The 55,081-nt window shown below is 52.1% G+C and overlaps 1 protein-coding gene across 2 annotated transcripts; it reads left to right on the top strand.

Moving 5' to 3' along the window:
• The first annotated feature begins 15,070 nt into the window (after positions 1–15,070).
• On the top strand, positions 15,071–41,818 carry MAP3K8 (mitogen-activated protein kinase kinase kinase 8). 2 transcript variants are annotated; one of them, XM_008268022.5, is made up of 8 exons: positions 15,071–15,917; positions 19,554–19,903; positions 26,963–27,130; positions 29,323–29,584; positions 31,372–31,478; positions 37,647–37,799; positions 39,782–40,028; positions 40,633–41,818. In XM_008268022.5, the coding sequence occupies exons 2-8, from the start codon at positions 19,568–19,570 to the stop codon at positions 40,764–40,766; spliced, it is 1,407 nt and encodes a 468-aa protein (XP_008266244.1). In that variant the 5' UTR covers positions 15,071–15,917; positions 19,554–19,567; the 3' UTR covers positions 40,767–41,818. The 2 variants fall into 2 exon arrangements, with proteins under 2 accessions (XP_008266244.1, XP_002717335.1); XM_002717289.6 differs by lacking the exon at positions 15,071–15,917 and adding an exon at positions 16,126–16,237.
• Positions 41,819–55,081: the final 13,263 nt, after the last annotated feature.

Raw genomic sequence — 55,081 nt, 5'->3', positions numbered from 1 at the left:
ATATTTAAAAACAGAGAAAATACATATTATGGGGGAAAAAATCATGCAAGGATTACAAAGTTGTTTTGCACCACAATAGACATCTTCAAATTCCATTTTCTGCAAACTATTTAAAATAGCTTCCTAGTGGATTCCCGCTCGGGCAGGGAGGAGGAGGGGAGAGCTAAAGCCCTAAACCCCTGGCATCTCAGAATGCAACCTTATTTGGCAACAGGGTCACCGGCAGGTGTAACTAACGGTGATGAGGGCAGGGGTGGGAATGTGGTGAGGATGGACCTGGGCTTCCAGGTCCCAGATCCTAGGGACCCAGCTTCCTACCAGTGCTCACCCTGAGAGGCGGCCGAGGAGGGCTCCAGTACCTGTGGTCTCTGCCACCCACGCGGGAGACCAGCATGGAGTCCTGGGCTCCTGTCTTTGACCTGGTGAGAGAACCAGGCAGGAGATGGGAGATGTTATTCCTCTCTCCATCGTTTTTCTGGCTTTCAAATAAAATGAAAACAAATGGACAGATTCTTTAAAAAGATGAGAAGGGGAGCCCCTCTCCCTGTGTATCTGATGTCCCTGGAAGAAGCTCCTGGGTCCTGGGGCCGGTGCTGTGGCATAGTGGGTAAAGCTGTCGCCTGCAGCGCTGGCATCCCATATGGGCACTTGTTCAAGTCCCGGCTACTCCACTTCCGATCCAGCTCTCTGCAATGGCCTGGAAAGCAGAAGAAAATGGCCAAGTGCTTGGGCCCCTGCACCTGCGTGGGAGACCCAGAAGCTCCTGGCTCCTGGCTTCAGATCAGCACAGCTCTGGCCATTGTGGCCATCTGGGGAGTGAACCAGCGGATGGAAGACCTCTCTCTCTGTCTCTCTCTGTAACTCCCCTTACAAATAAATAAATACCTTTTAAGATAGATAGATAGATAGATAGATAGATAAAAACAAGAGAAAGCACTGACCTTTGTGATCCGGTCCACCCCACAGTCCTGCAGCCTGATGCTGCTATTCCAAGCACGGCCACACAGGGGCACTGCTGCTGAGGACTGGAGGGTTACTGCTGGCCTAAACCACTGGGTGTGGCTGTGGGTGTCTCCTGGTCCCCGGATTAACATCACCCACGTGGACTTTGTGTGTAGTCACGTCAGCTTGTTTAAATATCGCCAGTGTTGTTATGATACCCATTTTATGGATGTGAAGACTGAAAACAGCAGAGAAAATTGTCACTGTTTGGAGCAACCGGAGGAGGACCTACCAGATTCAGATCAGGCACCCAGGTTCCAGATGCGGAAGGCAACACCAGTGCTTTGGAGTTTGGGCTTTGTCTGTATTCCAAGCTAAATGTTCTTTTTCTTTTGGGGCACGCTAGGGTTTCTTTGAAAAAAAAAAGTTTTATCCATGTATTCATTTGAGGCAGAGTGACAGAGAGAGAGAGAGGCAGAGATAGTTTCCATTCACAGCCAGGGCTAGGCTGGACCAGAAACAGGAGCCAGAAACTCGATCTTGGTTTCCTACGTGGTTGGAGGGGCCCAGGGAATTGAGCCATCACCGGCTGCCTCCCCAGAGCACTAACAAGGGGACACCAAGTTTCTAGAGTCAGTCCAGGGACGTGACCCTCGCGAGCTTACTGTAAAACAGACTTTTGGGCTCACACCCAGGTTTATTGGAGCAGAATATCTAGGGGTCGGATTCCAGACTCACGTTTTCTTCATCTCTTGGGTGTTCTAAAACATGAGAGCCACTGCCGAAGACCATGATGACATGTGTGTGCATGTCCAAGATGACACATGTGTGCCCATGGTGACGTGTGCATGTCCAGTGTGACTTCTGTGTCCATGATGTATTTACATACTGGCAACATTACATGCATACGGACGTGTGCATTTCAACATGACACATGTCCATGATGACATGTATGTGCCCACATGTACATACATTTCGATATGGCATGTGTCCATGATGACATGTATGTGTGTCCACATGTGCATGCATTTCAGCATGACATGTGTCTGTGGTGACACCTATGCATGTCCACGTGTGTTTCAACAGGCCGTGTGTCCATGGTGACATCTATGGGTGTCCGTGTGTGTGCGTTTCAACATGCCGTGTGTCCATGACCACATGTATGTGTCCACGTGTGTGCATGTCCATGGGACATGCTTCTTAACTTATTGCCTTGAAGAGTTTGTTTTACCATATGAGAAGTGTCTGAGCTAACCCAGTTATTGCTGCAATCAAACACTTTCTTCCATGGAGAGCAAAGCGGGGCTTTGTGCCTGTGCTGTGTCATGTATTAATTCCTTTACCTAGAGTCCAGAGAGTTTATTAAGTCACTTAAATCATGATCCCATCTGTAAAAGTTAATTTATTTATTTCATTGAGATGGAGAGAGACAGAGTCAGAGGTCTCCCATTCGTTACGTCATCCTCCACATGCCTGCCACAGCAAGGCCTGGGCCAGGCCCAAACCAGGGGCCAGGAACTCAGTTTGGATCCTAGTATTTGAGCCACCACTGGTAACCCCACGGGGCGTGCATCAGCAGGGAGCTGGATCTACAAGCGGGATGGGGACTCGAACGTGAGATACAAGCATCCAACCTGATGTCTCAGGCTCCGCGGCAGCTGACCACCTTCAGCTCTCACCTCACCATCATGAGATCTTTGAGCTCAGACCCAGGGGACCCAGGACCTGAGACGCACCATAACCCAGGGAGACACGCTCATGTCCCTTTTGTCACACTTAACACGAGGGGTCTCCCCAAAGTTCAGGGGAAATGTACTTCGTGAAAAAAAACTAGGCATAGATTTCAAAAATTGTTGTGCCAACATAAACCTATTTTTTAAAGATTTGTTTATTTATTTGAAATGCAGTTATAAAGAGAGAGGGAGAGGGAGAAACAGAGAGATCTTCCATCCAGTGATTCACTCTGCAGATGGCCATAACAGCCAGGGCTGGGCCAAGCTAAAGCCAGGAGCCAGGAGCTTCTTCCTGGTCTTCCACGTGGGTGCAGGGGCCCAAGCACTTGGGTCATCTTCCACTGCTTTCCCAGGCGCATTAGCACAGAGCTGGATCAGAAGTGGAGCAGCCGGGTCTCCAGCTGTCATCGTGTGAGATGCAGGCATTGCAGACAGCGGCTTTACCACTATGCCACAGTGCCGGCCCCTGGTCAAGTCACTCCTGCTTGGTCTGTGGCTGCCTAGCTGGGTTAGAGAAAGAGCAGTCCCCCAGAGGGCCTCATGGGAAGGCTCCAAGCTGTGCAAAACTGGACTTGCTTTTGTCTTACCCAGTGTTCAGACAAAGAAGCACAAACCCAGACTTCAAGACACAAATAAGGGGGCCGTTGTGGCTTAGCAGGTTAAGCCTCCACCTGTGGTACCGGCTTCCCATATGGGCACGGGTTCCAGTCTCGGCTGCTCCTCTTCCCACCCAGCTCCCTGCTAATGTGCCAGGGAAAACAGCAGAAGTTGGCCCAACTGTATGAGCCCCTGTACCCACGTGGGAGACTTGGATGCAGCTCCTGACTCCTGGCTTCGGATTGGCCAAGCTCTGGCCATTGCAACCATTTGGGGAGGGACCCAGTGAATGGAGGACCTCTCTCTCTCTGTCTGCCTTTCAAACAAATAAATAAATCTTAAAAAAAAAAAAAAGGACAGTAATGAGATCTCCCAGGGGGCCCTAAGAACTCTGTGGAAAGGCTTTGAGTCACCAATTTTCTCATGCAAACGTCCTGCTGCTGCTCAACCTCAGAGAGTTTTCCAAGAACTCGAGGGAGATTTGCAGTGGGACAGTCCAGTTCACAGGGTGAAAATGAAACCATCCGGGCTGCTGATGCCACGGAGCCAGCGCGCTCGGGAGGCGCTCAGGGAAACCGGAAGGGTCTGCATTTAAAACAGACACCCACAGAGCTCTGGCCGCAGCCTGCACAGTCACTCCCCAGGGCTGCTCCGCGCACAGACCCCGCACTTCTGCCACCAGCGGGGGGAGCTTTTTGCAAGTTGAAAGAAAAACCCAAATGCCTCAAATGCCTCTGCCTCTAGCCCTGCTGCCTCTCCCCTGCAACGGAAGGGGCCAGTGTTTTGTTTTCCAAATGCCTTCTCCGTTCTGTGTGCTCCCTTTCTGTCGTCTGCATTCAATCAGTGAAATCATCAACTCATTTACCAAGGAGCTTGCTTGTGTAAGTAAGAGCCCTAAAGCTCGGAGGGATTAAACAGCTTCTGCAAATCGCACAGCCAGTAAAAGGCAAAACAGACAAACCAAAGGCGTCTGATGTCAGTAACTTGAAAATCCATGTTCTTTTTAATTTTGTTTAATCTCAGGTTTTCCAACAAGCTATATGTTGATATAAATGCTACATAACCAGTTATATTTTATTACAGAGTATTTATGGGATATACGTAGAGCAACATTTCTCTATATATGACTTCTTTCAAAAAGGAGCTGACAGGCGGGCATCTGACTTTGGTTAAGACCTTGCTGGTTAAGTCCCTGCTGCTCCACTTCTTTTTTTTTTTCTTATACTTTTTTTTTTTGACAGGCAGAGTGGACAGTGAGAGAGAGAGACAGAGAGAAAGGTCTTCCTTTGCCGTTGGTTCACCCTCCAATGGCGGCGCACTGCGCTGATCTGATGGCAGGAGCCAGGTACTTATCCTGGTCTCCATTGGGTGCAGGACCCAAGTACTTGGGCCATCCTCCACTGCACTCCTGGGCCACAGCAGAGAGCTGGCCTGGAAGAGGGGCAACCTGGACAGAATCCGGCGCCCCAACCAGGACTAGAACCCGGTGTGCCAGCGCCGCAAGGTGGAGGATTAGCCTAGTGAGTCGCGGCGCCTGCCTGCTCCACTTCTGATCCAGCTAATGTGAACCCCAGGAGGTAACAGGTGATGGCTCAAGTGCTTGGGCCCCTGCAATCCTCATGGGAGACCCGGATGGAGTCCTGGGCTCCTGGGTTCAGCCTGGCCCTGACGGGGCTGTTGTGGACATTTGGGGAGTAAAGAGGTGGAGGTTCTCCCCTCTCTTTGTGTCTCTTTCTCTCTGTCTTTTTGTCTTTCAAATAATATGGAAATTAAACAAGCTTTTCCTTTAGCACAAGAGCTGCAGGTTATAGTTGGGTCAGCAAAGCTGGCCTCTCGATCTGGCTCTGTTACTCACTGGCACGGGGCCTCTGAGTGGCCTGTAGTGGCTTCTGGGCTGTCATTTATATGGTAAAGGTGTCAGATTAAAGAACCTCGAAGAACTCTGCCTGCTTTGAGAATCTGTCCACACCAAGTAGTAACAAAACTGAAGCAACATATTGAACCAAAAAGCAGCTGATCATCCACAGTGAATTCTTTGTAAAAGACTTTATTTGTTTGAAAGGCAGAGTTAGAGAGAGAGAGAGAGAGAATTTGTCTTCTATCTGTTGGTTCAATCGCCAAATAGCCACAACAGCCAGGCTGGGCCAGGCTGAAGCCAGGAGCCAGGAACTCCAACCAGGCCCAAGGACTTGGGCCATCTTCTGCTGCCTTCCCAGGTGTAACTGCAGGGAGCTGGATCAGAAGTGGAGCAGCTGGGATTTGAACTGGTGCTCCTGTGTTACAGTGGCAGCTTGACCCTCGGGACCCACACTGGCCCCTATGGGGACTTTTGACTTATGTCTGGTTGCTATAATCTACTGCATTATTATTATTATTTTTGGAGAGGTAGAGAGACAGATAGACACACACTCACACACACATACACACACACACAGAGTTCTTATCATTGGTTCACTCCCCAAATGCCTGCAATGACCAGAGCTGGCCAGATCTCACACATGGTCAGTCATCACTGCTGTCTCCCCAGGTCTGCATTAGCAGGAAGCTGGATTCAGGTGCCCCAGCTGGGAATTGAACCCAGGCACTCCCACAGGGGGGAGCCCACAGCACTGCTTTTACATGAGGGTCACGTTCTAGGGTAGGTCCCTCCTGACCTGAGCAAGGTCCCTCCTGATGCATTGCCCTACCTTCTCTCCACTGCCTCTGCCCTGTGCTCGCTCCTTGTCTGCACTTGTCCCCAGCATCCTCTCTTTCCACCTAAGCTGCACACCCCATGAAGCCCAGGGAGCTCTGTGCAGTGGTCCTCCGTGGCTGCTAGCCTGTGACCCAACTATGTTGGATGAACAGATGAGTGAGCCAGTTGTCTTTAAGACAGGAGACTGGTTGCTCTTTTCTCATTTGCAAGGTTTTTTAAAATGAATGAATTGATGATTTTCACTTTGTTTGAAAGGCAGAGAGAAAGAGAGAAAGAGAGAGAGAGAGAGAGAGAGAGAGAGATCTTCCATCTGCTTGTTCATTCCCCAAATGCCTGCAACAGCCAGATTTAGGCCAGGCCGAAGCCAGGATTCTAGACCTCCATCCAGGTCTCCCATGTGGGTGGCAGGGACCAAGCACTTGAGCCATCATCTGCTGCCTCCCTGGGTGCAGGGAGGCTGATGGGAAGCAGAGGCAGAACTTGAACCCAGGCACTCTGCAATGGAATGTGGGTGTTCCAAGCAGTACACTAGTTGCTATGCCAAACACCAGCCACTTGGCAAAGTGAACTGAAGAAGCGAGTGGCTGGAGGTGACTGTAATAAGACTGAACCGAGCATTACTAAAAAAAAGAGAAATGCTGATAGCAGGGACCATGACCCGAGTGTTGGAACCAGGTATAAATTTCATTATCTCCACTTTCCAGAATGTCTGTACTGGACAGGATTCTGCAACCAGCCCGCGCTACAGTCAGGGTGTTCAGCTGGTTGCATGCTGTTTAAATTTGTACTTATTTATATTCACTGTGTTTGAAAGGCAGAGAGATGGAAAGAGATCTTCCATCCACTGGTTTACTCTCAAATGCCCCCAACAGCCAGGACTGGGCAGGCCAAAGCCAGGAGCCCGGAACTCCATCCAGTTCTCCCTCCAAGTATGTGAATCGTCCCCTGCCGCCTCCAGGGTGTGCATGAGCAGGGATCTGGATCGGAAGTGGAGTCCCTCCTACCCTGGGACTCAAACTGGGCGCTCCTACATGGGATGCAGGTGTCCGAAGTCCCGACTTAAGCGCCTGAGCACACCAGTGCACGGTGAGTGTTTTCTGACACACCAGACACGGTTCATTTAACACCACATTCTACCTTTCCTAGTATTCACTAACACATACGTTCAGTTTTCAGAAAGCACAAGCTCTTGGTGCATTGTCTTCGTTGGCATTCTCCTGAGAGCGGTTAAGCTGATGACCGAGCGTGGCGAGAAGGGCATCCAAAGCTTCCCTTTCTTTAACTGGAATGGGGACGCTGGTCTCATTCCAGCCTGCCACCCGCCCAGCTCTGTGACCAGACGATGTTCCACGAATCTCGGCTCTGAGGGGCAAACACAGGATACCCACTGGGCAGCAGCTGGGTGAGCCGGAATGAGCTAGCGTGGTGGGCGTTGGGCAAGCTAGGATGGAGGGTACTGGGGTGGGGCTGCAGGTGGGAGTCAGGGGGCAACGTGGGTGGATCTCTGGCAGCTGCAGCAACCTGGAGCCCACTGAGAAACCCGGATCTCTCTGGGCTGCCTGAGTGACTTTGCACCTGCTCAGTGCAAGAATCCAATAACCCAATGGCTACACCAGCTGGAAAGTGATCATGTAGGGCCCCCATTTTGGCTTGGTGCACTGTCTGAGCCATCCTGGACAAGTGCCTACTTGCTACTTACAGCGATTTTCTGGGTTAGTACTGAAAGCTAAGAAGTAATTCAAAGTGTTGCAGGATCAGTGCTGTGGCATAGCGGTAAAGCTTTGCAATGCAGGCATTCCATATGGGCGCTGGTTCAAGTCCTGGCTGCTCCACTTCTGATGCAGCTCCCTGCTAATACGCCTGGGAAAGCAGCGGAAGATGGCCCAAGTGCTCGGGCCTCTGCACTCAACATGGAAGACCTAGAGGAGGCTCCTGGCTCCTGGCTTCAGAGGGGCCCAGTCCCAGCTGTTGTGGCCATTTTCGGAGTGAACCAGTGGATGGAAGACCTCTTTGTCTCTCCCTCTATCTTTATAACTCTGTCTTTCAAATAAATAAGTAAATAAATCATTAAAAAAAAAAGTGTTCCATTTTTTCAAACGCATTTTAGCAGAGAATCAACAGGTGCATACCTGAATTCACTTTTCGCCTGCTGTCAGAGAAGTGGGTTTTCAGCAGGCTTTGATAAGACAGAAAGTAAAATGAAAACCAGGTTGTTTGTTTTCCCCCCTTTTATAAAGAAAGAAACCCAAAAGCTCCCCGAGTCGGACTGACTCGCCTTAGGTCACAGGGACAGAAAATGGGGAAGCAGAGTTGGATCCAAAGCACATTCTCTCCACGTGGACAGTATTTCCCAGTGAGAGCCCCCTGGCATTTTCTGAAATTCAGATGTCGGGGGCCCAGGCGCACATGTACAGAGTGAGAATTTCCCAGGGGATTCTGGCCAGGCAGCTGGGAAGGCCTGGCCCACTGTCCCCAGGCAATCGGGTCTGAGAGCTCCTGCGTGGCCACACGTTCTGCTCTGCAGGAGGCCGTCCGACTCCTGCATCGCACTGGGAGTGCCGGGTTGGAGTCCCGGGTCCTCCACCTCCCATCCAGCATTCCTGCTTACACTCCCCCTGGGAGGCAGGCGGCAGGGGATGGCTCAAGTGTGTGCCCCCTGTCCCCCCCCAAGGGAGAGCTGGCTGGAGTTCCTGGCTCCTGGCTTGGTCCTGCCCCAGTCCTGGCTGTTGCAGGCATTTGGGAGTGAACCAATGGGCGGAAGATCTCTCTTCATCTCTCCCTCTGCCTTACAAATAAAACAAATATAACAGGAATGTGAACATCACGCAAGCAGCTGTCTGAGCACCCTGGCCCAGCTGTAGCACTGGCTGATCCCTGTGATAGGAATGCTCCCTCCATGGCGAGTTTCACGCTCCCGTGGCGAGGCCACTGGACAGGAGGTTGGAGAGAGACGATCATGGAGTGTATCCACCAGGCGGACACCATGTGCTGGCCTGGTTGCCTCCATAGCAATCAGGAAGCCATATCATGATAGCATCTATGGACTTTGTCATGTCTGGGTCGCATCTGATCTGGTCACGTCTGGTCACTCTCCTGCTGATTTTACTTGCAACTTGTAGGTACAGAGGCCCAAGGACTTGGGCCACCTTCCACTGGTTTCCTAGGCACATTAGCAGGGAGCTGGATCAGAAGCAGAGCAGCTGGGACTTGAACCAGTGCCCATATAGGATGGCAGCTCAGCGTCACAGGTGGTAACTTAACCTACTGTGCCACAACGCCGGCCCCAAAACACACTCCCTTTTGATGCTATGTTTAATGTGATCAGAGACTAACACGACTTCATTCCTATGAGATCCAGCCACCAAAGTGTCTTGGTACTAAAAGTGCTGAAGAACACTCATGCATGGTTGGCTTCTTTTTTTTTTGGACAGGCAGAGTGGACAGTGAGAGAGAGAGACAGAAAGAAAGGTCTTCCTTTTGCCATTGGTTCACCCTCCAAAGGCCGGCGCACCACGCTGATCTGATGGCAGGAGCCAGGTGCTTCTCCTGGTCTCCCATGGGGTGCAGGGCCCAAGCACTTGGGCCATCCTCCACTGCACTCCCGGGCCACAGCAGAGAGCTGGCCTGGAAGAGGGGCAACCGGGACAGAATCCGGCGCCCAACCGGGACTAGAATCCGGTGTGTCGGCGCCGCTAGGCAGAGGATTAGCCTAGTGAGCCACGGCGCCGGCTGGCATTTGCCTTTAGTCCTAGAACATGACTGGTACAGCCTGCACCGGTCTCCAAACTACAGTTGCTGCCATTGCAACAGTATTAAGAAGTGATTGAGGGGCTGGCACTGTGGCGAAGCGAGCATGCCGGTATCCCATAGGGGCGCCAGTTCGAGTCCTGGTTGCTCTACTTCCGATCCAGCTCTGTGCTGTCACCTAGGAAAGCAGTGGAAGATTGTCCAAGTGCTTGGGCCCCTGCACCTGCATGGGAAGAAGCTCCTGGCTCCTGACTTTGGATAGGCCTAGTTCCAGCTATTGTGGCCATTTGAGGAGTGAACCAGCGGATTGAAGACCTCTGTCTCTGTCTCTCAGCCTCTGCCTCTCTGTAACTCTGCCATTCAAATACATAAAATGTTAAAAAAAAAAAAAAAGTGATTGATTTAGCTGTGAGGGTTTCCCCTAGGGAATGGGATTAGGCCCTGACAAAAGATACTTCCCAGGGCATCAGGCACACCTTCCCTGGGACCTCCCTGGAGAGGCAGAACCCTCCTTGGACTGCTGAACTGCTGTGGCTTTGATCTTGGACTACTCAGCTTCGCCAAATGTGATAAAATTGTTATTTATTTGAAAGGCAGAATTAGAGAGACAGAGAGCTCTTCCATTTGCTGGTTCACTCCCCAAATGGCTGGGGCTGGGCTGGGCCGAAGCCAGGAGCCAGGAGCTTCTTCTAGGTCTCCCATGTGGGTGCAGGGGCCCAAGGACTTGGGTTTGAGCTCATCAGCTTCCCAAGGCACTGCACGTGAAAAGTATTTCAAGGGAGTCTAATAAGTGACTGTCTCTGCAAGCTACTGCCTGGTGTCTGTTTTCTCTACCCATGCATCTACACTTGCATGTACAGAAGGGGATCAGATTAGAAGCAGCTACATTTTTTAACCAATTCCTTCCCTGACCCTAGCGACATGTCAACAATTTTCTGTGTAGTAGACAGTACCCGTTCCACAAAGCATTTGCAGGCATGGCTCAGTGTTGGCAAGGACCAGGAGGTTAACGGCGAGCAGCAGGAGGCACACGGGTAATACCCACAAACCCCACTGGGGTTCCCGCACAGCAGATCGGAGGAGCAGGAGTTTGGGGCAGCGTCACCACTGAGCCTCGCCCCGCCTCCCTGAAGTATGACCCATGGCAGCTTCCGTACCAGCCCAAGGACAGGGCCTTGCCCAGTTCCCAGGAGCCCTGTGGTCATCTCAGAAGGCCACGGTGAAGAAGTACTCCACAAGGAGTTTCCATGTGCGAGGGGAAACAGAGAGCAATGGTTTCAGTTTTCAAAGTATGGTTCGAGAACCTCAGCTTTGGGGAAGTCACAACACCAAGCCAGCAATGATTAAAAAAAGAAAAAAAAATCTAAGACCTCTTGCCGAAGAGCTTCACGCAGGCACTCGAGGGCCCTGAGTTTTGGCTTTGCAAACAACAGGCACCTGCCAAGGGCAGCAGGGACTCCCCTGCCCTTCCCAAGGCGCTTCGGGGGCTTCTCTCTCCTTTCCCCCGCATGCAGATTCTACCTCTGCCTGGGGCTCCATTTCCCTGGCCAAGGTTTCAAAAGAAAGAAGGGGACAGCAAAGACTGCCCCTTCCACCTGTGTCTGTGTCCCTCCCCAGGGCCTGGGGAGGTTGGGCGGGGCTGAGGGCATCGCTCACTGATGAGCCAGAAATACATTGCAGCTGCTCCTGGCTTTCCTGCCTAAGGCTCCAGGACCTGCTGCTTTGCAGAGTCTAACGATGCACCTCACGGTTTCTTGCAGATCTGGGGGACACCCCTGATGTGCCCCCGCAAGGCTAGGCTGAGCAGTGGTCCCCCAGCCGGCAGCTGCAAGATACGCTGTGACTGGGGACTGGTCACAGCTCGGGGAGGGAGGTTTCAGGTACAAATACCAGAGGGGTGTGGCCAAAGCCTTGGGCACTGCAGATTCCCACACTGGGGAGGGACTTCTGTCTCTCCACCTGCACTGCAGACTCCATCCTGGGGCTCATGCGCCTTATTAATGGCGTCCAAGCTAACAGCTTAAACAGTGTATGATTTTTTTTTTTTTTGCCTTGTAAAGCTTTGCCATTTTAAAACAACATACAAAAAAGGCCAACTGTATTTGAACTCCATTCACATTATCCTAGGAAACTTACATATGGCAACGAAAGAAAAAGAACTAAGGCTGGCATTGTGACACAGTAGGTCTGAGACGCTGACACCCCATGGGAGCCCTGGTTCCTGTCCCAGCTGCTCCACTTCCGATCCAGGTTCCTGCTAATGAGTCTGGGAAAGTGGAGGAAGATGGCCCAAGTGCTTGGTCCCCTGCACCTGTGTGGGAGCCAGGGATGGAATGCCAGACTCCTGGCTTTCCCCTGGTCCAGCCTAGGCCATTGTGGCCATTTGGGGAGTGAACCAGTAGATAGAAGATCTCTCTCAGCCTCTCCCTTTGTCTCTGTAACTCTGCCTTTCAAATAAATAATCTTTTTTTTTGTTTGTTTTTGAGAATAAGAGCTACCAGATCTTTAAGCAGTTTTAACCACTTAAATGATTTAAAGGGGCGGGCACTGTGGCACAGTGGGTTAATGCCCTGGCCTGAAGCGCTGGCATCCCATATGGGCACCAGTTCAAGTCCTGGCTGCTTCACTTCTGATCCTGCTCTCTGCTATGGCCTGGGATAGCAGTAAAAGATGGCCCAAGTCCTTGGGCCCTTGCACCCATGTGGGAGACCCGGAAGAAGCTCCTGGCACCTGGCTTCAGATTGGTGTAGCTCCGGCCGTTGTGGCCATCTGGGAAGTGCACTATCAGATGGAAGACCTCTCTCTGCCTCTCCTTCTCTCCCTTGTAACTCTGACTTTCAAGGAAAATAAATAAAAAAATCTTTAAAAAAATAAAATAAATGATTTAAAGACAATGTTAATTTCATTTTTTAAAAAAGATTTATTTATTTATTTGAAAATCAGCATTACACAGAGAGAGAAGAGGCAGAGAGAGAGAGAGGTCCTCCATCCACTGGTTCACTCCTGCATGGATCAGAAGCCAAGAGCCAGGAGCTTCTTCCAGGTCTCCCATGTGGGTGCAGGGCCCAAGCACTTGGGCCATCTTCTACTGCTTTCCCAGGCCATACAGAGAGCTGGATGGGAAGTGGAGCAGCTGGGACTCAAACCAGTGCCCATGTGGGATGCCAGCACTGCAGGCAGTGGCTTTACCCACTGTGCCACAGCACCGGCCCCAATAATTTCACATTTAGTACCTACATAGCTATACAGTTGTTCATCCAAGGAGTCTTATTAGAAGCGAGACAAGATCATCACTTAAACACACTGTGATTAGCGAATAGTTGTTTCAACATAAAACCATACAGAAAAAAGTCATGCTCCTGGAAGTTCCTCTTCACAAGTATCTTACTTAAAGGTTCACTCAAAGCCAGCATGTAATTATCTCCCTTTGATAACCTGTAAAAGAAAAATGAACTTTTCTTTTTCCCAAGCCACATATATAAGAGAACTTCAAAAAGTTCATGGAAAATGGAATTAAAAGGGAAGTTTATTTGAGTGTAAAACATTTTGAGCCAGCGCCGCGGCTCACTAGGCTAATCCTCCGCCTAGCGGCGCCGGCACACCGGGTTCTAGTCCCGGTTGGGGCGCCGGATTCTGTCCCGATTGCCCCTCTTCCAGGCCAGCTCTCTGCTGTGGCCAGGGAGTGCAGTGGAGGATGGCCCAGGTGCTTGGGCCCTGCACCCCACGGGAGACCAGGAAAAGCACCTGGCTCCTGGCTCCTGCCATCGGATCAGCATGGTGCGCCGGCGCACCGCGCCGGCCGCGGTGGCCATTGGAGGGTGAACTAACGGCAAAGGAAGACCTTTCTCTCTGTCTCTCTCTCTCACTGTCCACTCTGCCTGTCAAAAAAAAAAAAAAATTTTGAAATCCATGCAAAGGTTTTTCATGTTGCCATAGACATTTTGAAGTGGCTTCTAGGAATTCCCCGATTTATTCCAGGATTCCCTCTTTTGCAAATATGAAGAAGGCTGGAAAAAAGTGTCTCACCTTTCCTTAATGTGTGTGAAGCTTTGCGATTCCATAGCAGAATAGGCTGAGGAAGTCTGCCTACCCCTTGTGAATGCTGATATCTGTCTGGATTTCCAAACTCAGCTAACAAGCCCATTATTGAGTCACCCTAGGAGTGGACAGAGTCTCTTGGGCAAAGAGAGAAGGATTGCAACACAATTTGCAAGTGTATTTTGCTGGCTCCAAACAGCTTCTAGAGAGCGGCTTGTGGTGCACTTTTTTTTTTTTTTTTGAACAAAAATGTTTTCCATGAGATTGATGAAGTGTGTTTACATTTCTGAGAAGCAGAGAGACAGATAAAGGCACACAGAGAGAGAGAGAGAGAGAGAGAGAGAGAGAGAGAAAGAGAGAGAGAGAAAGAGAGAGAGAGAGAGAGAGAGAGAGAGAGAGAGTGTGTGCTTCCACTCCTTGGCTCACTCCCCAGATGCCAGAATTAGGCCAGGTTGAAGCCAAGAGCTGGGAGCTCCATCCAGGTTGTCCAGGTGCCCGGCAGGTGCACCTGAGCCATCTGCACTGCTCCGCAAGGGTCTGCATTGGCAGGCAGCTGGCCTTGGGCGCAGGAGGAACGTCTAACCCAGATGCCGGATATGGGCTGTGAGCTGCTTGACGGGGCTGAACACGTGATGTCCTTCAGAATGACTTCTGGACTAAGCTCCACGGCTGAGCCCACTCTCAGAGGCACCCCAATAACTCACTGCGCTCCAGGTGGCTTTTGCTCGGTGCATAAACAGGGCTCGCCTGAGAACCCTGCAGGTTCTACCTCCATCAGTTCTCAGCTCGGTCAGACCGAATATTTCGTTCCCAAATTGGGTGTGGCTTTTCATGAGCTCATTCCAGGGTGCGGGCGTTCCGTCGCTGTATTTTTAAAACGCTTCCGATGTTGTCCGAAAACGAAGAGGGAGGGCCTTCTCTCGCGCTGCGAGTCCGGTTTCTGCAGGGACTGGGATCATTGACGCCTGGGCCCGGGCCAGCGTGGCGGTGCGGGGTCGGCGCGGCTTCTCCTCCCCGGCCAACCGCACCGCCTCGCTCCAGGCCCCGAAGGCACAAGCTGCCCCCACGCCCCGCGCCCCTGGATGCGCACAAGTCCCTCGCTGCTTCTGTCACAGCACTCCCCTGCGTGCTGGGGCTGCCAGCAATTCTCCTGCGACCACCCTGGAAGGAACCCGTTTTGCACTGGGTCCTACGCGGCTTTTTGGCACGACAGAGCCAGGATGAGCGAGCTCGGGCCGGGGCGGTCGGGCAGGTGCGGCCACGCAGATACCTGGAGTGACGCGCCTCCTCCCCAGATCTCTCTTGAAACCGCGCCTGGGGTACGCGCTGCAGAGAAGTGCCAGGTGCGCAGCACCCCCCCCCCGGGGGGGGCGGGGCTCCAGGTGCCCGAAGACTGGCGCAGGTGCCCGGTGCTTGCAGGGTAGTGCCACACGCCGGCTCCACTCACTGCACACTGCAAAGCGCAAAAGCAGCTTGCGCCGGCCAAGTCCAGGGGCCCCTCCAGACGCCAACCCCGCCCCTTCCCCCTCTCCCCCAGCCCCGTCCCGAGTCGGCAGCACCCTTTCTCCTTCTCAGAAGACGCGCGAGCCTCAGAACCCAAACCCGGTCGGCGCGCAGGTCCGGAAGGCTACAAACGCGCCTGGGCGCCTCCGTGCCCCGCCCAGGATGTTCCCGGGGCCTAGGATGCCCGCGCACGCGCGCGCCGGGCAAGGCCAGGTCTCTCCGGGGCTGTCCTGCCCGGCTCCGCCGTTCGCGCTCCCCGGTCCGTGCGGATCCCCGGCGAGCGAGGCGGGTCCCCGACGTTGCGCCCCGCCCCCAGCTCCTCCCCGCGGGCCCACGGTGCCGGGCAGAGGGGGGAGCACGGAATTTCCCGGCGCTGGTGCTTCGGCTTCCCCAGCGAGCGGGCGGGCTCGTTCTGTTTACGAAGAGAAAGGGGAAATGGAAAAGGCGGGGAGGCGGCGGCCGCTGTCCGCTGCGCCGCCCCTGGGCCGGCTCAGACGCGGTGAGTCAGGCGCCCAGAGCGCACTTGCCTGCTCCGGCCCGGCCGCCGCGCCACGCGCTGGAGCCCGGCGCCGCGCTGCCAGGACCGGCCACGCGCCGCGCACCGAGCCGTCGGGGGTCTGCGGGGGACGCGCCTGGCCCGCGGGCGCGCGCCGAGGCCGCAGGTAACTAGCCTCCGGTGGGTTCGGGGTGGCTTTGGGGTCACGCCCCTCTAGGGCGCGCCGGGGGCTCTTCCAGCAGTGGGGGAGACCTAGGGCAGGGGCGTGGAGAGGCGGGGGCGTCCGTCCCTCGCGCAGGTCACCGGCTGCAGCCTGGCACGACTGGAAAGCACCTTGCGCAAGGGGGCTCCTCCCCTTTCCTCCTGTTTCCCGGATCCCCGGCGCCGGGGCCAGTTGCGAGTGTGAGCTGAGCGCGGGGAAGCAGGGGCCGGCGGGGAGCGCGCGTCCCGTGGCGCACGACTGCTCCCCCGGCCTGCCTGGACGCGGTGAGTGCACTTTGGAGGCGGAGGGGACCCGGCTGCCGTGTTCCCATGCAGGCCCAGGACGGAGGGCAGTAGGGGGTGAGAGAGACAGGTCCTGGATGGAAGCCGCTGTGGCTACACACGCGATGCTTTGCCGTCGGGGTGGGGGGGAACTCCAGCTCTTTGGGGGCTCCCTTGCTTTGACTTTTAAGGACTTTGCTGGGAGGCTGGGGTAGTGGAGACATCTGGAGTCGCCCCGAAGTCTCGCATGATTGGATAGGAAGAGCATTTTTTTCTCTTGCTGGGCATGGCTGAATCGCCAAATACCCGGCAGCGGATCATCCCGACTCTCTGCCAATCTCCAGGCGGGATGAAATCTTCTGTTCTGTTGGGAGGTAGGCGTTTGGCGAGGCTTCCTGCTGTGTACTGTGCCCCACCACCCATTATCTTAGACCAGACGGCTTGATTGCTAAACCGGCATCTCTTGAGCCATCCCTCCGGGCATGGGTCTGGCCGTCCTCCTTGAGACCTGCGAGTCCTGGGGGCTGTATCTGCTGTCACATCACCCATCTGAGAAGTCACGCTGAGAGGCTTCCATCCTTCCAGCCAGCCCCCCACCCCCGCCCCGCGCTCTGTTTTTACTTCTGTTTTTTTTTTCCCCCAGCCGATTCTAGTTCATTCTACAAACAGAAACCGCAACTAAACAGCCTGGTGAAACCCAAGACAGATGTCCCCTCCCCAAGCCCCCACCCTATTCCACCCAAGAAATTCTTTTCCTAGCACGGCAGGTGCCTAGAATGTGACTCAGTCTCCCTCAGAGATGTGCCAGGGGCCGCCTTGAGTTTGTAGATGTCGTTCCAGTCATAACAGCTATCAAAGAAGCCCTTCTGCTCTGTCTGTCCCCAGTTTTAGAGAGAGTCTTTGAAAGCTTGGTGTGGAGGAAGCCGGGGGAATAGGCAGCCACATCCCATTTGCAGATCAGAAAGGAGGCTGTCCCAGAACGTGCAAAAAGGCTGACCCAGTCCTGCTCCTTCATGCGTGGAAAGCAAAACAGCCTGCACCTTGTGCGTGTGAACCAGCCTCAAACCCGCCCCGCGAGAGCGAGGTGCTGTTACTGGTTCCACTTCTCAGATGCGGTCACACGGAGGTTGAGAGACTGGCCCGGCCTCCAGCAGGTGGTCACTGGATGTGTGTGTGTGTGTGTGTGTGTGTGTGTGTGTGTGGTATGAGCGCTCGCCTTGTGACAGTCAACAGAGTCTTTTCTGTGGGACACCCAACATGCAATGGAGGCATCAGAAAGTGACCGTCCAGTCTGACGGTGGTGGCACTGGGTTGCATGGGTCATTTTGGAATGAGATTTCCCTGGAAGGCGGACAGCAGGGGCAGGCGTGGCCCCGCTTCCTGGTACTTGCGACTCAAGCTCCAAGGTGCTTGGTGGTGCATGGCTTTGGCAGCATGGGACTCTTCAACACTGGCCCTGAAATACTTTTTCAGAGAGAGAGAGAGAGAGAGAGAGAGAGAGGGGGAGGGAGGGAGGGAGGCGGGCTCCAGGGCTTGGGTCCATAGCACTTGCTTAGTTAAGCAGACGCTGTGCAGTCTTTCAGGAGCCCACTGGTTAAGCATGGGACGTGCTGTGTCAGAGTTCTCTGAGGTCCTTTAATCTCTTCGCCTTTGAGTGTTCTGTGTTCCCTCTGCGGTCCCTTCCTTTGCTCACCCATAGATCCCCCGCTTCCCCAGGGTGGCCCCTCATTTGTTTTGAAAAAACGGAAATAGAGTTTTAGCTGACACGAGGGGGCTTCAGAAAGTTTGTAGAAAAAAAAAATGGAATTAAAAGCGAAGTTTATTTGGGGGCTGTTGTTGTGGTGTAGCGGGTTGTGAGGGCTGCCTGTGACACCGGTTCGAGTCCCCGTTGCTGCACTTCTGATCCAGCTCTCTGCTCATGGCCTGGGAAAGCAGCAGAGCATGGCCCAAGTGCTTGGGCCCCTGCACCCATGTGGGAGATCTGGGTGAAGCTCCTGGTTCCTGGTTTCGGCCTGGCCCAGCTCTGGCTGTTGTGGTCATTTGGGGAATGAACCAGTGAATGGAAGATCTCTCTCTCTCTTGTTCTCTCTCTCTTTCCCTGTAACTCTGCCTTTCAAATAAATCAATCTTAAAAAAAAATTTAAAAACTAAGTTTATTTTGGGGCAAAGAAGATTTTGAAATACATACACTTTTTTTTTTCATCATAGAGTCTTTTCCATAAACTTTAGAAAAACCCCTTGCATAGTCACATTTGTTTCTGCCTGCATCTTTCTTGTGGTAGATTTGGGGTTTCTGGGTCTCCTTCTGCTGCTGCAGCTTCCAGAGAGCTGTCTGGATGTTAAGTGAGCCTCCTGGAACCCTCGAGATGTGTACCTCGTACGGTGAAAGAATTCTGATCCCAGGAGGGGACACCTGGAGCAATGGGTAAATGCATTGTCCCTGGCAGAAGTGGGATTTGTGCTCTATGTCTCCTTCCAGGGGGCTGTGTTTTTTTTTTTTTTTTTTTTTAAAGATTTATTTGAAAGGCAGAGTTACAGAAAGAGAGAGGGAGACAGAGAGTTGATCTTCCATTTGCTGGTTCTCTCCCCAATTGGCTGCAACAGCCAGAGCCGAACTGACCTGAAGCCAGGAGCCGGAAACTCCACCCGGGTCTCCCACATGAGTGCAGGGGCCGAGGCACTTGGGCCATCTTCTACTTTCCCAGACACATTAGCAGGGAGCTGGATCAGAAGTGGAGCAGCAAGGACTCAAACCAGGGTATATATGGGATGCTGGCACTGTAGGCGGCAGCTTTACCCGCTGTGCCATAGTGCCGGCTCCGGGTAAGCAGCTTTTATATGTCATTTGTGTCGGGATTTTTTCCCAAGACCTGACCTAGCATCCTCCTGTATGCTGCTTCCTTACTTTTTTGGCTCTCAGAGCCTTGATTGGTCGCATTTGTTCCCAAGTTCTTTTTCTTTCAAGCTGCAGGAAGGGTGGCACTTTGGGGAGCAGCTGGGGTGGGCAAGGGTGGAAGCCATGAGGAGCAGGGAGCCCCAGTTCTGCAAAGATTCCTGAGTGGCTTTTGATTGGGGTTCACGTTCAGTAGAGCTCCTAACTCGGGAGCAGCAGGTGCATTCTCCACGTCTCAGGTTTCTGCTTTTGCAAAACGAGCTGGGCGAAAGGTTATCTGAGGTCTCTCTGCACTCCTCGCTGTCTCTGTACTTAAATTCATGCGTGCTGTGTTGACACAGAGCCCTTGCTTTATAAAACAGGCTTACAGACGCCAGTTCCCCGTGGGTCTCTCCACTAAGTCTTGGTGTTTTCTCGGTTCCCCAGCAAGTGCACCAGTAATGGAGTTCATGAGCACCGGAAGTGACGATAAAGAAGAACTCGACTTACTGATCAAACATTTAAACATGTCCGACGTCATAGACATTATGGAGAATCTTTACGGGAGCGAAGAGCCGCCGGTTTACGAACCCAGCCTCATGACCGTGTGTCCGGACAGCAATCAGAACGAGGAGCGGGCGGACTCACTGCTGCTTAGTGGCCAGGAGGTGCCGTGGCTGTCCTCAGTCAGATATGGAACCGTGGAGGACTTGCTTGCTTTTGCAAACCACATATCCAACTCGGCAAAGCGTTTGTACGGACGGCGCCCCCAGGAGGCTGGCATTCTATTAAATATGGTAGGTTGTTTTCTGCTCAGGCGCGTGCCGTGTGCTTAGCTTTTGCAACAGCAGAGTGAGGTTGAAATTGGTGGAGATTGGCTGTGGGGTCTGATTTCCAACAGGTGCGTGTGCATGTTCAAGATGCAAAAAAAAAAAAAAAAAAAAAAAAGTCTGCATTAAAATTTCCACTTAAGTAGCCGTGCTACCGGTAGGTTAATTAGGAAGAATGTGTCTGAATGTAACAATGCATAGACCTGCCCATGATGTATGCGGAAGAGAAAGGCTTAATGAGCGTCCCTTGGCTGGGAGGAGGGGGAGTAAATGTTTTGTCTCTACTTAACCATGCTGAAGAAGTTCAGTTCTTGCAAAAATCTGCTCCCTCTGTAATTGGCAAAGGCCGCATGACAGGTGATGTTTTGGCTTACTCATTCCAGGTATGCAAATAATCTCAAATATCTGGGGCTCGCTTTGTTGCGGCAGGAGATTAGGTGATGTGTCAGGGTGTGCCCTCAGTGGGTCAGAGGTGAATGGCAGGTGCAGGCTCAAGCCATCCTGATGGTGGACAAAGGACAGTGGCTGAAGAAGGTGGTAACTTGGGCTTCTGGGTGGAAGGGACTCCCTTTCTTCTGGAGTACCTGCATGGTGAGCTGGCACGCCCTGGCAGAAGCTGAGGGCTGGACACAGGCTTGGTTGTATTGTTTTTGCACCTTTCGCTGAGGGCCAGTCAGCAGAGTACTTCAACTCAGCTGTGTCGGGAACGGTTTTGCCAGAAGCCGGTTGCCTTAGGTTTTTGCTGGATCCTACAATGTTTCCTTTGGTCTGGAGAGACCATGCTGTTTAATAATGCATGAGGTGTTTTTTACATTCAGAATCTTAACTTCCTAGAATAAATGGGAAGCATAATTGGAACTTGGAGTAATCCCTACTTTTTCTCAGCTAAAGTAAAGCCAGAAAATTCTTAAAAGAGCAGTGCTTTATGCATTTCTCTGTTTATTAACAGTATTTGTGAGAAGGAGAGCAGGCAGAGCCGATGTGATTCTTGTTGGGAAGTGTGTAGGGAATTAGGTGAGTACAGTCTGTCCCCGGCTCATTGAACTGATGAGAAACGGGCTTTAACCCTTTACTGAGACAATCCAGGAAAACTGAAAGAACACTTAGGAATTGCTGTTAGAAGATTTTTTTTAAATGTAGATTTCTTATTACTTTTTTTCCTCCCTCTACTAAAAAGGCAGAGGGAGACAGAGAGAAAATTATCTTTTTTTTTTTTTTAAGATTTACCCATTTATTTTAAAGGCAGAATTACAGAGGGCCAGAGAGAGAGAGAGAGAGAGAGAGAGGTCTTCCACCTGCTGGTTCATCCCACAAGATGACCACAATGGCCAGAGCTGTGCTGTTCACTCCCCAACTGTTAACAACAGCTGGCGCTGGGCCAGGCCAAAGCCAGGAGCTCCATCCAGGTCTCCCACGTGGGTGGGCAGGCGCCCAAGTACTTGAGCTGTCAGCTGCTGCCTCCCAGGGTGCACATTAGCAGGAAGCTGGGTGGGAAGTGGGGCAGCCGGGACTCAAAACTGGCGCTTGGATCTAGGAAGGGGGACGTCCCAGGCAGCAGCTTACGCTGTGACAGTGTTATCAGCCCAGAGTAAGAGTCCCGTGTCGCCACCCCTGCCTCAGAGGCATGCTCTGCAAATAAATACACCCTGCTCAGGAGAAAAATTAAGCACAGGACTTGCAGAAAGGTAGGGATTGTGAAAGCTTCCAAACTATTTTCATTTTAAAAATGACCAAGAAGGCTGGCGCCTTGGTGCAGCAGGTTAATCCTCTGCCTGCAGCGCCGGCATCCTGTATGGGCGCCAGTTCTAGTCCCAGCTGCTCCTCTTCCGATCCAGCTCTCTGCTGTGGCCTGGGAAAGCAGTAGAAGATGGCCCAAGTCCTTGGGCCCTGCACCTTCGTGGGAGACCCGGAAGAAGCTACTGGCTCCTGGCTTCGGATCGGTACAGCTCCGGCCATTGTGGCCAATTAGGGAGTGAACCAGTGGATGGAAGACCTTTGTCTCTGTCTCTCCCTCTCACTGTCTATAACTCTACCTCTCAAATAAATAAATAAAAAATTTTTTTTAAATGACCAAGATTATAAACTATAAGACTACCTCAGAGAGTTCATGGAGAATTAAAGATATGTTTCTTTTGATGCAAAAAAAAAAAAAAAAAAGCCTGAAATCCAAGCATACTTTTTTTTTCCTGTAATACATGTTTCCCATGAACTCTTTGAAAGCTCTCATTTATTAAAGTAAGAAGAGAAAAAATCAGCATGGGATAAGAAGAGGGCATGGGGGCAGGTGCTTGGCCAGGTGGTTGGGGACACCCAGGGGCTAGGGCAGTGCCTGCCTCTGGCTCCTGTCTCCAGCATCCTGCCAGTGTAGACCCTGCCAGTGTAGACCCTCCAGTGTAGACCCTGCCAGTGCAGCAGTGAGGCCTCAAGTAGTTGGGGTCCCTGCCACTCACACGGGAGGCATGGATGGAGGTCCCAGCTCCTGGCTTCTGCCTGGGCCCCGCGCTGGCTGTTGTGGGCACTTGTGGAGTGAACCAGTGGGTGAAAGGTCTCTGCTTCTAATGTGGGTTTGTAAAAACAACCACAGGAGGATACCCCCAGCCTCACTACGGATTGACTACTGATGGCTCTGGGGGTTGACGTTCAAGGTCAGATCTGGCCCTGCCACCTGCAGCTCTGAGCTCCGTGGAGAAGGCTGCAGCTCTTGGGACTGCCCTCTGAGCTCAGCCTGTCTGAGACAGGCTTCATCCTCTGTCCTTGCTCCCTCCTCCAGGCTGCCCTCCTGGGACCTGTCCTGCATTCGAGACCTTTCCCTCATCGTCACCCTCTGCCCCCTACTGCCCTGTCACCACTGTTCTGGGCTTCGTTTGCTGCCTTGTCTCTCTGCTTTGGGAAATGCCAGCTGCTTAGCAACCACACAAGAGACAAGGAGTCCAAGGTCAAATTCGGCTCTAAAATACATCTGCTTAGGGATGAAGGACCCTGAATCCCATGTTCACCTGCATGTTTGCTAGACGTAGCTGGGGCACCCTCTGGTGCTTTGCCAGGTGCTAGAGCTACAGTGCTGAGCAGGTAGGTACAGCACCCCTGGGAGCTTGGTGCCCGCGCAGGCAGTCACAGCACCTTGTGCTACTTGCCAGTGCAACTCGGACCTCTCTGGGACGTCGCAGCCAGCCATGAGTAGGGAGTGGGGGAGCACACCAGTGCAGACGGCAGGATGTGCAAGCTCAGGTCTACAGCGTGGAGCTGGAGTCGGCCAGACGACTGAGGGGGGAGGGTCCCAGATGAAGACAGCAGCATGTGCAAAGGCCCCCGGGGCAGTGGTGGTGGTGGGGGCCATTAAGTCTCAGTGTGCCCAGGCAGCCAACAGCCACAGCGCTGGCAGAGGTGATTAGACAGAGTGGCAGTTTCTGTGTATCTGGGTGTGAGTGTGCTCCGTTTCCCTAAAGATAACACTGGTTGAAGATTCCACTGGCAACCCTGCAAGGCCTGGGGGGAAGATGTTAAAAGCAGGCGAGTGTAGGATCGGTGAGTGTCAGAACACTGCAGGTTCTTTGTGATGGAGGCCGACTCACGCCTCGATCTGGGTTCCAGGTCCTCGCCTTGCTGGGAGGTGGGCGGTGCAGGCAGCTGCGGGGCACAGGTGCATCCACGCACAGACTTGGTGTGTGTGGGGGGAGATGCCGCACGTGGTTCCTCGGGGCTTGGTGGCAGAGTCAGGCTCCTCGGGGCTGGAAAACCCCTGGAAGAGAAGTGAGTCCAGCCCCCTGGCTGATGCGTGACTCACCCCATCGTCATCCCTGGTCATTGGAGGAGGGTTTTGTTCTGGGCTTGGAAATCTGACGAGGTGCTCATCACGTTCGTTGGAACATTCTTGCTTAGGTAGGATTAAAATCCCTCTCTGATTCCCTTGGTCCCGGTGCTACCTTCTGCCTTAACAAAGGTAAGATGAGAAGTGGCATGGACTCTGGGGGTGTGAGCAGCTCTGAAATGCATTTGCTGTGACCCCCACGCCCCACCTTGCACCTCACCTTATTCATCAGGAAAATGGGTGACGTCTTTGCATTTACCCGTCGGGCTCTTGGTTGGGACACGTGAAGTGCTCACACACAGCGAGCACCAGTACCAGGGGAATCAGACACCATGCTTACAGGGCCTGCACTTGAAGTTGGCTTTGGCATGTTGAGGAACTGGTAGTGACCATCAGCGTGGAGATGTCCACTAACAGGGCCGGGTGGAGCCCCTGGTTGGAAGCAGAGAAGAGAGCCCCATTGCAAATCCAGTTAGGGGAAGTCTGGGGCAGGGGAAAAACAGACTTTGCAGGAGTGTTAAGTCACTGGGCCCTATGCAATGTGTGTCCAGCGTTCAGGTAGCTCGGGAGACGGCTGGGGCAGGGAGTGTGGGACATGTGGGGAGGATTGGAGGGACTTGGCAAGAGGGCTTGGTGTGCTTGGAGCCATGCAGATGGGAACTCTTCATCGTAGGGCTGTGAGCCCAGCTCTGTCTTCTGCAGGGTCAGAACCAGGGCTTGGCACTGTGGCTCTGGGATCAGAGACAGCTGCGTCCCAATCCCATCTCTGACACTGACCGCCAGGTGACTGCACCTCTGGCCATCCACGTCCACATCTGTGAAATGGGTGTATGGGTAGCCCTAACCCCAGAGGATTGCTAGAGACGTCCCTGGGGTCGTGTGTCAGAGCCGAGGCCCTGGTGGTCGCCGTGGGGCATAAGGAAGATGTTCACGAAGCTGAGTCGCACACGCACAGAATAGGTGATAGGTGTGGTGAGGGTGGTGCTGTCCTCGCCGTGGGCTCCACGTGCTGCCCAGAGAGGCTGCAGCACCCAGAGGTGACACTGGCAAATTCGACTTTGACCTTGCACCGCAGCATCAAGCCCTCAGTAAATAGTTGTCAATTATAGAGCTTGGCTGTGTTCCTGATGCCAGCTCCCAGCTTGTGCATACCCTGGGAGGCTCAAGTACTTGGGCCCCCATCTCCCACATGGAAGAGAGGGACATGCCAGATGGAGCTCCTGGCTTCGGCCTGGCCCATCCCTGGCTGTCGGCGGCATTTAGGGTGTGAACCAGTGATGAGGGGAGCTCTTTCCCTCTCTGTCTCTCTTTCAAATAACTAGAAATAAATTTTAAAAATTTAGAAACATTTACATTTTAAATGGAGTGACTTTACCTTCCCAAGGACAGAGTTTCTCGTTTTCTGACAGGGCACGGATCTGTGTGTGAGGTGCACAGCTAAAATTAGCAGTAATAGGGGCTGAATGAGTGACGCTTACGGTTCCAGGGCCTTATTCCCCTGGCAACGCCCAGGATCTGCGGATGAGTCCGGTGCCCGTTCTTTTCCCATGTGTAGATTTGGGAATTCGTCATATTCCCCTCCAGCTTCTTGTGTGCTTGAAATAACTGAATGTCCCAAGAGAATTTCACATTTCTTCAATCCATAGTCTGAACCCAGCTAATTTAGGAGAAACTGATTAAAAAAAATTTACTTCTTTATTTAAAAGGCAGAGTTACATAGAGAGAGGGAGAGAGAGAGAGAGAACTCTTCCATCCACTGGTTCATTCACCAAATGGCTACAACAGCTGGGTCTAGGTCAGGCTGAAGCCAGGAGCCAGGAGCTTCTTCCGGGTCTCCCACGAGGGTGCAGGGGCCCAAGGACTTGGGCCATCTTCTGCTGCTTTCCCAGGCGCATTAGCAGGGAGCTGGATTGGAAGCGGAGCAGCCGGGACTTGAACCTGCACTCATGTGAGATGCCAGCAGCTTAGGCATCGCCTTAATTCTCTACACCACAGCACCTGCTTCTGCTTGTTTGAAAGAACACTGCAGACATTTCTTAGGCATGGGTTCCAGGCCCTAGTTGTTGTGGATTCTCACACGAATATGTTTTTATTTTAGTTATAATTATTTTGCCTCGAAGTTTCTTCTTCTGTAAAAATTGAGATGTGCAGATGCTCTGCATTTTACGACGGGGCCGTGTCCTAACAGGCCCATTGTAACTGGAGCATGTCTCAAGGCAAAAACACATTCAGTCCACCGGACCTACTGGACATCAGAGCTTGGCCACATGCACACAGTAGGTGTGCTCTGTGTCTCTGTAGGACCGTGGAAGCCAATGGGGGTTGCACTTGCTGCCACCGCCCAGGAAAAGACCCCAGCCCACGAATCAAAGCACATCTGGTGCTGAAGCCCGTGGCTTCTGCTCCATCGTAAATAGGAGAAATCCTTGTGTCGAGCCATCGGTAAGCCAGAGACTCCCTGTACACTTTATTGGCAGTGAAATGCACAGATCTGCAGTGTATAGGTGGATGAGTTTGGACAAACGCGCCTGCTCTGGGAACCCACAATGCTTTTTTAGTTTCCAAGCCCACTTGCTTGGAGACCCTTGGTTCTAGACGTTTCCTCTTGGAGGTCAGGGGTCACTGATCTCCATAGCTCGTGACTGTATCTTGAGCAGGAAATGCGGGGCTTGGCACCCAGTATGCGTGCGAACAGTAAGAAGTGAGTAAGTGGATAAGGAGTAATGCTGCCCTCACGTCATGTCTGTGGCATTGGCAGCTCCTAAGTCTGGCCCGACACGTTGCCGTCCCAAACCCTCCATGATCGCCGGTTAATTTCCATGCTGTTTCTGTGCGCACCGTGGAGTAGTAACAGCCATGCCGGCAAACAGGTTCGCGTACTCAGACAGGGGCGCGTCCATGCACAGGCACGGTTTGTGGCTCTGCAGTCTTTATTCTAAGCCGTTTGATGACACGAGTCATGCTGCTTTACATAAACAATGCGTTGGAGGCTCTGTTTGGCAACTCATTGCTCACCGGGCCTGACCGGGGATATGTGTCTGTTTCATGCTTTCTCTGTCTTGCTCAAGTTCTAAATATAGTCTCTGCCTAGCGAGGCTGGCACGCTGCCCCGTGAACTGCAAACACCATCCAGCACTTCCAGCTTATCTCCGGCCGCTTATCTACAGCAAGGCCCGCTCCGCCCGCAATCCTCACTCCTGCCCCTCCTTCTGCCCCAGGTCATCACCCCCCAGAACGGCCGGTACCAGATCGACTCTGACGTGCTCCTTGTCCCCTGGAAGCTGACTTACAGGAACATCGGCTCTGATTTCATTCCTCGCGGGGCCTTCGGCAAAGTGTACCTCGCCCAGGATATCAAGACGAAGAAGAGAATGGCGTGTAAACTGGTGCGTGCTTTCTCAGCGGGAGCTCCCCGGGCGTGTTCGCCTTTCTGGCTTCAGCAGGTTCATTTGCAGGCATCGGAAGTTCCGACCCTTTGAGGGGATCCTGCTTTCCAAGGGTGCTCTGCCCCAGCACATTTTTTTTTTAAGGATTGTTTATTTGAAAGTCAAAGGGGGAGACACAGAGAGAGAGAGAGAGAGATCGATCGATCGATCGATCTTCCATCTATTAGTTCACTTCCTAGATGGCCACAGTGACCAGGTCTGAGCCAGGCCAAACCCAGGAGCCAGGAGCTTCATCCAGGTCTCCCATCTGGGTGCAGGGGCCATCTTCGCTGTTTGTCCTAAGCATGTTACCAGGGAGCGGGATCGGAAGTGGAGCAGCCGGGACTCCAACCTGCTCTCACATGGGATGATGGCGTCGCCAGGTGATGGCTTTACCGGCTGTGCCCTGAGATACGTTTGTGTTTCTGGATTTCCTAGGGGCACATTCAGCCCTCAGATCTCTGCTTTGGTGCGCTGTGGAATTCTATCTGGTTAGAGGAAAGCTCCCCAGCTTGGATGACGTCTTTGCCTTTGAGTGGAGGGGGGCCGAGGCTCGGTGTTCACACCTGCACCCCAAGAGTAGCTTCATTCTTCCTCCCCTGTAGGGAGGGGGCCCGGGCAGAGGAGCAGAAGCTGGGATAACAGAAAGCTTCTCGGGACTGCGGATTGAAAGGGCTGAGTCGAAAACCAGCAATGACTAAGAACTCACCTGTCCTGATTAGACAGTAGCACCTGGGGTGCTGCCACATTGCAGTTCTTGGGCAGCTCACCCCCCCTCCCGTGCTGGGTGCTCACGCACCCTGTGACCCAACAGGTCCAGGTCCGTAGGTACACTCGGCAGGGCGTGGCCCGTGCGCTCATGCTCACTGCAAGCTGAAAGCTGGGCGCTAGGCTGTTCAGGTCGGCACTGTTAGCTGGGCGTCCCAAGCTGGAAACTTCCCAGGTGTTTATACAGGGGAACACTGGGCGGCAACGAGAATCCACGCGTGACAACCATAATATCCGTGAGTCTCAGGACCGTGGTGTTGAGCCAGACCCAGAGGCAGATCTGCTTGGTGACATTCCGTTTATATAAGAGAAATAGGAAAGACAGGTCGGGAGAGAAGAGACTGGACTTCTAACAAAGAATTAATCGAAGTGCACTCACTTTTCAGTTTCAAAAAATAGAATAAAGGAGTGGATGTTTGGTCTAGGTGGTAAGGCACAGCCAGGACACCCATGTCCCCTATCAGAGTGCCTGGGTTCCATACCCAGGGCCAGCTCCACACTCCAGCTTCTCGCTTATGGAGACCCTGGCAGGCAGTGGGGATGGCTCAAGTTAGTGGGTTCTTGCCCCCGACGCCCGTGACCTGGATCGAGTCCCCAGCTCCCAGCCAGCCCTGGCTGTCGCAGGCATTTGGAAAATGAACCAGGAAACTCACCGGCTAGCTCGCTCTCTCTCTGTACTGCTCAAATAATTTTAAAGATAATAATGATTGCTGAATGTTACGTCCCAGTCCTTGTTATCGTCATTAAATGAGCTTAGCACTTTGGCAGGGGTATCTGAACGTAGAAGACTTGTAGCCAGCGGGTTGAAGCTTGCGTTGAGAGGGGTTTGTGTTTAAGGTGCGCTGAGAAAGGTCTGCAGATTTTTCAAGATGTTAGAACTGCTGAGTCGTTTCTCAGCAAGTCACAAAAAGCATGGGAAAATAGTTGTGTGGGTGGTTTTCCTTACAGTACTAACATTTAATTTTGAAACTGTCCTTGTCTTAAGACTGAAACACACAGAGATGATCAAAAACCCCCCAAAAGCCTCAAAAGAAGTGTTACCTGAAGCATAAAACCCCTATGCTCTGAGCCGATTGCTCTTGGTGGGTTCTTAGTATGTTCTTCATGGGAACGTCTGTGCAGATAGGAACGGACAGGCTAAACATTTCCCATAAATGGGAAATTAAGGTACGCTCTTGGGCATCTCACTACCTTTTTAGCTAGCACCGTGTTTCGGAGACAGGTCCAAAGCTGCTTACGCCTAAAGAGGTGCTTTCTTGCTGACAGATAGGAAGCGAACTTGGTTTCACCCGGAGAAGACTTGAGGGCATGTGTGGGCTTCCGGTTGGTGGGTTGACCTGTATCCGGCACGTGGTTGAAATCTTGCTGGCGCTTTGGCCTTCCAGATCCCCGTGGATCAGTTTAAGCCGTCCGACGTGGAGATCCAAGCGTGCTTCCGGCACGAGAACATCGCCGAGTTGTACGGCGCCGTCCTGTGGGACGAGACCGTGCACCTGTTCATGGAGGCCGGCGAGGGAGGCTCCGTCCTGGAGAAGCTGGAGAGCTGTGGCCCCATGCGAGAGTTTGAAATTATCTGGGTGACCAAGCACGTTCTCAAGGGGCTGGATTTCCTGCACTCGAAGAGGGTGATTCACCACGATATCAAACGTGAGTCTCTTCTGGGGTCTCCGTTCTGCTCAGAGAGCCTCAGTGAGGCAGGGGTGGGTGGGCCCTGCCTGCCCCCTGCAGCTCCCCAGCAGCATGGGGGAACGCTTCCCCTGCCTTCTCTGCACCCCTGAGCCAGTGCTCAGAATGCCTGGGCTTCCTGGGTCACCAAGAAACGCTGGTCCCATCGCAGCTGTATGTCGGAAGGTTCTGGCCATGCACCTGTTAGCCTGTGCCTGGGCCTGTTAACAAGGCTTGTAACTTGGTGGTTCACTTACACACACACACACCCACACACTCTCACACACATAATGTCATGTATTTTTTTTTAAGATTTATTTTATTTATTCAAAAGGCTGAGTGACAGAGAGGGAGAGACAGACACAAACAGCTTCTACCTACTGGTTTATTCTCCAAGTGGCTGCAATGGCCAGGGCTGGGGCAGGCCAAAGCCAGGAGCCCTGAGCTCCCATCTGGGCCCCCCACGTGGGTGTAGGGGTCCAAGCACTTGGGCCATCTCGGCTGCTTTCTCAGGTGCGGTAGCTGGGAGCTGGATCAGACGTGGAGCAGCTGGGACTTGAACTAGGACTCCTGTGTAGGATCCGGTGCTGCAAGCGGTGGTTTAACCCACCGTGCCGTGATGCCAGCCCCTCAGCCATGTGTTTTTGGGAAGCATAGGGCTTTTCAGTTTCGCACACTGGTTGGATAAGCAGCTGTCAATCAAGACTTCACTAAGGATGGGCTGTGAGGAGGAGATGCCCACTCTCAGCCTTCTTCCATACCCAGAGCTAAATTGGATGCACACAACTTTCACTGGGGAAAACGATGTGTGTCTGGGGAGGGCATTTGGCTCCAGGGTGAAGTCTACTTGGGACACCTGCATCCCAGGTCATGTCAGAGTCCCAGGATTTGAGTCCCAGTACTGCTTCCCGTCTAGCTTCCTGCTAATGTGGAGGTAGCAGAGGGTGACTCAGCTGGCTGGGTCTCTGCCACCCAGTGGGAAACCTGGATGGAGCTCCTGGCTCCCAGTTTCAGCCTGGCCCAGCCCTGGCTGTTGTGAGCAGCTGGGGAGTAAACCAGTGGATGGGAGAACTCTCTCTCACCCTCTGCCTCTCTGCCTTTCAAATAAGTAAGTCATTTTTTTTTCTAAAGCGGGCATTTTACCTTAGCGGAGTGGCTTGAGAGCAGTAGCATGCCTATGCCTGAGATTTAAAACAGAAGCTTTTTCAGAACCCTGCAAGGCTACAATCATTTTTAACCCCTTTGGCTTAATCATTTTTTTAAAGATTTATTTATTTATTTAAGAGGCAAAGTTACAGACAGGTAGAGGGAGAGAGAGAGACAGAGAGAGGTCTTCCATCCACTGGTTCACTCCCCAGTTGGCCACAACAGCCAGAGCTGCGCCGATCCTAAGCCAGGAGCCAGGAGCTTCCTCTGGGTCTCCCATGCAGGTGCAGGGACCTAAGCACTTGGGCCATCTTCTACTGCCTTCCCAGGCCATAGCAGAGAGCTGGATTGGAAGTGGAGCAGCTGGGACATGAACCAGTGCCCAAATAGGATTCTGGCACTGCAGGTGGAGGCTTAGCCTGCTTAGTCTGCTCAGCCACAGTACCAACCCCTGGCTGAATTCTTAACAGATCACCTAAATTCTCAGCCAAATACATCCTCCTATTTGGAATACAGACTATTTCAACCGGTGCCAATTTGGACTCGTCATTTGGATAACATGTGTGCATTTTATATATGGGTACATAGATGACCTCGGATGAAAAATTTCTCTCTCATTGCAGCCAGCAACATTGTTTTCATGTCCACAAAAGCCGTTTTGGTGGATTTTGGCCTCAGTGTCCAAATGACTGAAGACATCTATTTCCCTAAGGATCTTCGGGGGACAGAGGTAAAATGACATCCATGAGAAAGTGGCGGGTATCTGATTAAGAGTTAAAAAAAAAAAAAGAAAGAATATTCTAGAATTACCATGGGAAAGAATAGCAAAAGAAGGGGGTGGAAACGTTTTATTAAATCGTTTTTATCTTTCGAACAAACTTAATGACCAAGCACTAAGGTTAGTGCTGCTTCTTCTTCTTTTTTTTTTTTTTCATTTTTCCCATGTTCTTTATAATCTATGGCAATGGCGGCAGTATCGTGTGTGTTGTGATCTGTTTAACTCAGCCCTTGGCATGGTGTTCGTGAAGCTTCCCTGATCCAAAAAAGGCAGAATGTGAAATGCTCCAAGCTTTGAGACGTCTTGGACCTCCTGTCGGGGCCCTGGAGGCTTTGGGTTTCAGGCGGGGTGTTTAGCAGTGAAGGCTGGGATGCCATGTGCAGAGTGCCTGGGTGTGCTGTGTGTCCCTGCTCCGGACTCCAGGTAGCTGGGTTCTTGCCCACAACGTGGGGGAAACGAATGAGCTTCTGGCTGTGGGCCGTGGCCCAGCCCAGCACCTGGGGGGTGAACCAGCAGATGGAGCAATGATGGCGTCCCTGTTGTTTGCGTCCCACTGGGCCCGTGCCATCCGCTCGTCACAGCTGCCCTGTTGTTGTCATCGGCCAGTACTGTCGCGGAAGGTAGACACTGCTGTTGTTACTGTTCTCATTTTACAAAAAGAGAAATACACTTGAAGGGATTCAAATAAAATGCCCAAAATTACTCAACTGCTGACCCATCCCAGTTGTGGGCCCTGTTTCTAAGCCTTCGCTCCCACTCCTAAGTGGCTTTTAAATACGACTGATATGGTATTAAAATATACTACTGACTGAGCTGATACCACAAGGCTTGGCTCCCATGGCCCTCTGAATTATCAAGGTCGTTTATATTCATCGAGGACTGATTCAAAAGGCCTATCTTTTTAAAATTCTTCTTTCATTTAAAAATCCTTTTTAAATTTTTTAAATTGAAACATTTAAAAAAAAACTTAAAAATCTTTTTAATTTCAAAAGGCTTCTCTTTAATCCATGAGATTCTGTAATAAACCTGAAGTAGTGAACACAGATCATACAGGAAGAGAAAACAGCTAACATATTTATTAATTGTCTGTGAAGCAAAAACTAAAACCAAACAAACAAAATCCAAAAAGCCTTCCCTGCATCCCTCCGAGCTGTGCGGCCCCGGGCATAGTAATGATGGATTTTGCCTCGCGTTCACACTGGGAGGGCAAATGGCTGGTTCCTGTGGCAAATGAATACTGAGCACATGGCCACTGAGTGCTGTGGCCTCCCGTGGGCTTCTGTGGGCCCCTCTCAGCTAAATGCATCTGCGTCGTTAACGGATTTGAGGGAGTCCCCAGTAGGTTCTGGGAAGGAGAATGGGTGTCGCTCGCTGGGGACCCCAGGCCGCTGCCCCAGGAAGCTGCCCCGCCCCCTTTCCTTTCCTCCTCTCTGCTGCAGGTGTCAGAGAGAGAGGGTGACTAGGTCCAGCGTGGCTCTCAGCCCAATGAGGACCCTCAGTCCAGCCAATGTGTGTTGCCCTGAACTGAATTGCAGTGGGGTTAAAAAAAAAAAAAAGGTTTGGTTTCTGGTTTCTGGACCCAAAGTCTCAGCAGAGCAGAGAGAGCCCTGATGCTTACGACACGTTCTCTGCGGGAGGCGTTTCGTCATGTCTTGGCAACAGTCCGGAGGGCAGATTTAGGGTGTTCCACCCCCTTTTCCTGGAGCCACTTTGAGAGACAGACTATTTATGGTCTGCAAGATGGAAAATCCTTCCCTCTTCCTGGCAGAGGGGCCAGCAAAGCGTTTTGCAATGCTGTAGACAGACATGTGTCCTGGAATCTCAGCAGAGTGTTTGCCTAGGAAATCCTAGCATGTGTGCCCCTGGGTAATGTTTGCAGCAAGCAATTGTCAGCAAATGCAAACTGCTTTTTTATGAAGTGGCTTTTTTTTTATGGTGTTTGTGGTTATAAACTCTCTTCTTCCCACCCTGCATTTTCGGTCTGTATGTGGAAGGTGTGGAACTTATTCCTGAGAACTTTGGGCAATCTCACCTTTGCACTTCTTATGGAAAGAGACAGAATCAGATAGAATCAGGCAAAGTCAGCCCTCCCATTTGCATCCCAGTTGAACCTGACCATGTGGCTTCTGTATACATAGCCAGCTCACCTGGTTGGTCCAGCTCCTAATCTCTCAAAGCAGCTGTGTTTGGAGCGTGACATTGTAGCCGTGCAATACAGATACAGCATTCATCTAGCATCTTGTTTGATTTTCTGGTGTTTCGGCACAGGGTACCGAGGGAAAATAAACAGAATCTGTCGATATGTGGTTAGAATGATTGCACTAGCTTGGCTCTCTTTTTAAAGTTCTTGTTCGGAATCTGTTTAGTTTTGTTCGTGTACAACATCACACTTGGACATACACACAAAGATCGACCCACGGTCTCTTCCCCTTCAAAAAGTTCACCGAAAAAGGGAATTAAAAGAGAAGTTTATTCTGGTGCAAATCAATTTGGAAAGGTCAGGCAGGTTTTTTTTTTCATGATATACATTTTCCGTGGACGTTTGGAGGGTGTCTCATGTGCACGGATTTTAGATGTTTGTTTGAAGCAGAGTCTGCTGACTTTTATCTCTGTGCACGTTGTGAAGTCCCTGTGCATGCTGGGAAGGCAGGGGCCTGACCCCAGCGCTGGGGGTACCTTGCTGCAAGTGCCCATGGCCCAGGGTGCAGGGTGGAGAACATCCGGTCAGGCCCAGCCAGCCAGCCTGGAGAGCTTAAACTTCACACTGGACTGCTCGATGCTCTGACTCCTTTAGCTCTTGTAATGCTTGAGCCGTGAAGCTCTGTAGCACCCGGATCACCAGGCTGGACCCGGATGCCCCTGTGCACCTGCGCACAGGTGCTGGGGGCCCCACCCACAGTAAGCACTGTGCCTAGTGCGATGCTGAAGGAGGAGACAGCAGCTGCTCACAGGGACTGATACCTGCTGCATTTCTGTCTTCCTTTAGCTTCTTCTGAGCGTGGCCAGAACACCAAAGCATGAAATTTGCCCTCTTGCATTTCAGAGTGTGGCCCACAATCGTTGGCTCTGGGTTCGGTGTTGTGCATTTATTCGCTTTCTCTTTGCGGTGGTCTTTAGTGAGAAAGCCCTTTCAAGGTCCAAGTTCAGTGTCTTTGCTGCTGCGGGGCCGGTAGCAGAACAGGGAACCCACTGTAGCCTGGACACTGAGAGCAAAGGGGAAGCCAGCCCGGAAGTGGGTTGTAGGAAGGGGCTGAACGGCTGAGCTGGGGAAACAAGGAGATTTCCCCAGCTTTTGTAAACTGGCTCTTTACTTAGTTACTCAGCCTGAATTCCGGGAACTCCCACTCCTTTCCCTGGGTTTGCAAGACCAAAGGCAGCAAAAACTGTTACCAGGCGAACTCCAGGTGGGCTCTCCTTCAACTGAAATGCCCCAGAGCACTAGTGTTTGGCTTTTGGAATTTTTTTTTTTTTTTGGTTTGTTTTCAGAGTTGGGGACATTTGCATATGCATGAGAGAGCTTAGGGAAGATCTGTGCACCTGGAGTTCATTTGCATTTGACCCCTTCTGTTATAGGCTGAAGGTGATTTGATGCAATATTTTCAAGGTACCTGCATTTTTGACTGGGACCTGCCCCATGAAATCAAGGGAATCTTTTTTTTTTTTAATTTTTTGAAACATTTTATTTAGTTATTTCAGAGGTAGAGTTATAGATAGAGAGAGGGAGAGGCAGAGATAAAGGTCTTCCATCTGCTGGTTCACTCCCCAGATGGCCAAAATGGCCGGGGCTGCGCCGATGCAAAGCCAGGAGCCAGGTGCTTCTTCTGGGTCACCTACGTGGGTACAGGGGCCCAAGGCCTTGGGCCATCTTCTGCTGCTTTCTCAGGCCATAGCAGAGAGCTGGATCGGAAGTGGCACAGCCGGGACTCGAACCTGTGCCCACATGGGATGCTCGTGCCACAGGTGGAGGCTTAGCCTACTAGGCCACAGAGCTGGCCCTGTCAAGTGAATCTTGCACTTGGGGGGTCACACGTCAGTGCTCACAAAGATTTGAATTTTGGAGCATTTCATGTTTTGAATGTTAGGGTTAGGGATGTTCAACCTTTACCCGTTGTTAGATACTAACCCCTACATGAGGGTTCTTCAGAAATTTCAAGATAGAATTTAAAGATCAGTCTACGCAGCAGGTGTTTGTGGTGCATCTGGTTTGAGCCGTGTCCTGTATTGCGGTGTGGGTTCAAGTCTTGGAACCTCCACTTCCCATCCAGCTCCCTGCTGATGTGCCTGGGAAAGCAGCAGGGGATGGCTCAAATACCTGGGCTCCTGCCACCCATGTGGAAGACCCGGGTGAGCTCCTGGCTCCTGGTGAGATCAGAGAAGACCCCCTAAAATCTATGCTAAAATATGGCCCTTTAAAGTTTCCCAGAAGTGCTATCTGGGGTGCCACATGTGCTACCGGAATTTGGGGTGCCATATGATTTCACCACGAGCTTATTACTAAATCCCCAATATTAATAAGCCCAAGAGGGTTCTTGCCTAATATTTAGAGAAGAATTCTAAATACCGGCACAGAGAAACGAGGCAGCATGGTACATTTTAAGCTTTTATTTAGTGAGAAAGATGCATAGGAGAGTGAGAGCTTTATTTAAGAGAGAGAGGTGAATAGGGGTTCATACCGAGCACCAGGAACCAGCCACATGGATGAGCATCTAGGCCAGGAAGGCTGGGGCACATGGACTTCGGGCCATGTGCCCCAATGAGGTCACACAGGGGTGTGGTGAAGGCATGGTCTTCAGTTCACCAATCTAATCAATTTTAGCCTGTATGCCTGCCTACTTCACTGGCATTGGCCTGGCCTGGTGCCAATGGTTGCTAGCATTTGGGGAGAGAGGTAAACCAGTCAGTGGAAGATCTTTGCTCTCTCTCTGTGTCTGTCTGTCTCTGCCTTTCAAATAAATAATCTTTTTTATTAGTGAAAGATTTATTTTGGTGCAAAAAGTTTTTGAAATACATACACACAGCCTTCTAAGAGATCATGAAAATGCATATTATGAAAAAAAAATCAATGTCTGAAGTTCAAAAATATTTTTTCACCAAAACAAGCTTTTAATGTTATTTTCCATGAACTTTTTGAAGTCCCTGTGTGTATGTGCGAGCCAGCCAATGAATGCTCTGTACTTAGACCACTGGTCCCCAGTGTTTGCTCTATTTTATCTATCTTTCTTAATTTATAAATGAACCCTTAGAGAAGCTGTTTAACCCACTCGCTCTACTTACTGGGCATCCACGCATGAATAGAACTTCTGCGTGGTTTGCATATAATATTTAAGTCCCTGGGCCACAGGGGAGCTAGAATAAGAGGTACCTCATAGAAGTGACTGAGTCGCATCACTTTTGCCCCAGTTCTCTTTATCCTTGTAAGTTTTTCCTTTCCAAGCAAGACTGCTGCCACCTTTTGTCACTGCACAGAATGAGAGCTTTGGCAAGTAAGTGACTCATAGGTGAAGAAGTCGTACTATTTGCAGTGTCATTCTGTTTTTAAAAATTTATTTATTTGAAAGTCAGAGTTAGAGAGGAGAGGGAGAGGGAGAGGGAGAGAGAGAGAGAGAGAGAGATCGTGCATCTGCTGGTTCACTCCCCAGATGGCTGCAATGGCCAGGGCTGGGCCAGGCCAAAGCCAGGAGCCAGTAGCTTTGTGCTACTTTCCCAGGTGCATTAGCAGGGAGCTGGATTGGGAGTGCAGCAGCTGGGACTCAAACCAGCTCCCATATGGGATACCAGTGCTGCAGGTGGTGGTTTTACCTGCCAAGCCACAGAGCCAGACCCTAACAGTGTCATTTAAATACAAGGGGTATTGGTGTTTCCCTAACTACTAGCCCATGGCTTTTATGGAACTCTGATGAGCAGGAATCTCGGGTGGGTTGTGGTTCCGGGTCCTTGGCTGCCTGACCAGCCTTGTGTCCAGGCTGTGGCTCTCTGGCAGGCTGCAGAATAAGGGAGCACACCGATGGCTTCCTCCTGTAGCCCACACGGTGGATGGGCGAGGATCTGCAGCCTGGCTAGGGACCCCAAGAGGCAGGCAGCCCCGAGATTCCAGTCTGATGTCACCGTTTTCCTTTCCAGATTTACATGAGCCCGGAGGTGATCCTTTGCAGGGGCCACTCCACCAAGGCGGACATCTACAGCCTGGGCGCCACGCTTATCCACATGCAGACGGGCACACCACCCTGGGTGAAGCGCTACCCCCGCTCGGCCTACCCCTCCTACCTCTACATAGTAAGTGGGGCTCAGCCCGGCTGGGCGGGCAGGGGCCGCCTACCTCCTACAACAGCCACACCTGCCTAGGTGAGGCTGGACCCCGAGAGGAGGCGACAGGTTCTTCCTACCGGGGAGGAAGCTCCACTGCGGGGAAGACAGCCTGGCCGTTTGCACGGGAACCTGGGGAGGTGGGTTTCGGGCCCAAGTGAGGTGCTAGTCCGTCCTATGTGGAAGTGTGGAATGCTACATCGAGGGGTGTCCGAGGAGTGTACATCTTTCAGCTAAGGAGTGCACGTGTTCATTGAGCTCTCGAGTGGTCATATAGAGGGGTGGGCGTTTGGCACAGCGGCACGTGTCAGAGTGCCTGGGATGGAGGCCCGGCTCTGCTTCCGATTCCAGCTTCCTGCTAAGTGCACGCCCTAGAGGGCAGCAGTGGCGGCACAAGGACTTGGGTCTTTGCCACCCATGTGGGAGACTCGGATGGAGTGTTCCGGGTTCCTGGCCCAGCCCTGGTCATGTGGCCATTTAGGGAGTGAACTAGCAAATGGAAGATCTCCCTCTCTCTCTCTCTGTAACTCTGCCTTTCAAATAAAGAAATCTTTAAATATATATCACTTCCCAGCCTTTTGGCTAAGATCATGTGTAAAATATATATAATCATATTATTAAATATGACTATTATAAAGTTACATTACATATTTCCTATTTTATAGTTATATACTTTATGTATGTTATATATAAAAATGTAGAATATATCTGATTACTGATCTTATATGTAAAATACAATAAGATTATTAATACATGACAGTGTATTACCACATATTAATATTATAATATTTCTGTGTTTTCAATATGTCAGATATATCAATACACTTTATATAATAATGAGTGGAAAAACCACTGGTGTCTGTGACAGCCAGGTGGAGGAAGGTACTATCCCATTTCCCCCTGGAGAAGACTCTGTGGATCCAGGAATAGACTTCCCCTGTGGGCTGCTGATGTGAAACTGCCTGTCCCTGTTCTGAGTTCAAAGACGAAGCTGGCCGGCGCCGCGGCTCACTAGGCTAATCCTCCGCCTAGCGGCGCCGGCACACCGGGTTCTAGTCCCGGTCGGGGCGCCGGATTCTGTCCCGGTTGCCCCTCTTCCAGGCCAGCCCTCTGCTGTGGCCAGGGAGTGCAGTGGAGGATGGCCCAGGTGCTTGGGCCCTGCACCTCATGGGAGACCAGGAAAAGCACCTGGCTCCTGGCTCCTGCCATCGGATCAGCGCGGTGCGCCGGCCGCAGCGCGCAGGCCGCGGCGGCCATTGGAGGGTGAACCAACGGCAAAGGAAGACCTTTCTCTCTGTCTCTCTCTCTCACTGTCCACTCTGCCTGTCAAAAAAAAAAAAAAAAAAAAAAAAAAGACGAAGCTAACTCAGTGTCCTTAGGAGGTTAAAGGGGTGCTTATTTAACAAGGCTATGCACAGGCTATGTCAAAGAATTCATGCAAAACATAAATGTATTTTGGTGTAATGCATTTTGAAATTCTTGAAAAAAATATATATTAAATATTTTATTTTATTTGAAAGGAAGAGTTGCAGAGAGAAAGGCAGAGACAGGGAGAGAGAGGTCTTCCATCTGCTGGTTCACTCCTCAGATGGCTGCAACAGCTAGAGCTGGGCCAGGCTGAAGCCAGGAGCCTGGAACTCTATCCAGGTCTCCCATGTGGGTGCAGGGGCCCAAGCACTTGGGCCATCCTTCTCTGCTTTCCCAGGTGCATTAGCAGGGAGCTGGATTGGCAGTGGAGCAGCCAGGACCCGAACCCCCTGAGCCACAGAGTCAGCCTTGGATACTTTTATTTTTAAGACCCATTTCCCATGGACTTTTCCACGGATCCTGGTGCTGGCTGTGGCCACGTGGTAGGAAGCCTTGGTCCCAGAGTGCATTTGGTGTCGGGGGAGAGGGCTGCATCCATGCCCTCCCTACCCGCCCTGGGCGCTAAGAGCCCTGCTCTGTGACAGATCCACAAGCAGGCGCCTCCCCTGGAAGACATCACCCAGGACTGCAGCCCGGGCCTTAGGGAGCTGATGGAAGCTGCGCTGGCCAGGAACCCGGCCCACCGCCCACACGCCGCTGACCTGCTAAAGCACGAGGCTCTGAACCCGCCCAGGGAGGACCAGCCGCGCTGCCAGAGCCTCGACTCGGCCCTGCTGGAGCGCAAGAGGCTGCTGAGCCGGAAGGAGCTGGAGCTGGCCGAGAGCATCACGGGTAGGGGACCCCTGCGGGAGCTGGGGCGGGGCGGGGGGGGGGGCAATGCCCTTTTCTGTACACATCAGATGGTCCTTGGAATCCAGCAGCTTCTCCAGGGCTGCGTTGTTCTTCTTTGAGAAGAACATAACAAAAGTTGCAACAGAGACTATAACTGGGGTTTAAGAAGGAGTCACATGGTTTTGCTGATGCAATGGCAGGCCCCCAGGCCGTCCATAAAATACTGAGCTTGAAGTCACTTTGCACTTCCTGTTCCAAACCCTCTGTGGCAGCCAAGGAGGGTGCATTCCAGGATCCGGGAGCAGGGATTCCTTTTCTCTTAAAAATTCCTGGCATTCTTCATCCACACAAGGGCCAGACTCACACACAGGTCAGGCCCCAGGGAATCCTTGTCTGCCTTGTGGGTTTTGCCCAGGGAGAATGAACTGGGATCTGTAAGTAGTTGCTTGGGGCGTCCAGGGCTCCTGGTTGAACTCTTGCATCTGTAGCCTCGCCCGTCAACATAGCATCAAGTGACTGATCGTGCATAAAGCCCGGCTCCCCTCGGGGAGGGCTCCGAGGGGGACCTGCTGTTTCTCTGACATTTCCCACGTTTGCGTTGCAGACTCTTCCTGCGTGGGGAGTACCGAGGAGTCGGCGGAGATGCTCAGGAGACAGCGCTCCCTGTACATCGACCTGGGCGCCCTGGCCGGCTATTTCAACCTTGTGCGGGGCCCACCCATGCTGGAATATGGCTGACGGGTGCCGGTGTGTGCTGTCGGTCGGGACAGCAGCAGTCCCCCGGATGCTGGTGCTGCTGACCTCACGCGGACAGCGCTGCCTCGTGCTGTGCGGCATCCCAGGGCCAGCGTGGGCTCCCACGGCGTGAGAACGTGGTTGCCCATGGGCGTGACCTCTGAACTCAGCGGACGTGTGACAGAGGCTCCTTCCGCGTGTGCCGGGTCTAAAGGTTCTCATTTCTCAGGTGCTGGGACTCCTGAGTGGGAGGCGTTTGCCAAGTTCCCACAAGGATGGTGGCTGCCAACAGCGTTCCACTCACTGTGCACTTTGCTAGGACATGTGAAAACCGCCCATCCCAGGGATAATCCTCTTTCTTACGGCTGCTGTCCTCGATTCTCACCTAACTATGAGGTCTTCCCCGGACTCAGACTGTTTGTGTATATTCCACGATAACTCTTGGTGCTCGCTTCGGCAGCACGTATACTAAAACTAAGGTAATCTCGGGGCCTTTATGGGTTGAATTCATATATTGCAGGTGAACGGGACAGCTGGAATACGGTTGCAATAAGCTCTACTAGTGTCTCCCACATGGCTGTCTGGTGAGTTCAGAGCCACTGGACAGCCGGCCACTAGTGATGGTTTGTGTTCCTATGGAAACACTTCGTACATGCTATGCTGAACACATTTGAAACGTGTGACGTTTTGAATGTGGCTAGAACTGTGTAAACCACATAATTTCTGTACATCCCAAAGGATGAGATTGTGACTTCGGAGAGAATGGAAACTTTGGTAAAATTTTTGGTCGATGCCACTTTTATCCTTTTAGGACTACCTTCTATTCTGCGTTTGCATATTAAAATGGCATACTGTGTATGTGTTATGTCAAATGCCTTTGTGGATCCTTCTTATGTATACACATAGATAGAGATATACAGATATATATTTAACTTTGTAAAAGCCCATGAGCATTCCTGTTGAAGGGACATATTTACGACAGGCAAATGAAACCCAACGCTTTGGTCCAATGTGACTGCTCAAATCTACTGAATAAATTCAGTATTTTCTCTTAATGGCTGTTCAGAGTGTGGTTCTCAGCTGCGAATGGGTTATAGGGGTTCGGATACAGGATGGGGGGGACCATGTTTCACAAGAAGGCAAAAAAAATATAGCTGGGGGGGTTGGCGCTGTGGTGCAGTAAGTTAGGCCACTGCGTGCAGCACCGGCATCCCACACAGGAGTTGGTTCGAGTCCCAGCTGCTCCACTTCCGAACAGCTCCCTGCTGATGCACCTGGGAAAGCAGTGGAAGATGGCCCAAGTCCCAAGGCCTCTGCTGCCCATGCAGGAGACCCGGATGGAGCTCCTGACTCCTGGCTTCGGCCTGGTCCAGCCCTGGCTGTTGTGGTCATTTAGGGAGTGAACCAGCAGATGGGAGATTTCTCTTTCTCTCTCTCTGTCTCTTTCTGTCTCTTTCTCTGTCACTCTGCCTTTGAAGTAATTAAATCAGTCTTGAAAAAGCAGACTCTGCTCCCAGCCTCTGAAGGGCCAGTGTTGCCAGGTGCCCCTGCTATGCCGGGGTCGGAAAATAACGGGGGGCCAGTGATGAAGAAGGCGTGCGGTTCTGCCCCTATCTTGGTCTGCGTTTGCACACCCCAGAGTGTACACTTCCACGCTCTTGCCTAGTGTCATTTGGCACGTTAGTAGCTAACTCACCTTCCTGTACAGTAGATTCATGGCATTCACCACCTCCTAGTGTGAGCTGTTACGTGGGAGTCGGGTCAGTGGCTAGGCCTAAACTCTGCTATGTGCAACTCTGCTCTGTGCGCACGCCAAACACACTAGCGCTTGGCACCCTCGCAACGCACCAGGGCAGCCAAGCAAGCACAGAGAGAACCACGGAGGGGCAGGTGACACCGCTCAGGATTGCAGTACAGGGGACAAAGTCGCAGCTGGTACTGGAAGCCAGCGCTGCAGCACTGCTGGAGAGAGGTCACCCTGACAGATGTCATGTCACAGCATCAGACCTGGGCAAGGGAGGGCCACCGGGGCCTCCTCACTGGCCTGGGCCCCTCCACAGCCTGGGTGCTAATTTCACAGCCAGATCGGGCCCAGCAAATATCAGACCTGGGCGGGCTTTTGGCACAGGGGTTAATTCACTGCTTGGGATGCTGTGTCTGTATCAGAGTGCCTGGTGCAAGGCCAGGCTCCACTTCTGCCCTAGCTTGCTGTTAATACACACCCTGGGAGGCAGCGGGTGATGGCTCAAGGTCGTGGGTCCCTGCCACCCACGTGGGAGACCTGGATGGAGTTCTGGGCTCCTGGCTTTGGTCTGGCTGTTGGGGCTTTTGGAGAATGAACCAACCAATGGAAGATCTCTCTCTCTCTCTCTCTCTCTCTCTTTCTGTCTGCTTCCCTCCCTCTCTGCCTTTCAAACAAATAAGCCAATCAATAAAACATTAAAGAAAATGAGACCTGCTCTTAAACTTTGGATGCTTTTTGTGATAAATCTGTGTGGTCTCTATCACTTGGAGAAAACCATGGCTTTTAAATAAATTGGCTGGAGCAGCATTTGGTACAGAGGTTAAGACCCCAACTAGGGATGCTCACGTCTCATACTGGAGTGCTTGGGTTCAGGTCTCCGCTCAGCTGATTCCAGCTCCCTGCTAATGCACAAAGCAGAGGGCAGCCAAATTGCTTGGGCCCCTGCCACCTCATGGGAGACCTGGATAGAGCTCTGGGCTCCTGGCTTCAGCCTGGCCCAGCCGTGGCTGCTGTGGGCATTTGGGGAGTGAACCAGCAGATGAGATTCTCTCTCTCTCTCTCTCTCTCTCTCTCTCTCTCTCTCTGTCTCTGCCTTGGGAATAAAAATAAACAAATTGGAGCTCTGGTCAGTGCTGGTGATGGCCGAGGGAGCAGTCATGAGCGAGAGCAGCCAGGTCAAGTTCAAGGCCGAGAGCTGCGACCACACACTTGCTTCACTGTCCACTTGGGAGGCTGAGGACTGCAGCCTGAGACAGAGGCAAGGACCTTACAGGGGGCAAGGAAGGCCCAGTGGGTTCCAAGGGAATCCACTCCTCACCTCCCGAGAAGATGGGCAGTGGCACTGCCAGGCTTGCATGTAGTCAGACTGAATTCTTGCATCCCAATGCCACCTCTTGCCTGCCCTCACTGTCCCTTGGCTCTGGGAGGTGGTCAAGAGTGCCCCACAGAACGGAATGGACAGGAGGCCTTTGTCACAGGTAGGCTTTGTCACAGATGAGGGATAGATGGGTCTGCCAGAGGTCCCATGGCCACCGCTAGAGTCTCATCCTCCCATCGTCACTGCGCACCTTGCATTTGCCTTGAGACCTGGTTAAAAAAAGACAGACTGGGGCCAGCGCTGTGGTGCAGTAGGTTAAGCCACCACCTACCGTGCCAGCATCCCATATGGGTGCGGGTTTGAGTCCCAGCTGCTCCAGCTCTCTACTATGTCCTGGGAGAGCAGTGGTTCATGGCCCAAGTCCTTGGGCCCCTGCACCTGCATGGGAGACCTGGAAGAAGCTCCTGGCTCCAGGCTTCGGATTGGCGCAGCTCTAGCCATTGTGGCCATTTGGAGAGTGGACCAGCAGATAGACGACCTATCTCTCTGTGTCTCCATCTCTCTGTCCATAACTCTACCTCTCAAATAAATAAATAAAATCTTAATAAAAAAGATAGACACAAAGAAAAATGGAGACAGCCTTCCAGGAATTTGCTGGACCTCCTGAGAAGTTGCCCAACCTTGGTTCCCTTACAGGAATCAGCCAGAGTGCTTGTGACCACTTGTGCAAACTTTGCATGTTGACATCCGCTGTGTCATCAGGCACCATGGTGGGACCCCAAAGGGCATGCCGTCAGCCCCTTGCTATGCACACTCACAGTCCGGCCATCACGGGCAGCACCGTTCTGAGAAGCAGTCACTGCACATGGACGCCAGCACCTCCTGGGGGTGTTGGGCATCTTTGCAATGTGATTGGCCATCAAGATGTGCTGATGCCCCGCCCTATGACAGCCAGGGGAGGGAGCCCAGCAGCGAAGCCTTCCAGGAACCGACTCCAGCTGGAAACCAGTCCAGGAGGCTCCAATCCAGGCTGGGAGGAAGTACATTCCGTCCAGGAATTCTTAGGAATTTCTTTGCTGTCACTGATGGTCTCTTTTCTGGCCCAGTGTTTTACTTGCAGTTTTTTTTTTTTCCCCTGTGAGCTAATCTTAAATGCATAAGAAAATGCTAATCACGATAGCACACAATTTGGGGCTCCAGCATCAGGTTTCCAAGGCTCAATTTTGGGCCAAAAAGAGAAGGGAGAGATTCAGAGAAACCACCCACCCAAGTTTTCGTTGTTGTTGTTTTTAAACCAATGTGTGCACTTCCTCCCCAGGACCTGTTCTCAGCTCTCTCTGGGGGAGGGGAGTACGTGCAGGCAAGCTTGGAGAGAGAGAGAGAGAGAGAGAGAGAGAGAGAGAGAGTAATATTCCCACTCTGCACCCCAAGTGCTGTTGGTTCCAAGAGCCCCTCCAACAGCTGGAACTTGGATGACAGAGTTCTCCCCTGTTTCTGCGAGGCATGGGGACTCTGCGGTGCCTTGCTTCAGAATCAAAGTGACAAACGACACTTACAGCTCTCACACCTTCAAGGGGACCTCGAAGCCTCTGTGGGAACCGGAAGTTCATTCTGGACTGCGGTGTTGAAATCCGTGAAGACCAGGCGGTTCTTCCCAAAGCTCACAGAAGGAAAACCCTGCATGAATACCAAAGCTCATCTCCTGATTCCGTTTTGCACGAACTTTTCCAAGGTATCTCCTGAGAACAAAGGTTTGGTTCATTTATTTTTCAGTGCTGGGATGAGTTCAGGGTGCTGAACCGATTCCAAGGCATCCTGCTTCACTGTCAGTAAGACTGGCCACCTGGCTGTCCGGGGTGTGACAGCTGACTGTTCCTTCCCGGAATTACACACAGGAGGCCAGCTGGAAATGCCAAGCAGGCTCTGAGGGAGCTCAGTGGTCTCTCATTCCAGCTCTGTGTGCAGGGGCCCGAGGGGAACCACTCACCGCATCATCTCGGCAATGAAGCTAAAGATGATGGGATTCAGCCGGCGCCGCGGCTCACTAGGCTAATCCTCTGCCTTGTGGGGCCGGCACACCGGGTTCTAGTCCCGGTCGGGGCGCCGGATTCTGTCCCGGTTGCCCCTCTTCCAGGCCAGCTCTCTGCTGTGGCCAGGGAGTGCAGTGGAGGATGGCCCAGGTGCTTGGGCCCTGCACCCACATGGGAGACCAGGATAAGCACCTGGCTCCTGGCTTTGGATCAAGCGTGGTGCGCCGGCCGCAGCACGCCGGCCGCGGCAGCCATTGGAGGGTGAACCAACGGCAAAAGGAAGATCTTTCTCTCTGTCTCTCTCTCTCACTGTCCACTCTGTCAAAAAAAAAAAAAAAAAAAAAAAAAAAAAGAGATGATGGGATTTGTGGAATGGCCGGATAACTGGCAACTGCTGATTGGAACACACAATAGGCTCTGGTTTATTTGTTTCTGTTTAATCTATTAGAGAGGCAGAAAGAGAGCACATGGTCCTATCTTGTTTTAAGATTTATTTTATTTATATAAAAGGCAGAGTTACCGAGGGAGAGAGGGAGAGAGAGAGAGAGGTCTTCGTTCCTCTGGCTCACTCCCCCAGATGGCCCCAACAGCCAGGGCTGGGCCAGCCTGAAGCCAGGAGCCAGGAGCCAGGAGCTCCATCCAGGTCTCTCACATGGGTGGCAGGGGCCCAAGCGCTTGGGTCATTTTCTGCTGCTTTCCCAGGCGCATTAGCAGGGAACCAGACTAGGAAGTGGAGCAGCTGGGACTTGAACTGGTGCCCATATGGGATGCTGGCACTACAGGCAGCAGCTTAACCCACTATACCATGCTGCCAGGCCCCATCCATTGGTTTACTCCCCAAATGCGTGCAACAGCTGGGACTGGGCAGGGTCGAAGCCAGGACCGAGAACTCTATTTGGGTCTTCCATGTGGGTGCACAAGTAGCGGGGAACTGGAATCATAAGCAAAGCCTGGACTCAAACCTGGGGTTTGAACCCAGGCACTGATATGGTGTGTGGATGTTCCACCCTGATCTTAACCGCTAGACCAGATGCCAGTCAAGACTTGGCCCTTTTGAGTCCAGTAAGTGTTCTTCCCAGGCATCCAGGGTGATGAAAAGGAGGAAGACGATGTTCAGGGAAAGGAGGCTGAGTGGGCACTCCTCAGGGAGGGAGGCAGGAGTGGGGTGAACTTCAGGTCAGTCTGGCTCCACAAGTGCCAGCATGGTGACGAGCCCCTGGCTGGCGATGTTGCCGAGAGGCCACAGGAAGGCAACCGCTGCTACCTGGAAGAGTGCCTGCCACCCTGGACTCCTGTGTGACAAGGAGATGGCAGAGACCACAGACACACACACACACGTGCACACATGCATGCGCGCACACACACACGTGCACACATGCATGCACACATACATGCACGTGCACACATGCATGCACACATACATGCACGTGCACACATGCATGCAGATGCACAAACGTGTGCACACATGCATGCACACAATACATGCAGACACACATGCACACACACATGCACACACATGCATTCATGCAGATGGACACGTACACACAAACACATGTGCGTGCACACAACATGCATACACACGTGCACACACATGCATGCACACAATGCATGTAGACACACAACATGCATACACACGTGCACACAATGCATACACACATACTCATGCACACACATGCATGCATGCAGATGCACATGTACACACAAACACACGTGCGTGCACACAACATGCATACACATGTGCACACACATGCATTCATGCACATGCCCAAATATGCACACAAATACATGCACACCTACAACACAGACATGCATGCACACATGCATGCATGCACACACATGCACAAATATGCACACACAAATGCGTGCAAACACATGCACACAGAATACATGCACACACACGCGAGTGCACACATGTGCTCACACATATACATGAGCACACACGCACCTACATGCACACACACACAACCACCCTCTTTGTGCCTGCCTGTTTCTTCTGATCCAGGGTGGTTCCCCAGAGTGGAGGAGGTGCTGGATGGGACACATTGAGACTGGGCAGACTGTGGCTTAATCACCTCTTCATGCTGTGACCTGACACCCAAGGCTGTCATCTACACAAGGGCAGAGCAGTGGTCTCCCGAGGGTGGGAGACAGGAGCTGTCCTCCAGAGTGGGGCACCATGGGAGTTCAAAGACAACGAGGACATCACTAGAAGCTGATGGCCTTTTGTAACTTCTTAAAAGTTGACTTTTACTACTATTTTTCTGTGAGGCAAAGAGAGGGAGAAGCAGAGACAGAGGGAGATCTGCCTGCCATCCACTGGTTCACGCCCCAGATGGCCACAACAGCTAGGGCTTGGCCAGGCTGAAGCCAGGAGCCAGAAACTGTACCTGGGTCCCCCAGGTGGACAGCGAGTGCCCAGGCACATATTAGCAGGAAGCTGGACAAAGCAGAGGTGGGACTTGAACCCAGGCACTGCAGCGTGGGATGTGGGTGTCCCAAGTGGCATCTTTTTTTTTTTTTTAATTTTTTGACAGGCAGAGTGGACAGTGAGAGAGAGAGAGACAGAGAGAAACGTCTTCCTTTGCCGTTGGTTCACCCTCCAATGGCCGCTGCGGCGGGCGCACCGCGCTGATCCAATGGCAGGAGCCAGGTGCTTCTCCTGGTCTCCCATGGGGTGCAGGGCCCAAGCACTTGGGCCATCCTCCACTGCACTCCCTGGCCACAGCAGAGAGCTGGCCTGGAAGAGGGACAACTGGGACAGAATCCGGCACCCCAACCGGGACTAGAACCCGGTGTGCCGGCGCTGCAAGGCAGAGGATTAGCCTAGTGAGCCGCGGCACCGGCTCAAGTGGCATCTTAACCACTGTGTCACATTGTCCACTCTGCCAAGCTCCTACTGATTACTGGTTGGTGACGAAAATACTCCTTCCTGCAAAATACTCTTGTCGGCCTAAATAATCACTGTGGTTACTATTGACTTCTTACTTTTTCTATTTTTTTAAAAAATTATTTATTTATTTTTAAAAATCTATTTTTTTTGAAAGGTAGAATTACAGAGAGAAGGAGAAGGAGAAGGAGAGAGAGAGAGAGAGTCTTTCATCCGCTGGTTTACTCCCCAAATGACTGCATCAGCCAGAGCTGCGCCGATCCGAAGCCAGGAGCCAGGAGCCAGGAGCCAGGAGCCAGGAGCCAGGAGCCAGGAGCTTCTTCGAGGTATCCCATGTGGGTACAGGGGCCCAAGGACTTGGGCCATCTTCTACTACTTTCCCAGGCCACAGCAGAGAGCTGGATCAGAAGTGGAGCAGCTGGGACTTGAACCAGTGTCTATATGGGATGCTGGTCCCCCCAAGTGGCATCTTAACCCCTATGTCAAATACCCACCCAACGACTGACTTAATAATGTCAGGTTTTAACTTAGAGCATTTTACTGACCTATCCTTTTTTTTTTATTTTTTTTTTATTTTTTATTTATTTATTTATTTTTTTTTTTGACAGGCAGAGTGGACAGTGAGAGAGAGAGACAGAGAGAAAGGTCTTCCTTTGCCGTTGGTTCACCCTCCAATGGCCGCCGCGGCCGGCGCGCTGCGGCTGGCGCACCGCGCTGATCCGATGGCAGGAGCCAGGAGCCAGGTGCTTTTCCTGGTCTCCCATGGGGTGCAGGGCCCAAGCACCTGGGCCATCCTCCACTGCACTCCCTGGCCACAGCAGAGGGCTGGCCTGGAAGAGGGGCAACCGGGACAGAATCCGGCGCCCCGACCGGGACTAGAACCCGGTGTGCCGGCGCCGCTAGGCGGAGGATTAGCCTATTGAGCCGCGGCGCCGGCCTGACCTATCCTTTAATAAATATTAAAAGGTAGATAATTTGGAGTAATCAGCAAACTTTGATTCCTACAAGAAATATTTTGAGTAACATCACTAGATTAAAACGTACTTGTCTTAATTTATATTGCTGATTGCTACTTTTAAAACTGAAACTTGGGGGCTGGCATTTTGCTGCAGTGGGTTACACTACCGCCTATGATACCAGCAGCCCATTTGAGTGCTAGTTCAAGTCCCGGCTGCTCCGCTTCTGATCCAGCTCCCTGCTAGTGCACCTGGGAAAGCAACAGAAGATGGCCCAAGTATTTGGGCCCCTGCCACCCACATGGGAGACCCTGATGGAGCGCCTGGCTTCTGCCTGGCAAACCCTGGCCATTGTGGTCATTTGGGGAGTGAACCAGCCGACGGAAGATACCTGTCTCTCTCTCTGTTTCTCCCTCTCTCTATAACTCTGCCTTTGAAATAAATAAACAAATCTTAAAAAAAAAAACACTGAAAATTGAATCCAGACGATGCACTTTTGGTGAGTGTCCAATGCTAGTTGTGGGTGAGCTGAGCAGCAATTGGCTAAAGATGGAAAATGAGATCCTCCCCACACTGCACTACTACTGAGCAGAGAGGAGAAAACAGGCAGAGTTCTTTGATAGCATCATGGTTCTGTAGACGTCTCCCAAACACCAAAAAAGTGCAGGGAGCCCCGATGGCTTGGGAGGGAGGGAGGAAAGAAACCAGGCACAGTCCATATTTGTGCCTTCTGCAAATCTTTCTCTGAACGTTTGCAGGCTTGACTCTATGGGACATGTTTCCTCACGTGTGACATTGCTGGAACTATGGAAAACTTGTGTGCATTCTTTGTCAGTCACCTCATCAATGGAAAAAACTGCAGAATGTGGGTATCAAGTGAAAAGGCTTTCCCAGGCAACACAGCGCACTCAGTGGGAGGCTGTGCTCGCCACAGAGACTAATTGTGAAACCCCAGCCCTAAGCTTTGAAGTTGGATCACTTTAGAGTTTACGCTCTGCTTTCTGTTGTCTGTTTTGCAAGGTAGAAACAGAGAGCTCTCATGCCCTCCTTCACTCCCCAAATGCCCACAACAGCTGACTGGATCAGCCCAAAGCTGGGAGCTGGAAACCCCCTCCAGGCCTCCCCGTGGGTAGCAGAGACCCCAGTGCTGCCTCCTAGCGTGCACGTTAGCAGGAAGCTTGACTCAGGAGTGGAGCCAGGACTCAAATGCAGACCGGGGACTCCAATATGCTTCAGTAAGGGAGCTGGATCGGAAGTGGAGCAGCCAGGATATTAACTGGCACCCATATGGGATGCCAGCACTGCAGGCAGCAGCTTAACCCACGGCACCACAACACCAGACCCAAATATATGGCCCCTGTCCCCAACGAGGGAGACCCAGCTTGAGGTCCTGGCTTTGGCCTGGGACAGCCCTGGCTGTTTTGGCCATTTGGAGGGTGAACCAGCAATGGAATCCCTCTGTGTCTCTATCTCTCCATCTATCTCTGTCACTCTGCCTTTCAAATAAATAAATAAATAAGCAAGCCTTTGAAAAACAAACTTAAAAGTTACCCAGGCTGATGTTATTGTCAGTGTTCTGAAATATTTCTGACATTGACTTGGGGGGCAGGTGATGTGGCGCAGTGGGCTAAGCTGGCGCCTGCAATGCTGGCGTCCCATACAAGCACCCTTCAAGTCCTACCTGCTCCACTTCTGCTCCAGCTCCCTACTAATGCACCTGAGAAAAGCAGCAGAAGATGGCCCAACTCTCTGGGCCCCTGCTTCCCATGTGGGAGACCTGAGTGGAATTCCTGGCTGCTGGCTTCCACTTGGCCCAGCCCTGGCCATTGTGGCCATCTGGGGAGTGACCCAGCAGAGGGAAGATCTCTCTTCTTTGTCTCTCCCTCCTTTTGGTCACTCTGCATTTCAAATAAATAATAAAAGTTTAAGAAAATACACTAAATATTACCAGGGATGAGGCAGATTGTTAGTGTCAGTTTTCTGAAATATTTATAAATGTTGACATGGGGTTTACTCTCGGTGGACATAGCCTACTTAGCAAGAAATTATGAACCATGAAAACAGGGTTCTTCCTTTTTTTAAGATTTATTTGAAAGGCAGAGATACAAAGAGAGAAGAGAGAAGAGAGAAGAGAGAGAGAGAGAGAGAGAGAGAGAGAGAGAGAGAGAGAGAGAACCTTCCATCTGTGATGGCTGAGGCTGGCCAGACAGAAGCCAGGAGCCAGGAGCTTCTTCTGGGTCTCCCACTTGGGTGCAGGGTCCCAAGCTCTTGGGCTACCTTCTGCAGCTTTCCCAGGCCAAGAGCAGGGAGCTGAATCGGAAGTAGAGCAGCCGGGACTTGAACCGGTGCCCATATGGGATGCCAGCACTGCAGGTGGAGGCTTAACCTTGTATAACACAGCACTGGCCTCAACAGGGTTCTTCCTTAATGAACAAAATTCACTGTCAGAGGCAGCTAAGCAGTCAAGAAAGATGAGCCAATGGCAAAACGAGATGGGTGAGTAGACAGCAGCCCCCTTGGAGGGCCACTGCCTTTCTCCAACAGTTCCAGTGTCCACCACCTGCTCTGGCTCCTTGACATCAGCAAGGGAAGTGGGGCCTGGCGGCTGACGACACTGGTCTGAGGCTTAGGAGAAGTCTGAGGACAAAGCTGCAGCTGTGGACCCATCACATCCGACCTCACAGAGCTCTGCTTCTCAAGCAGGGTGCACTCTCTTCCTTCCTCTTCTGCACTCACTGGCGGTCCGCAGCCACTCAGCGGGGAGAGCTAAAAAGAGGGCTGAGACAAAGAGGAAGTGCTTGAAAACGCTCCGTGGGAGAGCTCAGCGCCACCGCTCAAGTCTCCCCCCGCGTCTCCCACCAGGACTCTCGCCTCCTCCGCTCAGAAACACATGCGGGGTGCGTGCTTGCTGGACTGGTTGAGGGGCTGTTTGGGACAACTGCGCCCCGTGTTTCCTCTGAGTCCGCTCCTGGCTCTGCTTCCCATTCCAGCTCCCTGTTGGAGCAGCAGGTGCTGGCTCCAGAAGTTGAGTCCCTACCACCTGCATGGGAGACCCAAATGGAGTTTCAGACTCTTAGCTTAGCCCGGGCATTTAGGGAGCAAACCAGCAAATAAAAGAGCTGTCTCCGTATATCTCTCTGTCTCGCCAATAACATGAATAAAGGAGTGAAAATGAGCAAAACTAAAAGAGACACATGCAATTCCATCCGGGGGCTTCTCCTCCTGGGGTGCAATCTGGGTATTTCTCATGGTGTACCAAGTGCCCCAGTGTGTGATGGGAGATACATGTCAGTGGACATGTTTAGGTGGCCCTTCCATGTATTTTTATGCTATTCCCTTTTCTTTTTAAAGAAATTTTCCTTTATTTATTTTCATCTGCTTGAAAGGCAGAGCAACAGAGAGAGCGAGAGCTAGGGAGAGCGAGAGCGAGAGGGAGCAAGATCTTCCACCCACTGGGACTGACATGGGATGCAAGTGTCCCAAAACAATGACTTAACTCACTGTGCCACAACACCCATCCTGTTCCTTTTTTTTTTTTTTTTTAAGTTTTGACTTATCTTTGATTGACACATAGCAATTGCACATGGATGATGTTGTGTAGTGATCTACTCTGGGTAACTAGCATGCCTGGTACCTTCAACAGCCAACATTTCTTTGTGCAATGTACCACCAGCACCAATTTCTCTTGTGTAACTCTAGCTTCATCACCACCGGCCGGCCGACTTCTCCCACTGCGAATGGTCCCCATACCCTGCACAGCCTCTCTGGTTGCCTGAGTTCTACTTTCAACATCCATGAGGTCCATTCTTTTGCATTCCAGAGATGAGGGACATCAGGCCATCTTTGTCTGACCTGTTTCACTTAGCATCGTCTGGTTCACCCATGTTGTCACAAATGGCAGGATCTCATCCTTTTCGACCTGGTGCTGTCTGCACCAGCCCTGCCCACTGGGCAGGTCTGAGATGCGCACTGGGGATGCGTCAAGGGACCAGAATTGGAAGAAAGAAGAGGTGGCCTTCTTTACCCAGGACAGGTGACTCAGTAGCATCAGGGTGGAGTTCCAGTTGTGCTGAGAGCCACAGAGAGCTGTGAGGGTGACAGCGTGGTGATCATTGCGAAAGTGACGGCAGGGACCACGGATCAGCAAGCCATGGGATGGATTTTACGTTTTCAATAAAAATCCTCATGGAGAGCAAATCGTCGACAAAGGGGTTGATCCGAGCTTCAAGGCTGGAGCCCGAGCCGTGTTGCTGGTGAATCTGACAGCGATTGCAGGGACATTGACGCTTGTGATAAAATTGCCACCTCCAGCCCTGGCCTCTGCGCCCCCATGGCTCTTCTAGACTCGGCCTTCAAAGCCCCCTTGCCCATTCCCCTCTGCTCTGCACTCAGGCTGCCCCTCTGCCAGAGTAGTCTTTCCTTATTAGCCCCCTAACTCCTGCTCAGTCTCCAGATCCAGACTGGGACACCGCTCCCCACCCCGCCCCAAGGCAAGGGAGGGCGCTACAGACTTCCAACCTTCTGCACAGTTCTGCGGCTGCCTGAGAATTCTCACACTGGCCCCTGCGCTCCTGGGGGTGGGCATGGCATACTCAGGGCCTCACCTAATGCCCCCCCACCTCCCAGCCCCTTCTGTGGTTCACAAGCACCTTTGTTGGGTGGCTCCTTTCCAGGCTGAGGGGACTCACGCCCCGGGCTGTGCTGAGACTCCGCACCCAGCTTCTAGCAACCTCGTTTGCTGGATGCTGAGTGGGACACTGACAGACCCCTCCACAACACACACCTGGTCTGCATGGCAGGTGGGTGGGCTCCAGCAGGGCTTTCTCCAGAGGGTCTCTTTGGGCAGCTCCTCCCGCAGATCCATGGGGGCCACCAGCAGGAGCCATGCTTAAGACCCAGTACATCCAAGGCTGTGCAGAGCCCCAGGGGTCCTCCTGCTTCTTGTGGAACTAGCCTGGGTCCTGCCGCTGGTGTGTTCCCTGCTGGGCCAATCACAGCAGTGCTCGCTCAGTGAATTCAATCCCACACACGTAGGAATTCCCACTGGGTGTTGGATGAATGAGTTTTAGTCCAGAGTGAAAATGGCAGGATTGACAGCTGTGTGAGTACATGCGATATTACAATTTTATTTAAAATCCATAATTCTAATTTTAATCTACTTTTAAAAACGTTTATTTATTTATTTAAAGGTGGAATGACAGAGAGAGAGAGAGAGAAAGAGACAGACGGAGAGAGCTTCTATCCACTGGTTCACTCCCCAAATGGCTGCAATGGCCAGAGTTGGGCTGATCCGAAGCCAGGAGCCAGAAGCTTCCTCTGGGTCTCCCATGTGAATTCAGGAGCTCAAGCAGTTGAGACACCTTCCACTGCTTTCCCAGGCCAT

The sequence above is a fragment of the Oryctolagus cuniculus genome, chromosome 13 (assembly GCF_051225735.1).
Source record: "Oryctolagus cuniculus isolate XC-2025 breed Fujian yellow rabbit chromosome 13, ASM5122573v1, whole genome shotgun sequence".
Taxonomy (NCBI): Eukaryota; Metazoa; Chordata; class Mammalia; order Lagomorpha; family Leporidae; genus Oryctolagus; species Oryctolagus cuniculus.
This window is presented reverse-complemented; position numbering and strand designations above follow the sequence as displayed.

Coding starts and splice junctions, on each gene's coding strand:
- MAP3K8 (XM_008268022.5), top strand. CDS start 19,568: ATGGAGTTCATGAGCACCGGAAGTGACGATAAAGAAGAACTCGACTTA. Junction 31,479..37,646: donor AGGATCTTCGGGGGACAGAG/GTAAAATGACAT, acceptor TTTCCTTTCCAG/ATTTACATGAGCCCGGAGGT. Junction 37,800..39,781: donor ACCCCTCCTACCTCTACATA/GTAAGTGGGGCT, acceptor GCTCTGTGACAG/ATCCACAAGCAGGCGCCTCC.